Genomic DNA, 72,089 nt, shown 5'->3' with positions numbered 1-72,089 from the left:
AGGAGGCAGGTGATGTGTCTGTAATGCTCTGTATCTCATCTCCATAAGCTGCTGCATCCCAGGGTGAGAGAAAGGGAAAAAAACATATACCAACTGCCTTAGTTTGAAAGACAGGTATCTGCCAAGGAAGGCAGGAACCTCCCTTGGAAATGGAAAATATGACCCCCTTCCCTCCAAATTACTATAATTTTGAAATTAAGGGGCTTTCAGGCGAAGATATTGGAAAAGGAATAACAGTTCTTTACTTATATATATGTGTATAACAAGGCAAACAAACAACAATAATGACAGCAACAACAAACAAAAACAGAAACCCAGTAACAGCCTTCTCTCGGCTGTCAGGCACTTTCCCCCTTGGTGTAATTATGGTCACAGCTGGCAGGGATGCTCGTGGCTCCCGGCTGGGCAGGGCGGATGCGATGATTCCCCCACAGCTGCAGGGGGTGCCATGGTGCAAACTCAGCCCACCCTCCACATAATAATGGTGAACGAGCTGGTGGAAGAGATAGAAAAGGGGCTTCCTTTACAAACCCCCAGAGGCAGTCTCAATGCCCCTCCAGATGGTGAAATGAGCTGTAGCAGAAACCTCAGAAGCAGCAAGCTGGATTGGCAGAGTCAAGCAGACCCGGGGTAACAAACAAAGTGTAGCAGAGACTCCAGGGCCATGCCAGAAGCTGCAGGGTGTCCAGATGTCAGGTTAAAATGTAGCAAGAAGCCCTGAAGCAGTGGCAGAGAACAGCAGGGCTGGGCAGGGAATCACTCCCCTGGATAGCTCACCGGCAATGGCAGGTCTCGGGGTCGGGCTGTGCAGAGGGGGCAGCCCCGTTAGGGGATGGGGTACTCCCGGATGCCGGTATGTCACGCACTGGCTCTGGGCTCCCAAGCAGCAGAGAAGCAGGCCAGTAACCTCCAGTTACAGTGCCAAAGGAAAAGAAAAAAAAACTGGGCAAAAACCATATGGCAACAGTATCTCTCGTCAGAAGGATCATGGTGTGTGGCTGCTGAGATGAATTGCCTCACTGGAAGGAAGCAACCCCCCTTCGCCCCCAACTCTCATAGGAATCCCAAGCTCTCATGCATCACAATACTCAGGAAGCCAGGAGGAAGGGGGGCGGGCAGCAACCACCCTGGACACAAAACAAAAAACAAAAATAAACCTCAAAATGGATATGTGTGGATGTGACAGCCTGGTCAGAGAGTGAGAAAACTAGGTAAGTTTTCCCAGAATCAGCCTGAGAGACTTTAGGGAGTTGAAGATAAGTAATGATAGCTTATGATTATAAACAACCTGCAGGTGTTGTTTCCCTACTCTCTGTTTTCATGTTTTTCTCAAAGAAGGGCATCTTGTTAATTAGCCAATCAGGTGAAATGTATTAACTGAATGACCAATCAAATCTACCTAGATTGGAACAGCTTACAAAAGGAGCAGTTCCAAATATACAGCACGCACACTATGCCAATCAGCCTTCTGATGAGTCTGTGTCCATTTCTTACTCAACAGCTACATCTGGTTACCCTGACATGATTTGCATCGGTCATCCCTTTGTGGATTGCAGGACGGATGAAGGGACGCCTCGGACCCCCACTGGAACTCCGCCAGGACCCCGTGGTGCCTGCGCAGCCTGTCCACGTCTGCACACCCTCTGTTCCCACGGAGAGGTAACAGCCTTTCCCCGCATCCTCCTGAAAAGGACTGGGATTGCGGTTTTGCCCTGATAGCTTAAAAGCTCAGGCAGGAATGAATTTCCCAGCAAAGTGGACAGTCAGTACCTCTTGCTGGAGGTTGGGGGCCAGTGTTTTCACGATGGGGAGTCACCTGTCTAGGGAAGAACACGCGATCGTTTCTTTGTGGAAGGACATTATTTGCTTTATTGGAGTCTCTGTGTCAGATGAGTCGCTCTGCACTCTGCTTGCCTGGGCCAAATCTCACGACTTTCCAGTAGATATAGAGACCACTTTTAGTCCGCAGTTGTGAGAGGCATTGGGCTACAAGCTCTTGGAAGAAGTTCTTAATGGGGATTCCACTGTGCCTCAACTCATACCTGTATGGAGACTCCTGTCCCATGTCTTTAGAGGCCACAGCCAGAGGGAAAGTGAATCAGAAATAGGGGCCTCAGAGGGTACCGATGCTGCCTCTGGGGGTGCCAAAACCCTGGGGGAAGGATTGGCAGGCCGGGCAGCTGCAGGCTTTTCTACGGCTCCCTGCAGACTGGTGGGGGACGTGGGGACCCCCCGCGGAACCCATCTCTTGCCTAGAGATTATGTTCCGCCGAAATAGCCTCATCCCTATGATTCTGAGAGACCAACATATCCTCCTCCCGCCAAACTGGCACTGCCAAGCACGATAGCCATGTCCCGGCTCAAATAAACAGGGCAGGAGACTTTTTCTCCTTTTAATGCCTTTATTAAAAGTGATCAGCTCAGGATTGGGCAGCTCGAACAGGTCTGCAGTCTCCGTCGTCTCTCCCAGGGTGATGAGGAGGAGGAGGACATGCGCAGCTTTGTCCACTAGGCGCAGAGCTGGGGGTCCGGTCCTCATGGGAGCCTTTAGGGCGTGGTGATCCCTTCGGATGTTACTCCTGCCGCCTCTCTTGGCCCGCTCCCCGTCGTCGGGACGACTCCCGTACTCAGGGTGAGAGGGACTACGAAGGTGTTCCGCATCTCTGCAGGCTCAGCATTCCATTCCTGACGTCCAGACATCACTCCAATCTCTCAACTCTTAGTTGGCTCGTTGTTTGGGGGTCTTTTTTAGCAAGCTAGAAGCAGTAGCTTCTCATGGCATGCTGGTCCTGGAGTTATTTTCCATATCCCCCCCCCCCAAAGTATCTTCTGCTCACTGTTTGGGGAGGTCCCCACCCTTCACTGTCCCAGAGAAGGGCCATTAACTCGGCCTCAGCTAGGCTTTTACTGATACAAAAACAACTATTAATGACAACGACCTGTAATTACCATAACACACAAGCAGCACCCTAGCAGCAACAGTGGTAACCTTTTTCTCACAAAAAAATTAGCAGAATTGTTGTTCATAACACCGGCCATGCCTGGGGAATGGCCTCTCCCTGTTTATGCTGCTTTTAGCCGCTCCACAGCCGCTGGCGGTGCCAGAACTGTTGCTGCTGCGCCCAGTGGATTGGCTTTCCCCTGCCCCACTAAGAGCTGCTGGCGAGCTGCTGCAACAGCTGGCCCCACTCCAGCCACCGGTGATGCCTGCCTGCGCTCCGCGGGATGCAGCGGACATGTCTGTGTTTTGGCCAGCCTTGCCTCACCCAGTGGGACAGCCTCACTCTGTCCCACAAGCCGCTTGGCCCCGCCTGCTGGCCCCGCTTTCCCCCTTATTTGCAGAAGCAAACAAACTCCACAACTTTTGTGAAAGTTGTAAAGCCGGTATGTTTATTACAGCGCTGGACGCATGTGGGAATCATTCCCCTAAAATGGCATGCGTACCTCTGGGAACTCCAGATCCCCTTTTATCTCCCTCTCAAATACATATGCATGCAATTTCACAATAGGTTCATACATATTCATTCCACTGATTTCGCGTGACACTTGTCACTAATTCTTCTTTATCAGAAAGAGCTCCTGGGTCAGGTTTCCCTGCTCTGTCTGCCCCCCTCCACCCCCTTATCTCTTGTCCTTCGGCTGAAGCAGTCCCTCCAAACACAGTCCCTTCGTGAGAACAGGCAGTCAGACTAAACAGCAAGTTACAGACTTAAAGATGTACATTTCACTGAAATCAAAATGGATTTCTACTCTGGAAAATTTCCACTCTGCCTCACCCCCCCTGCAAGCCGGGGACCAACTCTTTCATGGCCGGCAGAAGATGCTACTCCCGACTCAGATTTTCCCCCCTGCACCGCAGGTGAGGGTGGAACCACCTCCATCAGCGGCGGTCACCACAGCTGGACCGGTCGCTCCGTCAGCTCCCTTGTTGTCAGCCGTGGAGCCTGTGCAGATGTACTGGCCGTACCCATCGTCGGTGCTTGCTGGTGAGCATTTGTTCCAGCCAACGTCACACTCCCCGCTGGCTTCCACCCCTTTTCCATGGCGCCTGCACAGACAACAGCAACAGTGACTGCCGCACTAGCAGCGTCTCTCCAATTGGTAAATCACACAACAGGAGCTGTATTCTCTTTCACCCCCCTCACCATTAGTTGCAGAACAACTGCCTCCTCCTACTCCCTGCGCGACGGCTGACTCGGTTTACTTAATGTCTTTTGCAGCTTTGCCATTGCAGCCCGAGCCAGTGGCAGCCACGCCTGTAGCCCCCTCAGTGGCGCCAGTAGTGCCACCGCCCACCTCCACGCCACCTGCCACCGCACCTCCAACTGCACCATCCATGACTGGGCTCCCGACCGTGGCACCGCCGGTGGCTGGCCTGCCCATAGCGGGGCTTGTAACCAACCCCTCAGCTTCACAGTCCGCAGTTGGTCCGTCAACTTCAGCGCCTCTGGCCAACCCACGACTCCCTGCTGCCCACAGGCTGTCCTCCCCATCCCTGGATTGGGACAGCAACACTGATGAATGCCAACGGCCAGCCCCCAGGCAGAGGCGTGCCCTGGCGGCAGAATGTTGTCACCGACAGGCGGCGTCATCGTCCCTGAGTAATCTCTGGACTTTGCCCCCCTGTCGGATGACAGTGTTCCCCAAGAACCCGTGCCAATTTTGGGAAGCAGTTAAGATTCGAGCTTTAGAGACTGGGGATTGGAACCTGCTAGAAAGGGTGAGAATGCCACGCTGGGAAGCTGACACCACACCAGATCTGCGGGAAGGGGCCACAGATGTCAGTCAAACAGTTAATCCAGCATCTGTGGAGGAGACACAGGTGGTTGAGAAAGACAATGTTCCACCACAGAGTGATTCAAGCTTTTCCTATGTATAAAGCTGTCTCAAATATGGGACAAGCTGACAGGCATGATGTGATTGCCTGACAGTGTCGGAACCCAGGAAATTCCTGTGGCTGCCCTGGAGGGCTCGAGCCCCTGCCCAGGGGGCTCAGAGACCTTGGCACAGAGCCCAAGAACCCTGTGCATTTGATTTAGCCCTTGGAAAAAACAATTGCCAACCTTTATATGAAGAATTACAAGCCACGAAAGTTTAAGTAGAATGATAGTGAATTTATCACAGGGTGAAAAAATAGTTTTTTGAAGTTTTTAGAATGGGGGTTCAGGGGGCAAGATGGAGGAATCTGGGCGTGTCCAGTCTTCCTCCTTTTTCTTAGCCTCCATCTTCTGGGTGATGTTGGCACTTTTAGATTGGTTTAGAATAGACGCTCACTGTCTAACATAGGTGATAGGTATTGGAAAGTAATTCTAAATATTGTACACGTAGTTTTTGGTATAAAAAGATAACACTGCCCTGGGGCAGGCAGAGTGCCTTGGACTGTCTTGCTGAGCGGACCTCGGCTGGACAGGAGAAAAAATTTTATAGATAAGATGCAATAAACTGTCGCAGACATTTCTCCACAGAAATCCTTTCTTTCGGATTTCTGTGTCTTCTGGAGGACAGAGGCCTCAGAAGACAAGGTAAACAATTATTATCAGCTGCTGTGGAATGTAATGGGACGCACCTTGATTGGCTCATTTTCTTTGTTTATAATTAAGGGCCAATCACAAAGTGTAAGCCAGGGACTCAGTCCTTGAACACAACTTTGTTATAGATTCTTTTCTATCGATTCTTAGCCTAACCTAGCTGCTCTGCAAACCTCTCTCCTTATTCTATTTAGTATAGTTATGTATTATATATAATATCTTAATAAATTCAGCCTTCTGATTCAAGATACAAGATTCACCGTCTCTCTCTCACCAGCTGCGACCCACACAGGCGCGGTAATATCTGGTGACCCGACGTGTCAGAGCAGAAATTAATCTGATAAGACCAGAGGAGCAAAAGTGCTACACTGGGTAAAATCCTGTATGTGTGGCATTTGAGGGTTGCTTTAAAGTGACCACAAAAGTGGATTCAAGCCAGGAGCTGAAGAACTGAAGATCCTGATTTGGACAGAGTTCACAGCCAAGGCTGACCACAACAGAACCTTCTTCTGGAAAACCATCAGGAAAGATGATGGAAAAGAGCAGCAGACCTGTGGAGCTGGCCAGAGCAAGCTGGACTTTTGAAAATGGTACTGTGGGCTTTTCTATCCCTGATGAACCAGCCCTTCATAGCTTGTGGCTGTTCGTATGGCAGACACATGCCTTGCCGGAAGAGGTTCCTTTTACTCCTTCAGAGGAGAAGCTTATTGCCCTCTGGAAATATTGGTGCAGAGAAGATGGTTGCTTTTTGTCATTAACAGATCTCTATAAATTCTTTAGATGGGCAAAGCTTTTTGGGTTTTTTACTGATGTCCTGTACGCTTTAGATGTTTTTGTCTGGGAGTGCATGGACTCGATTATCCAGTGCGTCTACAGTCAGGGACGCGTGTTGCCTTCTACCTACCCAGCATTTATAAAGCTTTTCCCAGTCCTGAAACGCAGAGCAGCTTGTTTTCAATGGATTTCTAACTGTTATGGCCAGGCTCCGTTTCCACTCCCCTTGGCAGAAGACCCGGTGGGTGATGACTTTTGGCTTTCCCCCCCCCCCCGCTTCGCGGCGGGAGGGGCTGAAACTTCGCGGCGCGAAGAAGTTTTTTTTTACTCTTGCTCCGGAGCATGCTCAGATGGAGTTTTCTCCTTCCCCCCTTCTCTCTCTCCGGGGGGATGGGAGTGGCCGCTCAAGCCACAGCCGGCCTCTCAGACTCTGCCTTCAGACATGGGGGCGGCACCGGTCTCTGAGGCTTCCTCCACGCCCCTTCCAGAGCCGTCACTCCAGGAGGTCCCGCCTGCGGTTTCACCGGCCTCCCCGCCCCCTGAGCTGTTGCTAGGCAACGACGAGGATGCGTCTCCAGCTTCCGGCTCAGCGTCGGAGAAGGCAGAAAAGACAGCACTTCCGGCGATTGACCTGTTGCTAAGCAACAGCGATGCTCCGCCGCTTCTCCCGGCTCCGCTGATGCCTGTTTGCGCTGCGACGGAGACTGCCACTGCGCCTCTGCAGCGGACCCTGGAGTCAGCGGTGGGGGACGGCGCCGGCCCCGTGCCGTGCCTGCCGCCACTTTCAGGGCCGGGGGACGCGGCGGCGGCGTGTTCCCGCGCATCCCCGCTGCCTCAAGCCGAGACAGTCCCAGAGTCAGCGGCAGTAAACGGCGTTGAACTCGCAGGACTCTCGGAGCAGCCCGCAGCTGATCTCACGATCAGCGTGATTCCCTCCCCAGTTCCGGCTTCCCCCCCGCTGCTTCCACCGGACGTCCCAGCGGCTCTGGTGTTGTCGGGGGCTCTGCCCTCCATGTCAGCGTCAGAGACTGCCAGGGCACCGGTGGCTTCTCCGAGCTCGGACCGTCCTGGGCCGTTTGCCCTTGTGGCAGCGGCTCCAGCAGCCGGCCTCTCCTTCCGTGGAGGAGGCATGGCTCGGCATCTGAGTGCGGGCACAGCCCGGCTGCCGGCTTTCAAGCTCGCCGGTTTGGGGGGTGGTGTTTCGGTTGCTGTCCCATGGAGGCTGCCATCTCTGCCGCCCCTCTTGTGCCCTAGTGGCGAGAGGCAAGTGGGTTCTGCCGAGAGCCCTGCCTCTGATCCCCAGCCCGAAAGGGGTGTGGATGATGAAGCCATGGGGCGGCTGGAAAATAAACCCGATGCATTGCAGAGGGAGATGGCACAGCTGGAGGAGACAGCTTGCTTGCTGTGGGGAAAAAACATTCCCAGACCCGAGATGAAGATTCTCGGGGCAGCTTCTATTTCCTCACTGCTGGCATGCCTCAGTGGTTTAGGGAAAGGAAGTGTCTCACTACCCGTGCTGCCATTGTGCTGGCAGCAGGGTTCAGGCCTGTGGATATGCAGAGCCTACCTTATGGGTTTGGCCTGGGCCATTGGGCTCAGATAGTTCCTGGGCTGGCCCCACTGCGTGGCCTCCTTATGTTTTTGGGGACTCTGGTTTCTCCTACTGGTCGTGATCCCCCTTTGTGAGCCAGTTTTGGGGTTCCTGGTCCAGCATGGGCCAGGGCCCCCAGGGCCTTTCCTTCTCTGGCACTGCTCTGCTCGGCTGCTGCTCTTTTGCTTTTCAATAAAAAAAAAAAAAAAATTCAATAAAAAATATTGAAAATAGCAGGCAGCAGCTCTGAAGCGCTGAAGCACTGAAGGGCCAGAAAAGGACACTCTAAAAACTGTTTAAATTGTTTTAAATTGTTTAAAATTGTGTTATGCTGTTTCAGGACAAAAAGGACTCTCAGATGTCCAAAAGAAACAACTTCAGCTGATGGACTGTTCCTGAAACTCAGCTGCATGGACTTGAATTCTCTTTACATTGTATTTTGCATTTTTCTTATATTGTAGGATTGTTTTAGTGAATTGTTAGTATTCTATATTTTATAGGTGAAGGAATTTCCTGTTCATTCCACATCAGCATTTTTCTTTTATTTTTATACAATTTAGAAAGGTGAGATGTCACAGACATTTCTCCACAGAAATCCTTTCTTTCGGATTTCTGTGTCTTCTGGAGGACAGAGGCCTCAGAAGACAAGGTAAACAATTATTATCAGCTGCTGTGGAATGTAATGGGACGCACCTTGATTGGCTCATTTTCTTTGTTTATAATTAAGGGCCAATCACAAAGTGCAAGCTAGGGACTCAGTCCTTGAACACAACTTTGTTATAGATTCTTTTCTATCGATTCTTAGCCTAACCTAGCTGCTCTGCAAACCTCTCTCCTTATTCTATTTAGTATAGTTATGTATTATATATAATATCTTAATAAATTCAGCCTTCTAATTCAAGATACAAGATTCACCGTCTCTCTCTCACCAGCTGTGACCCACACAGGCACAGTAATAATAAACAACCTTGAGACTGAGAACTGAAGAGCTCTGACTCCTTCTTCGAGCGCTGGGCTGGGAAAAGAGACTTTCTAACATTTCTTGGGGTCACTCTGACCAGCTAAAGAACCCGATATGACAGGTGGTCCAAGATTTGCAAGATAAAGTGGCAAAATATTGCCTTGGCTCTGCACAAGTTATGCAAGTTCTCAGAGTGCTAAAGACAGACCTGCTTGCTCCATTTGATATTAAACATATAACTCAAATATTGTTTCAGCCTGTGCAATTTAGAGTTTTTCTGGACAAGTGGAAGCAGGTTACTGAAAGGATTGCAACAGACAACAGGCAATTGCCTCAGGGAGATCCTAGGTTTTATGTGGGATGTGGTAGATAGGGACAGGCGTTCGGAAGATCACACGATGTGATGGAAAGTAGCAGGACTCCTTTTCCCCCTAATCCCTTAAGATAAGAAATCACCCTAGGAATGTAGCCCCCCTAACAGTAGTGCCAGTAACTTTCCACTTCACTTCTGGTAACTTTCCACTCCTTACTAACCATAGAAGGTAAAGGCAGACCCCCTCTGACGTAGGCAGACCCCTTAGATTATAAAACCCCACGAGAAGAGATAATAAACGCCTTTGACCGTCCACCACATTGGTGTCTGCGTGCTTCATTGGCCCGAGCGACCCTGGAGAGTTTGGGTCGCCATGCTGTTCCTCAGAACCAGGTCGCCTTGCCTTGTATCAGAAGGCAACAACTGGTGCCAAAACTCGGGAGCCGATCAGTGCCCGGGGAACGGGAATTCGCCTGGACAGAGGACGGCGGCTGCACAGCTGGCCTAGTGCAGCGGGAGGGACGCCTCCAGACCGGCGTGGACCATGGAAGCCATTGCAAAGGTCGTAACTGAGATGCATGCACAATGGGGTATAGAATGTAAACTTAGAGATTTAACTCTCGCAGTGCCGAGACTGATTAAGCTTGGGGCTATAGAAAGCCCTGTGGATATCCTACATTCGGGGGTGTGGGATAATTGTACAAAAGCTCTGGCAGAGGACACTATGTCCTCGGGCTCAGGGAAAGCCCTAAAATCGTGGGGCAGAGTTATCCAGGCTCTGCAAAAAGCTCGACAAGAGCAAGAAACCTGGAAAGCTGCGCGAACTTGTTTATTAGCCACGCCGCAGCTGGGCGTGGGCGCGGCGACACAGACCGCGGAGGGTTTTGACCCGGGCGAGTGCGCGGAGGCGCGATCGCCGGAACCCCCTCAGCGAGCGGACTCACTATCGGAGGGGGGGAAACACGTGCAGGCATTTTGGCAGGGGCTCGCGGAGGAGGCACGGAACGTGGCCGGATTGTCGGACCCAGTAGGGATCGGTAAAAATGCCCCCCCACCATATGCCTTTGAAAATGGCGCCGAGCCGCATGGTCAGGGCGGAAAGGAGGAGGCGGGGGGTGGAAATGCAGTCAGCCTGCTCAACAACGCATGCGCGGGCGAGCAGGGAGAAGGGGCGGCCCCCGCGGAGGAGCGTAAGGCCAATCAGAGCGCTCTATTCAAATTAGGTCCTTATAGGGCAAGGACCTCCCCCAGCAGGAGGCGGGGGGACCCCAGGGGGAGGGAACAGCCTGACCCCCGCAGGAAGGGGCGGGGTCGGAGCCCGAGAAAAAGGCAGAGCAGCCCGGAAACGTCTAGCCAGTCGACTTCCGGCCCCGACTCGGATTCGAGCTCTGAGCTCGAGAGGGAATCAGAGGATTCCGATTCGGATTCTAGCTTTAACAGAGAGTGAGCAGTGGCATGTAAGGTCACTAGTCACAGTGCTCCCGCGTGGGTGAAGGGGTTATCAGAGAAAGACCGAACCCCACTTACAGACTGGTGGAAAATAAAGATGGCTTGAGCGGAATGGGCCCTGTCTGCCACTCTGGTGTTCCCGGTCCGTGTGGGGGGGGCAGGTGGAAACCAAAGGACATATTCCCCAGTCAATCCAAAAGATGTGCAGGCAATTGTTAAAGCGATTGCGGATAAGGGAATTAATTCTGCCATGGTTTCCACACTCATTGACGGCCTTTTTGGTGGGGACGACATGCTTCCCTTTGATATTAAGCAGACGTGTAGAATGATTTTTGATGGGGCAGGGATGATAGTTTTTAAACAAGAGTGGGAAGACAATTGCACGAAGCAGCTAGCCTTGGTAACGGGAGCAGACCATCCACTGCGTGGCTCCACCATACAGAGGCTAATGGGCACAGACCCCACTATGATCACCCCCCAGGCGCAGGCTGAGGGCTTGCGGGCCCATGAGGTCATGACAACAACCCGTGCTGCCCGAGAAGCCATCCGTGATGCTTCCAAAGTAGTAGCCAAACCCTCCCCATGGTCTTCTATAAAACAGAGTGAGAGTGAGAGCTTCACTCAGTTTGTGGACAGGCTTCAGGCCGCATTAGATTCCTCTGCATTACCCTCAGAGGCTAAGGGTCCCGTGCTGGCAGAGTGCCTACGCCAGCAATGCAATTCAGCCACCAAGGGCATTTTAAGGTCACTGCCACAGGGGTCTAATATAGCTGCCATGATCAGACACGTTGCAAAGGAGGAACATCTAGCTCCCATTCAAGCAGCAGTTCACACTGCAATAACCAATGTGATGACATGCCTTAAGTGTGGCCAGGCAGGCCACTTGGCAGTAAACTGCCCTCAGCCAAGACGCCTATCAGCAGCTGCTCCACCACGCCAAGGGGGATTTAGGGGACCCCCATCGGCCATTCAGGTGGGTCATGCGACACCTTAGTAGCGACAAGGTGCTCAAAAAAAACACCACACCAAACACTCCATCCTTCGTGCTCCGCATCACCGACCTGTTTCCAGGACAAGCAAAGGTAGACCCCCATTCCCCACACGCCACACACATGTACCTATCCTACTGGTGCCCAGCCTCAAACCCAGGAAAAAGCTACTGCAATCATCCAGGGTGGGGATATTGTGGGCACTGGGGCTGCGAAACCATTGTTACAGATGCCAGACCGTCGGGGCCTGGGTGGGATCCACAAGAGCCAGACAAATTCTTACAGTTCAGCTGGGCACCCAGCGGCTGCAAAACACCCGTCTTCCTCCAGGGAAACTTTTATCGAAATCGCCATAAAGTCCCAAAAATTCGGAAATGCACTGGCTACAACATGACGGTCTTGCAGCCAGATCACCCTAGTTGGGCCATAGGCAGAACATGGACAGTAGTCCTTCAAGGGTCAAAAGAGAGGGTGAATGTGCGAATTATCAGGCTCCAACCATCGGCACCCCGAGCGGTCGGACCCAACAAAGTTATTAAAAGCGTGCCGAAAGGGAGAAACACGACCTACCCCAAAACCTTACCCACAAGGGTCAGCAATGTCCCGACTGGCCATGCAGAAGCCTTTCAGATAGGCCGTTCAGCCGGGTCGGACTCAGACCCAATCCTTCGTATGTTAGAAGCTACCTTTGTATCCCTGAACGAATCCAACCCTAACCTAACCGAATCCTGCTGGCTTTGTTACGATGTCAAACCCCCCTTTTACGAAGGAGTCGCTTTAAACACTCCCTTCAGTTACTCCACAGCCGATGCCCCTCACCAGTGCAGATGGGATACCCCCCGCAAAGGAATCACCCTGAGTCAAGTCACAGGCTGGGGCAGATGCTTTGGCAATGCAACCCTAGCTAGGTGGAGAGGCAACGTCTGCACCAAAGTTGTCAAGCCCGACAGGAAAAACAATAAGTGGGTAGTCCCATCCGCACCTGGGATATGGGTTTGCCAGCGATCTGGAGTGAGTCCCTGTGTGTTCCTTGCCAAATTCGATTACTCTAATGACTTTTGTGTCCAAGTTCTGATTGTTCCTAGGGTCCTGTACCACTCAGACGAAGAGGTGTATCACCTTTTTGAGGAACCCAGCCGGCTCCACAAAAGAGAAGTAATAACAGGTATAACTATCGCAATGCTGCTCGGCCTAGGAGCAGCAGGAATGGCCACGGGTGTCTCAGCCCTAGAGACCCAGCACCAAGGACTGTCCCAGCTGCAAATGATCATCGATGAGGACCTGCAAAGGATCGAGAAATCCATCTCCTTCTTAGAGAAGTCAGTCTCCTCACTCTTGGAAGTGGTCTTGCAGAACAGGCGAGGACTGGACCTCCTGTTCATGCAACAAGGAGGCCTGTGTGCCTCCTTGAAAGAGGAGTGCTGCTTCTACGCGGACCACATGGGAGTCGTAAGAGACTCCATGGCGGAATTTCGAAACAGACTGGCTCAGAGACAGAAAGACAGGGAAGCCCAACAGGGTTGGTTCGAGTCCTAGTTCAATCAATCACCATGGCTAACCATTCTGATTTCTACCCTAATAGGTCCATTGGCATTGCTGCTTCTAGCAGTCACCTTCGGACCATGCCTGCTGAACAAGCTAGTCTCATTTGTTCAGACCCGCCTAGAACGGGCCAACATCCTGTTCATAGGCCGGCAACAATTGCTGTGAATTCAACCAGGGAACACTGCCAGTCACAAGATTTTCTAAACTTGTCTGGCAAAAACTTACTCAGGTTTACCAAACCCCTTTCCTTGTCGAACTACAACCTTATACCTCATTTCAGTGCCTATGTATATGGCTACCTCATTCATTTGTGAAAAAGGGGGGGGAGATGTGCTAGATAGGGACAGGCGTTCGGAAGATCACGCGATATGACGGAAAGTAGCAGGACTCCTTTTCCCCCTAATCCCTTAAGATAAGAAATCACCCTAGGAATGTAGCCCCCCTAACAGTAGTGCCAGTAACTTTCCACTTCACTTCTGGTAACTTTCCACTCCTTACTAACCATAGAAGGTAAAGGCAGACCCCCTCTGACATAGGCAGACCCCTTAGATTATAAAACCCCACGAGAAGAGATAATAAACGCCTTTGACCGTCCACCACATTGGTGTCTGCGTGCTTCATTGGCCCGAGTGACCCTGGAGAGTTTGGGTCGCCATGCTGTTCCTCAGAACCAGGTCACCTTGCCTTGTATCAGAAGGCAACAGTGGGAATAGACATTCTCCTCAGAGAACAGGCCTTTTCCAATCCTGATCTTCAGGCTACCTGTGACCCTGCTGTTCTTGAGCAGAGTCAAAATATAGGATTTAATGCATTGCTAAGAACTATAGAAATGGCCTCTCCCAAGCCATGATATGCAACAATAACTCAAGGGGCAGATGAACCCTTTCTGCTATTTGTTGAGAAACTTGCAGCAGCCCTGGAGAAACAGGTTGAGGATGATATCTCGAGGCAGGTTTTATGCAAGCAGTTAGCTCGGAACAACGCAAATAGTGATTGTCAGAGATCATAGATGCTCTTCCAGGTGACCGGACGCTAACAGACATGGTCCACGCATGTGCCAAACTAGGTGCTGTAGACCACAAAGTGTCTGCTTTGACAGTTGCTTTACATCCAGGCCAGAAATCCTTAGGGGGTGGAAAACAGAAAAAAGGCAAAAATAAGGACAAGAAAAAGCAGAGAACACACAAGCAAACAGGACCAAATACCAATTTCTTGTGCTCTAAGTGCCTAAGGGCAGGTCATTATGCAAACCAATGTAAGTCTAAATATCATGCCAATGGCCAGCCTTTGGCAGGCCTGGGAAATGGGAGGATGAGCACACAGGGGAACTGCGCTCTGACACAAGTGATTCCTCAGGGCATGGCACCGGCACAGGCCTGCTCAGCCAGTTCAGGGGCAGCACCCACGGCTCCGCCAGGGTGGATGCACATACCGCAACCGCAATCATCTCAGAATCCTGTCGTGAACATAAGGTTCCTTTGGATCTGTTCGGACCTTTAGGACAAGGACTCAGCGCACTGCTTGTGAGAAGATCTAGTGTCACCCACCAAGGAATCTTTGTTCATCCAGGTGTCATTGACCCTGGTTTTTCAGGTCAAATTTGTGCTACAGTTTCCACGCCCACCCCCCCCAATCACTATTCCGGCAGGGACTTGGATTGCTTAGCTTGTGCCTTTTCAGTCATGTGTACCCAGGACTGGCCAGCGGACTTGTGGGAATGGTGGCTTCGAATCCACGGGACTGCCACAAGTCTTCTGGTCTGCAGATATTTCTGCTCAGCGACCCCAGATGATGTGTACTCTGACCCTACCAGGTGCCTGCCTGCTGAAGACCTGGCTTCGAGGTTTGATCAACACAAGGGCAGATGTGACAGTCATCTCCTTCTCTGCATGGCCTCCTACATGGCCTTTGGCTTCCGTAAGGTCAGCTACCTAAGGGTTGGGGGGTACAGTGTACACCTTTGTAAGCCAACAGTCTGTGCTGATCAGAAACATGGATGGGCAGACAGCTGCAGTTCAGCCCTATGTCACTGCAGCTCAAATCAACCTCTAGGGGCAGGATGTATTGGCAGCCCAGGGGGGTAAAAATTGGGATGGATTTTTAATTGCGGCCACTGCGCTAAAGGGCAGAAAATATCCCACGCTGCCTTTATGGTGGCTGGTGGACAAACCCATTTGGGTATACCAGTGGACCCTGACAAAGGAAAAATTGGTTGCCCTTCGTGAATTGGTTCAGGAACAACTTCAACAGGGACACATTGAGCCTTCCACTAGTCCCTGGAATACTCCTGTCTTTGTGATAAAGAAAAAATCTGGGAAATGGAGGCTGTTACAGGACCTCCAAAAAATTAATGCAGTGATGTAAAGCATGGGGCATTGCAGCCTGGTATGCCCTCACACACCATTGTCCCCGTGGGATGGGAAATCTTGATCATTGATTTGAAAGATTGTTTTTTCACAATTCCTTTGCATCCTGATGACAAGCCAAAGTTTGCCTTCACAATGCATTCAATCAACAATGCCGAACCTGTGCAGTGATATCAATGGAAACTTTTGCCCCAGGGCTGTAGCAATAGCCCGACTATTTGTCAATGGTATGTGGCTCAAGCCTTGTCTGGAGTCCGCGAGCAGTTTCCTGATGCATGTTGTTATCATTACATGGACGACATCCTGGTGGCAGCACCCAGCCAGGATGAGTTGCTGAGGATTTGGCCTCAGTTGTTCACTGTTCTGTGTTCTTATGGGCTGCAGGTGGCTCTGGAGAAGATTCAACAGCACCCTCTTTGGAAATATCTGGGAGTCAAAATTCTTGACTGAACTATTTAGCATCAGGAGGTGCAATTCTCAGATTCTATTAAGACCTTGAACAATGCCCAGAAATTGATGGGTGTCATCAGTTGGTTGCATCCTTACTTGGGACTAACCAAAAAACAACTGTCCCCGCTGTATGATACTCAAAAGGGGGACCCTGACCTGAGATCACCTTGGAAATTGACTCCTGAGGCACGACAAGCGCTGGGGGAGGTCCAAAAGGCTGTTTCTGCTTGTCAGGTTCATCAAGTAGACCTTCCCATTGATATCACTGTCTTCATTACCAATCCAGATTTTCATCCTATGGGTATCACTGGCCAATTGAGTGACAAATGGTCTGATCCTTTGCACATTTTGGAATGGGTCTTCTTGCCCCATCAACTGAAAAAGACAGCACCCATATTATTTGAACTGATCGCTCATTTGATAATCAAATGCCATCAATGGTGTTTGCAATGAATGGCAGATGATCCCTCAACAATCATTCTTCCAGTAGAATGGGTAGACTTTGAATGGAGCTTTGCTAACAATGCTCCTTTGCAAAGTGCACTGCAAAACTTTCCAGGGCAGATTGCCTATCATCTGCCCAGTCACAAGTTATTGCAGTTGGCAAAAACAACCAATCTGTTATTGTGGCCAAAAAGCAGCTGGGTGACAGTGCAAGGACCCACTGTCTCCACTGACGGTTCTGGAAAAACAGGGAAAGCCATTGTTACTTGGAAGGCTGAATCTGGATGGCAAATGTTGGAGGGCCATGAGTCAGACTCAGCCCAACTGGTTGAGTTAAAGGCTGTTGCCATGGCATTCCAGGAATTTTCTCAGGTTCTGTTGCAGACATCTTTTCATTAAAAATTCTTTCTTAGGATTTTTTTCCCTACTGAGAAGCTGAGAGGCTTCAGGAACAAAATGTAAACAATGGTTATCTGCTGCTGTGGAATGCAACAAGTCCATCTGTGATTGGTCTCGTGCGCTTGTTTGTAATTAATGGCCAAACACAGCAGAGCTGGCTCAGACAGAGAGTCTGAGGCAGCTGCCTTTGTTATCATTCTTTTTTATTCTATTCTTAGCTTAGCTAGCCTTCTGAGATGAAACTTTTCCTTCTATTATTTTTAGTATAGTTTTAATGTAATATATATCATAAAATAATAAATCAAGCCTTCTGAAATATAGAGTCAAATCCTCGTCTCTTCCCTCATCCAAAGACCCCTGTGACCACCGTCACAAGGTGCCTCTGAACTTGGTCACTGATTCTGCCTATGTTGCAGACATAACTAAGCATTTGGATTGTTCACTTCTGAAGGAAGTCAATAACGCAGTTTTGTTTCAGTTACTGAGAACCTTATGGAGTGCAATTCAGTCCCGAGTTCATTCGTATTACACATTGCACGTTTGGAGTCACACCAGGTTGCCAGATTTCATAACAGAAGGTGACTGACAGGTTGGCTAACCTTGCGTGGGTAACGCCTCAGCTTGACAAGATTGCGCAAGCCAAAGTGTTGCATGATTTTTTTCCATCAAACTGCACGTACCCTGCAGAAACAATTTTGCTTGATGCCAACTGAGGTTTGTGACATTGTCAGTTCTTGCTCTGATGGTCATGGGCTTGCTGCACCTTTACCAGCAGGGGTGAACCCCAGAGGCCTAAAGGCCTTGCAGCTTTGGCAATCAGATGTTACTCACATCACTGAATTTGGCTAACTTAAGTATGTGCACGTGTCTATTGACACATTCTCCTCTACCATGTGGGCATCTGCTCACACTGGAGAAAATGGTTGTGACATGATTGCCCAGTGGAGGATGGCTTTTGCAGTCTTGGGTATACCTTTTTCTGTGAAAACAGATAATGGCCCTGCCTATGTCTCGCAGTAGATGCGGGACTTTTTGCGCTTATGGGGAGTGTCACACAAACTTGGTATGCCGCACTCTCCAATGGGCCAGGCCATTGTTAAATGCGCTCATGGTACCCTAAAGCGTGTTCTGGACAAACAAAAAAGGGGAATGCCTGGAGAAACACCACAAAGTCGATTGGAAAAAGCTCTATATACAATCAATCATCTTACAGTGCCATAGAATTCAGAGAATCCTGTCATTCTAAATAATTTTATCTAGTTGCACTCTTCAAGTGAGACGCATCTGCCCTGAGTGAATGTCTGGATATGGGACCTAGCCACTAATAAGTGGGAGGGCCCGTACGACCTTATCACTTGGGGCCGCGGGTATGCATGTGTTCCCACAGATACTGGAGTATCTGCAGATACTGGGTACCTGCAAGGTGTGTCGGCCCTGATTTGTGACACCAAAACCAGAATGTGGCCAACAGGCAACCTCCGAACAATGATCAAGATGACAACCATCAATCAGATGTCCCTTTCATGAGTGGGGAATGAACATTCTATCCTTTCCTTGTTTGTAGAAAAAGACTGTTGACAAGTTAAGACTGTCAGTTCTGATTTGTGGGAAAAAAAAAACCTAACTCCACAACTTGTAAAAGTTGTAAAGCCAGTATGTTTATTACAGTGCTGGACGCATGTCGGGATCGTTCCCCCTAAATGTCCGTGCACCCCTGAGAATTCGGAACCATTTTTTGTCCCCCTTACTTGTACATATGCATAGAGTTTCACAATAGGTTTGTGCATATTCATTTTACTGATTTCGCGTTACACTTGCAGCTAGTTTTTTTTATCAGTCCTTGTACAGAAAGAACTCGCGGGTCATCCTGTCCGTCTCCTGCAGCCTCAGCTTTGGCTCTCGTGTTTGTTTCAAAGTTCAAGGGCCCCCCCTCCCTTATCTTTCTTTCCAGCTTGGAAATTCGCATTCTTTTTCCTAGGCTGAGACAGTTTTGTGAGCACAGGCTTTTTTGTGAGAACAGGCAGTCTTAAGCACAGCACAGTTAACAGACTAAACAACATATTTCATCTATGCAAGCAAGCTACAGACTAAATAATTCAAAATGGCACATTTCACCTAAATCCGAAATGGATTTTTACCCTGTTAAATTTTCACTCTGTTTCAGTTCTTTGAACAAACTAATGATAAGTTGCTACTATATTAGACTTGATATTGTATTAGAATAAGTAACTGATTTTAAGATCATTAGTGTATTTCTTGTAAGAGGGAATCACAAGATTTGATCTCTCAGACCATTTCAAAATGGCATCCGATTGATGTTTTGATTGATAGCTAGCAACTTCTAGAGGAACCTCTGGAGCTGTGTTTGTTCTCCTTTCTGCAAGGAGCCCCACAGAGGATTACAAATACCGCCTCCTCCTTTAAACAAAAAGGGGGACCTCCACAGGTGACAGCCTGGTCAGAGAGTGAGAAAACTAGATAAGTTTTCCCAGAATCGGCCTGAGAGACTTTAGGGAGTTGAAGATACACAATGATAGCTTATTATTATAAACAACCTGCAGATGTTGTTTTCCTACTCTCTGTTTTCTTGTTTTTCTCAAAGATTGTTTATAAGAAGGGCATCTTGTTAATTAGCCAATCAGGTGAAATGTATTAACTAAATGACCAACCAAATCTAACTGGATCGGAACAGCTTATAAAAAGGAGTAGTTCCAAATATGGTGCGCACATTATGCCAATCAGCCTTCTGATGAGTGTGTCATTTCTTACTCAATAGTGACAGATAAGGGATTAAAAAAAAATAAAAATCCTTAAAACACCAACTCTCTGAACTCCAGCGATTTATGAGCATGAGGGAGGGTAAAAATTCCTTCTTTCTCCACTGCAGATCTGGTGCCCTGTTTGAGAGGAATGGTAACAACAGAATGCCTCAGTGCCCACCCACTCTGGGTCTGGGGCTTCACAGGTAGCTCTGGCAGGCTGGAAGGCATGGATGCATAAGTTGTATATCCTAAGGTACTAGACTAATAACTGAAATGTGAAAGATTATACTTCCTCTCCACCCCCAAACAGCTTCCTATATATACAGAAACATCAAATCCTCAAATTCTCTGTGGCCAAGATGTTCCTGCTTAGTTGCAATCCCTCCATAAGCCACCTTAAAGCAGTTTTAGCTCCATACTTCTCCAGAGAGCTTTTCAGATGCTCCCTCCTGGTACTTAGCAATTATTTTGTAACTGGTGGCTAGTCATTGTTGTGACCAAGGTAAAAGCATTGGATAGCACACTGGTATTTGCCTTTAGAGCACTGAGAAACTATATACCAGCACATTATGTGCATTCAAACCCTCTGATACAACCATGTGTCTGTAGGCATAGAATAAATCCATATCACAAAGCTAAAGCTGGCCCAAAATGTCTCAGTCTGAGCACCTCTGTGCTGCCCCAGGGGCTGAAAGATGGCCCCATGTCAGACTCCTGCCCACAATGTTACTATTTGCATGTCCATGGGGGTACTGGAGTGACCCAAGGGACACAAGGCTGGGTTTGCCACAGGGTGATGGCTATGCACCAGGGGGTTCTGTAGCTGCCTTTGGGCATCTGGGGTAGGTGCCACTAGATGTCCACTAGTGCTCCATCTTCTATGTCTGAAAACGTGGTGGGGGGAGAGGGGGGGGGGGGAAGGGAGGGAAGCTTTGGGAGCATCCCACAGATTATGTGGGTCATGTCTCCTTTTGGTCATGTTCTTCATAGATATAGGATGGCAGCAGAAGATGGGGACACCCTGGGGCAGACTGGCAGTTTGGGTTGATTTTGTTGATTTCTTGAGTCAGGGTGAAGCATTGTCTTGAAGTCAATGCAGCCAAAGCAGTGCAAAGCAGCATGGCCATGCTCAGAGCAGGGAAGCTGCATGGCCAGTACGAGGATGGCAGGTGTGGGTGCTGCAGTGAAGCTGCCTCTGGGTGTAGTGACATGACCAAGAGCACATAGTATGGTGATAGCAGAGGTGGGAATGGCTGCTGTGGGTAGGGATCCATGGGGACACCTGGGCAGCTGGTGTCAACAGCAGGAAGAAGGGATGCACCACTGACATGCCACTCAGGTTAGCACAGGTAGGGGGGCAGACCTCAAGTGGGGAGCAGGCATGGAGCATCCCAAGTAACAAGCAGTAGGATGAGTGTCATGTTGTGCCAGGGGCAGTTTAAATTGGAGATTAGAAAAAATTTCTTCCCTGAAAGGGTGGTCAGGCATTGGAATAGGTTCCTCAGAGTAGTAATGGAGTCACCATCCCTGGAAGGATTTAAAAAGCATGTTACTGTGACACTTGGAGACATGGCTTAGGGGTAGACTTGGCAGTGCTGAGTTAACAACTGAACTCTGATTTTAAAGGTCTTTTCCAACCTATGTGACTATATGGTCCATATTTCTTTTCCCCCTTGACTTATGGACAGAGAATGGTTTAGATTGGAAAAGACCTTTAAGACCATTGAGTCAAACCATTGACCCAGCCGTGCCAAGTCCACCACTAAACAATGTCACACCCTGGGGCAGGTATCTGCCAGCCTCAATATTTTAGATTTCCTACAGTTCCTGGTGCAGCTCATTTGCCCAAAACCCATTTGTTTTCTTAGCAACAATCTGCACCCTCCCCTCAGCTACTTCAGCTCATTTTGCATGGATTTATTTTAAACTTTAACCCAGCAGCTCCTGGAAACTCTTCCATGCAACTTTGGGAAAAATTGAGCCAAGGGTATTTTGGGAGAAAAAACCCACCAAAAAAAAACCCCAAAACCACAAAACCCCTCAATTTTTGTTTATACCAGTTAAACTTTCAGGAGTGGAGCTCTGCAGCACTGGAATGAGATCCCACCAGCCTGAGCCCTTCACATGAAATACTAAGCACCAGGAATGCCCCTGCTTGCGTGGGGGACATCAGCCAGCCCCAGCCTGCCTAAGCTGCTCCAAGTAACAACTATGAAGAGAGCAAAACATTCAAGTTAATGGAAACAAGTCTTTATTAAGTAATTTTTAATATCAGAAAAATAAAACTCTTATAATTCTCTTTACAACAAATATATAATATCAGTGCTTTGGCCATCATAATTTAAAGGCCCTTTATCATAAAATATATAGTTTTTAAACTTTACCAAAATTGAATTTATAATCCCTATGACCTCCCTACATATACATAACAAAGAGTGTAGTAAAATTAGCAAAATCTAAGCTAGATCAATAGTTTATCAGTTTATTCTTAGTTTGTGGTTTATAGAAGTGGTACACCTACCTTATGTCTATTGATTCCTTGGCTTATTAGTTGCAGTGTACAATGCAATAAAACAAAATACACACTCAGTGAACATTTGTTCGCATCTACAGGACTGTAGCTAGAGATCAGATTTTAATACTGACATGTAACTATCCTGCAAGCAATTATATTAAAGTTCTGCAGTACATAATATGCCTTCAAAGCAACTCCTAGTTGTAAACTTTTATACGAAATGTAACTCTTCAAGTGGAAATAAAAATAAAATTTTCTGCATATTTACTAGTTTAATACATAATTTCTTTTTTGTTGTTACACTGAGAAAAAGATTGTCTTGGGAAAATAATGCTTTAAAAAAGAGAAAAAAATACATCAGAACTCTACTTTTGTGTCTTTTTTTTTTGTTTTTGCTGTTTTAATGTATGTCAGCACAGATTTGGTAATGTACTGAGGATGAAAAAGCTAGAAACATCCACAGGTTGAAATGTAAGAAGCTCATTCCAGAGACTTTTTTTTTTTTTTTGGAAAGACAGTTTTGAAATTAAGTAAACTGATTACAGAGCCACTGTCACAGCTGCTGTCATGAATAATACAAGGACATTTACACAACTCCCTCTTTTTCCTTTTTCTTACTAAAAATATATATTTATGTGTAAGACATGAATTTAACATAAAAATGCTTCACATTTTGAATGATATACTCTCTAAAAAAGGTCAAGAACAGCTTGATCAGACTAATGAACAGAATGTCAGCATCATCACTCTTAGTCAAAGTATGTGCATACCAAAGCCCTTACTGTAACTGGATGAAGCCAGACAGACTTTTTCTACATTACCCTAACAAAAGCAGTGGGTAGGAATTCACAAATTGAGACATTCCTGATCCTCTGGACATACTGCCCTTATCAAGGACAAAATGGAGGTGCATCTGGCAGTTTCTCTCTTCCCACCTGTCATTTATTATCTGAACCTGCCAAATAACACAATCCGTTTCAGTAAATCAAACTATACTTTAAAAGATATTTCCAATGCTGAAGAATTAGGTATAAGTTGTCACATAAAGAAAAAAATATTTCCTCAAAGCTGGTAGAAGATAGCATTGAAGTGTTGTTTGATATATAGATAATACTACACATCCTCCATAGCAGACAAGTACTTTTGCATTTAGGCAACAAGGTTCATTGCTGCCAACTCACAGAAGCCAAACAATTAACAGAGATCCTTTAGAAAAGCCTGGAAATTTTTAGGGTTTTTTTCAGTTGTGTAATTTATGAAAACTTGCCCTCACTGTGCCATAACATTATACCAGATGTATCTCTGCTAAACATGCCATCTGCTTACACTGTACCAGAGACCCCTTAAGTTTAGTGTTACCATAGCAGCCTTTTGAGAAAATAAAAATTTATTAATAACTTCAGTCTAATCCCAAGGAAGTCAAACAGTCAGAATTCATTTAAAAGTTTACTAGAGGGTACCATTACATCTATGACTTCAAGTCTTTAAAAAAGTCCACATATAATAATATCCCTATAATATCTCTATTTCAGAGTGAATTTGAATTGCCTGAGTAACAGCTGTCTGGCAAACAGGACACAATGGGACTTCCTTTTCACAGATTTTGTTGGCACACTCCAGGCAGAAGAGATTGTGACCACAGGGGACCAGAGCCGCAACAACTTGGTTCTCGAAGCACATCACGCAGTTGAGCTTCTGTCTTGACTCAGGGGGTGAGCTGGATGTGGAGCCACCATTGGAAGATGAATAGCTGTTGGTGCCATTGGAGAATGCAGGAATGTAGATAGGAAGGCCTACTTGGTGGCCAGTGCTAGGTGGGTCATTATTCGCTCTCCCAGCCAGCGGATGATCCAGGCTTTCTGGAAATGTGGGTGACAGGCAAGGAGTAGATGGCTGTCTCCCTCGGCATTGAGGCTTAGTATTAATAGCAGGGTCACTACCAAAGCCAGGAGTCCAAATGGTTTGGGAAGGCATTGATAAGGAGTCATAAATAGGAGAGTCAACCGCGAGGTCTTCCATGCCCACTGAAGGCAATGTTTCTCCAAACCAAAAGTTGCTTTTGCTGAATGGACTTGTTGGGCTGAAATCAGCCAATCTATTGCTTCCAAAACAGGAATCTGTGGAACTACTTCCCAAGGAGCTGGAGCTGTCATTCCTATAATTAGAAATCATTCTAGTGCAACTAAGAGGGACAGGATTAGAAGCAAGCCATGCAGACCTGAGAGTGCCTCCTTCAAAACTCACATCTGTACCATTGTAGTGGAAATCATTCTCTTTATTCAGCTTGATGTAGTTCCCAGTACGCATGGCTATATGCATCTCTATCTCCTCACGTGCACAGTTGACATTTTCAGGCATTCCTGTGACTTCGAAGACTGGCTCCTTGTCCCTGCTGGGGGTGACTATGTAGGTATGGGTCTGCTGCTGAATTCTTTTGATCGTAGCTCCTTTTGGTCCAACCACCAGCCCAACTACACGGTAAGGCACCCTGACTTGGACTGTCATCTGACCTGACAGATCAGGGGTACATGGCAGGCCTCCCAGAGCAGGACCACTCTTGTTGCGTGATGCTCTGATCATGGAGAAGTGTTCAGCAGCTGAGAGAATTTCCATTTTAGCCATGGCTACATCCTCCTTTCGCCCAGTGACAACAAAGACTGGTTCTTCTCCCCGAACAGGGGTCTTAATGTAAGTATTTGTCTTGGCCCTTAGTGCTTTTATTTTGCAACCTGTTTAAAGGAAACATATACAAGTTTGGCAAGACATACAAGTTTAGAAAGCCACAAGAAAGCCATCTAAGCTGTTTGAGAGTTTCAAGAAACCATAGGGTGAAACCAGAAGCAGCTGTTTGCATCTCTGCAAGCCACATCAGCAAAACCAGTATCAACTTATACCTATTATTTCCAAACAGGCCTCTGATACTTATAGCCACAAACTATTTTAGCAATGTTTCTTGGGCTGGTTTAGCCCAGCAACTCCTCAATTGCTATTAGATGGTGAATAAACATGAATGACTTTTTCCTCCATCAGCCACCTTTGTGATTATCCCATACATACTAGTAGGTTTAAATTTTTTCCATTGATTGGGTACACTTCAGTTATTTCTAAGATCCTGCAAAAGGAGTAAAGGTTCACGCACAAGTTTGCTGATATATTAGTCTTCCACCAACAAGTATGACCTAAAAGCAAATTAAGCATTTACAAGTGAGAGAAGTGTCTGTATTGCAACCGGTATAGGGTATAGATAAAATCAATTAACTGAGAACTCTTCATTTGCTTCCTTTTATCACTAAGTGTTATTTAAAACTTTATTCTTCCCTGGGAGATGAAGGAGCCACTGCTTGAACTGTCAAGTAGGAGTTCAAGCAGTTTGTTGCATGCAAATAAGGCTTACTATGTAATAGTATATGCCTACATGGAATTTCTCTCATTCATTAACTGAGTAAATACAGTCTGAAATAAAAGCAGAAAGTTAATGAAATATTTGTCTTTGATTTTTGGGGACTGAATTATAAAGTTTGCCATGACACAGTGACAACAGGCTCTTTCCCAAGATGCTCAAGGCATTTTGAAATACATACAGAAGCCCCTTTTACCCATGACAGGACCAGAAAAGCAGGCATTGCAAAATGAAGAGACACAAGCAGGTCCATGACATGCAAGACAGTCTACTGGATTCAGTCTTAATTGAATTTATCCTATTGTAAACAAACTCAAAAGCATGTAACAGTAAGTGTTATTTTACAGTGAACATCATCTTGAAAAAATTATAACATTTTCAGACCAAGTGTTTTAAGCATCATTCCACTTGCAGCAATTTATTTACCTTTCCCTTATTTACTTTAAGCATCTCATAACCATTTGGGTACTCAAAATAGTGTTTTGTTAGTCCTTTGCACCCAAGGTATCACAAGCAATAAATTATACAGTTAGAAAACCACACAAAGATGCACTTTATTCAGTACTATCTACTAATAAAAAGAAAGCAGTAAACATGCAGATGCTGGTTGGAATAGAGGGGAGGAAGAGCTGCTTCTTGAAGGGTCCCTGCACATAGCAAGGACAAAGGCTGAACACAACAGTCCTTTGTTTTCATGACACAGCTGGAAAGAAAGTTCATTAATCTTCAATAGCTAGTGAGGGCTCTCAGAGGCCCTACCTCCCCCAGAAAGCACATGGAGGAGCACAGGAGGGCTCCCAGAAGAGAGGGTGTGAGGCACAGACATACCTGTGCAAAGGAGGGGATACAGATCAGAGAGCCAAACATGTTGATCAGCAAGTGTCAGCAGGAGAGAACAAACCCATAAGCCGCAACCTCCCACTACAGCCCACTGAGAAGGCATTAGTGCTCTACTAGATAAAAAAAAAGGGAAAACAGATATGAGATGCCTTACAGAGGTGGCAAAGCACACATCCTTTGAAGCTATGCCATTTCCCTACATGTACCAGAGAGCAGCACCTCACTGGCAACATACCTTTACTCCTTCCATCTCTTTGTTTGCATTTCTCCCTGTAGTAAATCTGCTTGCCCACTCCATTCCCATTCTGAGAAAAAACTGCTCACTTTAAAAACTGCAAATGTTTATTCAACCTTAACAATAATACAACAAAAGGACTAAATAAGGAAGAACAGGCCTGGGAACCTCCCTCATGTCTGCCTACCACGTGGCTGGCTCATCTTAAAGATGGATGCTTTGCCTTTTTACATCTCTAGCGCCTCCTAGAGCCTTTCTCAGTCAACTCCTTCCTTGCTGTCCAGTAGTAGAAGTCACTTTCTTACATTCTGATTGGAGGTCAGGTGCTGCCATAGTAACAAGCCAACCTTCCCAAATGCCCAGATTACCAAGACCATCCCATTATAACACATACTGGGGGGAGCACATTGCAGTAATATAACTATACATTTATAAAACTTCTTTTAACATACATATAATGTTTACCCCTTAATTGTGAGAGCCAACCATTTACTCATCTATAACAATTCCTTCCCAGTTACTCAGAAAATATAGTGGGCTCAAACACTGTCGATTTCTCGGCTGTTTAGGTGGCCTGGAAAGGCCCAGGGATGGCCTTGAAGAGCCGACGCTTCAAAGGACGAGAAGAGACTTCAGATCTTTTCTCGGTCTCGATGTTTATTAATTGTTTATCTAAAAGATTTTCTTTCAGCCCGACAGAGGTCTGCACAGCAAGCCAGCCATGAGCACACTGCGAGCCCCCAGGGCGGTCACTTATCTTTATACCTGAAGTTACGTATACAATATTTATAATTTTTCCCCAATACCTTCTACCCTTATTAACCGGTGCACTTTTAGTAATAACCAATCCCAAAGTGCCACCATCACCACAGAAGATGGAGGCCAAGAAGAAGAAGAAGAAGAAGAACAGGACACGCCCCAATTCCTCCATCTTACTTCTTTAGACCCCCCTGTACAGAAATCCTAAACCCTGTGTTTTACACTCTAACTTATCCCTTCACAATTCACCCAGTGAAACCTTCCCAGTCCTCATACAGGTGTCGTCTCCTGTGTCGGATCAAAGTCCAGCCACCAGACACTTCTGGTAACATTCCAGGACTCCCGAGCCCCCCAAGGGTGTTCTCGGCCACTCTGCACCTCCATCCTGAGGTGCTGAGATCCCACAAAACATTAAACCCAAAGGATCTGTAAAATGGTGTCACTGACGTTTTCACACTTTTTACTGAAACACCTAAACACAGTCTCCTGCTGTGTATCAATTATTCTTCAATATATACAGATTACTTTCATTTACTCCATTCCACCCAAGTATATATCCTTATTTCCCGAAAAATTACAGAGGCAACATTTAAAGAATGCTAGAGGCATTTAGACATAGACATCTATATAGCAATAGAATTCTATATTATATATCACAGTTCAGAGCCCACTTAATTCCAGATTCCAAACTGCCTTACCAAGTCTTACAGCTTACATTTTAAACAAGATTTTCCTGATATTTTAGAAATTCAAATTAAGTTAGAATTATGCACCTTCAACTCCATTCCCTGCAAATTCACAGAGATGGCTTTGCCAGGGTCACATTTCCAAACCACTCCAGTATAAAGAAAAGCCTTCTTGCCTTTCTTCCTCAGGCTGCAGAACAGCACAGACCAAGATGGGTATAGCTTTGCTTTTAAGGTATGAGTCACATACCTAGAAAGCAGAGGCCAAACACTGCCTCAAAACCTTGTAGCAACAGAATAAGACTTTTAAACATCAGAAAGTTTGCTTCAGTGGAAAGCTGACTCCCCAGACCCTCAAGACCAACTCTCAATCTGTATCTGAAAAGTTAGGAAGAACTGAAGAAAGTCACCACATACAAAACCCAATATTTCTGAATGAGTCAGTCAATACTCACCAGATTTTGCCTACAAGGAGTGCTGGAAATCCCCGCAAAAGACACTCATGTCAAAATACAAGGTCAGTAGCCCATAATACCACTCTAGCCGAATGACCTTTCTATTTGCTTTTACTCAGCTGCTCAGGGTTCCCACCCTCTGCTATTAGTCACTACTGAGGCAATGCTGCAAAGCCCAGCTGATCCCATCCCCTCTCCAACAATTCTGCAGCCACAATGACAAGCTCTGCCAGCTATGAAATCACAGGGCCAAAGGATAAATCAAGAAGTTTCTGTATCTAAGCTCAGGAGACTGGGAAAGACAAAGGGGAAGAAAAAATATATCACCCACACTTTTGCAATAAGTTTTTTGTATCCAAGATTTTGAAGTACATAGAAAAAAAAGCCTGAAAAGGAGACTTCTAGACCAGAAATTTCATCTAATCAAACCTTTTCAAGTGATTTTAGTTTGGTGTGATAACAGAAGTCTATTCAATACCAGTTACCATCCTTGGTTCAACAGCATAAGCATTCCTAAGCAGCACATTCAGCCATAAGTACATACAGACACAGTTAAAACAAGAATCTTTTGGTTTGTTTTCATTTAGGCAAAAATTTAGTGCTTGCTTGCCCAGGCACCTGACGAGGAGCCAAGCCTGAGCCAAGTTCTGTAGGCAGTGTTCACCCTGTGCTGGCCAATTTGTATCATTCTTCTCAAGCCTTCTCCCCATTTTTTTTTCCCCTTAAGAGGATTATTTGACTGTACATTTTAACCACACAATGAACATAATACTCCTCAAGAAACTTAAGGGTAGTTCTAATCGAATAGTTTACCTCATACACTGCCAATTTGAAATTATCAAATACTTCCTAATTAAAAAGAGATTATAAGAAGACAGAATAATTTTTTCCCTTGAAATGAGTTAAGTTTAGCAGCCATAGCACCGGCAGTCCTCACCCATAACACAGCAACAACCAGCTCAGCCCTCTCTCCCCTTTTCACCTTTCATCATCACTATCAGGATGAGAGACATCAAACCCAATCTCAGGCCATTCAATCCATGAAGGAAACTCCCCAATGAAGCCAGCAGAGCCAAGTAACCACAGCGGGAAGCCTGTGCACACCTGCTTCACACCACACCAGGTGAGCTGCTGCCATAAGCCAAGAACCACCCCAAAAAAGCATTCCAGACTCCTGTTCTGCACAGCCATGGAGAAATGTAACCTTCCCCCTATTACCGCGCCTGAGTGGGTTGCAGCTGGTGAGAGAGAGACGGTGAATCTTGTTTCTTGATCAGAAGGCTTGATTTATGAAGATATTATATAATACATTATTACTATACTAATAGAATAAAGAGAGAGGTTTGCAGAGCAGCTAGGCTAGCTAAGAATAGATAGCAAAGAATCTATAACAAAGTTGTGTTCAAGGACTCAGTCCCCTGGCTTGCACTGGTGATTGGCCCTTAATTATAAACATAGAACATGAACCAATCACCAATCAAAATAGGTGCCCCTGTTGCATTCCCCAGCAGCTGATAATAATTGTTTACCTTGTCTTCGGAGGCCTCTGGCCTCCAGAAGACACAGAAATCTGAAAGAAAGGATTTCTGTGAAGAAATGTCTGCGACATTCCCCCAGTTTCTTTCTTCTGCTGAATTCCCCTCCATGTCACACAGTGGGAATGGGACAAGGATCAATTTATAGATGAGGTTCCCTTTGTTGTGTGGCATCCCCTCTCACCACAGGACAGAAGTCCTTAATCCTTCCAATTATCAACAGTAGCAAAATGCAACCTGTCACAGCAGGGACACACACCTTATACCACATTCCTCTTGCCAAGTGCTGCAAAACTGGGGTTCAGGCACACACAGGAACTTAAACCTTCTTACCATCATGTCTATTTAATTTTGCCTCCCCAATTACAGAGGGATCTAGGAAAAAAAAGCTGAAAGAAATTTATCCAAATAGAAGCCTGGAAGTCATGGTGGGTAAAAAATCAGTGAGCAGCCCCTGTGAACCACAATCAAATGAAATCAGTATGTTTTCCTTCCCTGCTCCTGACAAGTAACTAGCTAAGGGGATCAAAACTGAGAACTTCCTGCAGCTCTTCCAACACAAATAGTGTGTGAAGCTACCAGTACAGCCTAGGCTGGAAAAGCAGCAAGCAGGGTGAAGCTGTATTAGCACCAACTCTTCTCTCAAACAGGAGGGGGGGCTGACGAGCAGCCCTGATCAAGTCTGGCATCCTTCAACTTGTCCCCAGAGCAACCACAGATCTCACAGCCCATCAGCACTAAATAGAAAGCCATAGTTTGCAGGAATATATTTTTCAGTAGCTTTGCAGTTATCTGATAAAAGACAATATTGTATTACAGCCTCTATTCTGAATACAGTCTTTAGTGCTCTGACCACCATAATAAGCTGACACCAAGTAAAAAGGCAGCAACAGAATAATTACTCACATCAACCCCAAACAATGAGCTGCTAGCACAGCCATAGCTAATTTCTTGCCTAGAAAGCAAGGGCAAGGTCTGGGAAGTCCCTCCAGACCAGCAGGGGATGGCATAGAATTGCCAAGTGTGTTGACAGGAACATGCAGGGATTTGTTTTCTATGAGCCTGTGTCGTAGTTTGAGAAGAAGTGAGTTTTTTTGGGATGCTGTGGTCAAACCAATAGGTGCTCAGATTTGAATATTGGCACCTCATGTGGCCACTGGGGACATGGATACGCCTCTGAGAACACGGGGGGTTAAAAGCAGAGCACTCCCAGGAAAATTTCCTCTTGGGTTCCGGCAAGGAAACAGGTCAGACCTCTCCTCTGCCCAGCTGCTGTGGCTGGGTGGGAGAGGGGAAGCCATGCAGCCGGGTGAGGTAGGGCCTTGGACAGAGAGGGGAGGTGAAGAGGCCCTTGCAGGATGGAAGGGTGGAGGAACATTGGAGAGTCATCCAGCAGCCCCCTCCCAGGAGAGAGAGGGAGAGCCAGTGTCTGTGCCTGTGCCACCTTGAAATTTGATAGCAGGCCGAGGAGAAGGAGGGGTGGGGCGAGAAGGTGCTCGGCAAGGCAGCCGTTCTGGACAGGCAGAGCCTGAGATTTTTAACCCTTTTCTTGGATGATGGAAACCTTACAAATGCTGGTCCTTCTCCTGAATGAGAAGAGAGATAGGGATGAATAGCAGGAAATGGGCAAGTATGATGCAGGATTGTGCAAGTGAAAGATGTCTGAGAGAAGTTGAGAAGAATCCTAGGTGGCAGATGATGAAGTGGCCTTTGGCTGAACTTTTCTTGTATAGCCATGGACAGAAACATTTTTTTCTTGTGACACAGAGACTGCATCTAGGCGGAGGCAATGGCTTGGAGCCAAGAGAGTGCAGTGATGTTATGAGAGTGCATGAACAGAGACAACGGATGAGGAGGGTGGTGGTTGGTGCCCTCGATCTTCAGTGGAGGAGAGGATCTCTGTTCCTGAGACCCCTCGGCCCCAGAGGGTGAAATTTGGGGGGGACTGGTGTCCCAAAAGTGAGAGACTGTGCTCTTTTTGGAACTGGACAAAGCACCCTTAAAAGGAAAACCCTAGAAGCAGCCCTGGTCCATGTGCAGTGGTAAGAGCACTGGGCATGGAAGGAAGATCTCACGATGGCAAATGATCTCCAGGCAGTGCCACGTGTGACAGGAAACACAAGAGGTCTCAACTGTGTTTCCAGGGGAAGCCTATGGCACAAGAGAGACTCCTCACTCCTTGATAAACTGAGAATTGATTATCTAAAGGGTGGTGATAGACCAAGAGTTTGTGATCTGAGGGATGGATGTATTGGAAATTTGGTGGGGGAAGGAGGAAATGTTTTTGGAAGGTTTTCATTCTTTCTGTGTGTTTCTTTTTACATATAGTTGTAGGTTAATAAAGTTTTCTCTTCTTTATTTCTAAGTGGGAGCCTGCTTTGCTTATTCCTGGTCACATCTCACAGCAGACACCAGGGAGAATGTATTTTCATGGGGGCACTGGCATTGTGCCAGCGTCAAACCGTGACAGCCTGCAACAGCTGTATATGCACACAGCTTTAAAGGGAGAGTCTGTTAAGCTGGCACAGCCCTTATTTCATTGCTAGGTTGCCACAAATTTTTAATCAGAAAGCAAGAACCCCTGCGACTGTGCAAATCCTTTGTTACCTGACTGAAACATTGGATGGTAGTACCACAAGGCAAACAGCTGCCGGTCTGCAAAGCATAACACTGCACACCTGATTAACAAAGAAGGAAAAAATAATCCACTTCATTAAAAATGACTGCTTGACATATTTCAGAAGAGCTGTTCATTCCCAAGCTGCATTCTTTTGTTTAAACAGAACGTTTCCTCTCAGTTGTGAAATAACTAAAAGTATTTCTACAGTTTGTGATTATACAGTACAAAAAAGATAAATGCCCCATTTATTAAGCAGAGATGAAGCTGCATTGGGAGAGAAAATGAAAACCTATTCTAAATTGTTTAATGGCTAAACTTCCTTAAGCAGGCTGGCTACACAAGAAAATTAAAACCAGAACATTTGTGGCATTTCGCTGGGTTATTAAAGCCATTTTAAATACTACCTGTTGTCTAGTCAGTTGATGGACACTCGTTACTATCACCTTTCAACTAAGATCAATTAATTTCATCTCACACCTTGTTTTAATTAATGCAGTAGAAAATTTTAACTCTTGACAATTTTTTTTAACTGGCTGTTGAATATAATTAGTTGATTTAAGGAAGATGGTAATTTCTCTATACTTGCAAAAGATGCTGATCTACATTATACTGAGTTTGTGTGGCCAGGTTTTGGTAGCCAGGGGGCTGCAGGGGTGGCTTCTGTAAAAAGCTGCCAGAAACTTCCCCTCTGCCAGACAGAACTAATGCCAGCCAGCTCCAAGATGGACCCACATGGGAGCAGGTAGATGCTCAAAATAAGGCTGTGACCCTGTAGGAAGCCTGCACTAGAATAGGATTCTGGCAGGGACCTGTGGAGAGAGGAGCCCACACTAGAGCAGGTTTCCTGGTAGGACTTCTGACCCTGTAGGGGACCAACATTGGAGTAGGTTGTGCCTGAAGGACTGCACCCCATGAAAAGGGGGCCACATTGGAACAGTTCATTGAGAACTGTTGCTTGTGGGATGGACTTAGATTATGAAGCCCATCATCATTGTTATAAATGATCAACAAGAAAGCCAAATTAATAAATGTGAAAGATTTTATTTTCATGACCAAAATACAATCCTCAAAAACCACAGTCAAAGAGACAGCGTGGAGCCCGGGATCGGCGCTGGGTGAACCTAGATCCAACCTCTATTGCACCAGATCTCCCTCTGTTCACGAATGCCGTCTCCAGCAGGGCTGTTTTATACAGTTTTTTATGCCTGAGGCAGAGGTGCCCTGATTCCTTTTGTAATCCCGCACATGTATGAAGTTTTCTTTCACTGTGCAGGGTTGGACAATTGCTGTTTCCTGAGTAGTGGCAGGCGCTGATCATGTCAGGGGATGTATTCAGATGTATGTTCCTTGGTGACTTCGGTTATCTTGATTGATGATATCTATCAAGTGCTGATCGTCCTTGGGTGTTCCCTGATGGTTCCGGAGGAAGCCCATCTCCGCACCAGCCATGTTCCTTTTATTAGTTAATGAGGCATTCTTCTACTGCTACCACCAGGAGTTTCATAATTCCAATGTGGTAATTTGTCTCCAGGTTGTTCGTGGTCAGAGGCTCGTTAGATGTTAAATTCATTTTACAATTTTTATTTTATACATTTCCCCTTAAGCATGAATTATTTTACATTATATATTACAAGCATGAAGGACTGTCTCCCATGGAAAGGATCCCATGCTGGAATAGGGGAAGGACTCTTCTCCCTGAGCAGCAGCAGGAACAACATGTGATTGTTGGAAATTATATAACTTTCCTAATTATTTTTTTCTAATTAATAGCTTTAATTAACTTTTAAACTGTTTTAATTAATCATAAGAAGTTAAGCAGTGTAGTTTTCCACTCTGGCCAGCATATAGCTAATTTTCTTTTATTGTTAGAGTGTGATTATTAGATTACTGAAACTTTTAAGTTTTGCTAAACTAACCCTGATAAGTTTCAGGGGCGTTTTCTGTGCAGGGCCACCTCTGTTCTCAGCCGCATGATTTTCTGCGGTACCAGCAGGATGGCTCGGCAGCTCACAGCCAAAGCCGGGCCCAGCTCAGCTCCACCCGAAGCCGAGCAGAGGCGGCCTGGCCTGCCGGCTGTGGTTGGAACTCAGCGGCGGCAGAATCTCAGCCGCGCTGCGGGCTGAGCCGGCCACGCAGAAAGCAGCCCCGCGGCTGGAATTAAATGCGGCAGGGTTGGAAAACAGCCAGGAAACGAGAGCAGCCGCCACCCGCAGAGATCACATGACCATTCGCAGGCCTGAGCGAGACATTAACTCTCTTAGTGCACAGATGAAATTTGCAGACATCAATCCTCTCTCGAGTGAGAGAAAAAGGAAAGGGTGAAGACACACAAAGAAAACAACATGGGGTCAGCGAAGGAGTCAAATACCAGATGGGAGGAGAATGAGGAGATGCCTTAGTTTTGAGCTGAAATTCTCTTGTAAGACTATGGTGACAATATAATTGATACATCAGCCTCTTTTTTTCCCCCTCGTAATTCATGGAATACATTGAGGGGATGTAGCGTTCTAGCCATAGTCGTGAGCAGAAGCACCAGTGTTGAAGCAAGCAGATGTTGACGTAGCTGTGATCTAATGAGAAGCTTGAACAGAGAGAGATGAGAAACCTGGCCCCAGGGATGGGAGAAGAAAATCTCTGTTCCCAGAGATAAAAGAGAACATTTGTTTCTATACTAGAACAGCTCATCCTTAAAATTGCACCCCAATAAGCTGAGATGACCCACGGTGGTAGTTGTGGGAAGACTACCAAACCATGGGAGGGACTTCACGATTGCAGATTTCCAGGCAGCTGCTATTCATGATAATTAAAACCATGAGAGAACTGTTTCTTGTGGAAAAGTCTCCATGGCATGGCAGGAGAGATGCCTTTCCCTAAGTGAACTGAAGAAAGATTATTTTAAAAGTGGTAAACTGACTGAAAACAACAAATTTGTCTCTTTACATTGTCAGTAGGAAAAGAAAGAAGAGCTGATGGGAGAAGTGACCTGAAGGTTTATTCTGATTTCTTACTATTTATTTTTAGTTCTGTTAATAAAGTTTTCTTTATACCCTTCAAAGTTTTGAGCCTGCTTTGCTCTCCTAATCCTTATCTCACAGCAGAAAATGAGAAAATAATTCTAGTGGGTGCACTGGCATTTGGCCAGCACTACACCCGGTACATTAATTGGTGCATTGGCCGGGAAACTCGGATTGGCTAACCACAACCACTACACTTAATTAGTATTTCTGCCCGGTTCAACCAAAACCGCCACACCTGACATTTTTGGTGACATGATGAACTGACCATAACCCCCATTCCATGTCTCCCTGCAATGGTGGGGGAGGAGGTAAGAACCCAGGAAGGAGGGAGGGGTGGGGGGAAGGTGTTTTTAAGGTCTCATTTTACTTCTCATTATCCTGCTCTGATATTGTTAGCAATAAATTCAGTTAATATCCACAAGTTGAGTCTGTTTTGCCAGTGATAGCTATCTGTGAGTGATCTTTCCTGGCCCTTAACTCTTGAACCTTTCACTACATAATAAAAAAAAATCAGAGCATTTTATACTAAAGATATTTTTCCTTGCCTCCTGACCCATCAACAACTCACCCCTGCAATCACAAGCTTTTAGATCCACTGCAGTGTCCTGGGGTGACTTTATGATGCTTGTATCCCCAATCATCTGTTTTGTTTATGCTGGATATTGAGTTCTGCGCCTTTAAAACTAGATCCGAGGGGGAGAAGAAGCACGCGCAGTTTGTCTGCAGAAACTGCACTTGCTCCCCCGCATTCTCTCACTGTTGCCTGCAGCACAGACAGCAGAAGAGAGCTCTCCTTTGCTGTTAGTTAGTTTTTTAGCTAACTAAGGCAGAGAAGTGCCTCAGACTGTGGCTTTTCTTTTTCTTGGAACCGATCAGCCCTGCTCTGGACCGAAAACCCAGCAAAGCACTGTGAGCTCACACCTGTGGCCCACCGGGGCCCAGGATGCGGCATTCTCCAGTGCAGGAGGGACTGATAAGAGACTGAGCGAGCCGAGCTACACCCCACGAGAAGGACTCTCTCTGAATTTGCCATCTCGTCAGAACGACGAGAGGTTGCATTGTTTAATATTATTCATTTTTTCATGTTTGTGAGTACTTACTTAGCTTGTTAAATAAACAGCGTTTTCCACTTTTCTTGAAGGAGGTTTACCTCCCAAACTGGTTGGGGGAGGGGCCGCTTGAATTTGCTTTCTAGAGGAGACCTCTTCAGGAAGTTCCCTCCCAAATCTGTCCCAAACCAGGACTTGCAGTTACCAAACCTCTGTGCCTGCCTGTGGAACATATCAAGATGGCTCTGTATTTGGTCTGGCTAAGCCAGAGTTCATTTCCCCAAAGTAGTCCTCACAGTGCTATGCTTTGCATTGGTAGCTAGAAGTGTGTTGATAACACACCAGTGTTTTGGATACTGCTGAGCAGCTCTGGCACAGCATCAGTGCTGTCTCTCAAAATTCCCCCCATTAGGGGCTGGGAGTGGGCAAGATCCTGGGAGGGGACACAACTAGGCCAACTGACCCAAGTTAACCAAAGGGATATTCCATAAGGGCTATACAAGCTAAGAAAAGGAGGAAGAGGGGTATTCCTTACTTATGATGTTTGCCTTCTGGAGCAACTGCTACACATGCTGAAGCCCTGCTAGACATCACTTGCTGATGGGAAGTAGAAAATAAAAAAATTTTCTTCCTCTTTGCTTGTGCACACACAAGCTTTTACTTTTGCCTTGGTAAACTGCCTTATCTCAGCCAACGAGTTGTTTTCCATCTTATTTTCTCTCCCCTGTCCAGCTGGGAAGCAGGAGTGATAGAGTGGCTTGATGGGCACCTCGTGTCCAGCCAAGGTCAACCCACCACAGACTCACCTCAAGTTTTGTGCACAGTTTTGGGCACCTCAATATAAGAAAGCTATAAAGCTATTGGAGAGTATCCAAAGGAGGGCAACAAAGATGATGAAGAATCTGGAGGGGAAGCTATACAAGGAGCAGTTGAGGTCACTTGATTTGTTCAGCCTAGAAGATACTAAGGGGAGACCTCATCACAGTCTACAACTTCCAGGGAAGTGGAGGGGCAGGCACAGATCTCCACTCCGGTGACCAGTAGCAGGACCCAAGGGAATGGCCTGAAGTTGTGTTAGAGGAGGTTTAGGTTGGACATTAAGACAAGGTTCTTCACCCAGGGTGGCTGGGCACTGGAACAGGCTTCCCAGGGAAGTGATCACAGCACCAACCCTGACAATTCATGAAGTGTTTTGACAATACTCTCAGGCACATGGTGCAATTTTTCCGGTTGTCCCATGCAGGGCCAGGAGTTAGACTTTGATGACCCTTGTGGGTCACTTTCAACTCAGGATATTCTATGTTTCTATGTTATACATAGGGATCAAGACTGCTCCCATTATAATTCCATCACACCCATTTCTGAGGAGCAACTGACCACTTACTTGGCATTAGCACATGTAAAAAAATACAAAGCGAAGATGATACATGAGTTACCTACTTGTCATTATCCAGCTGGAGCTGTAGAAGTGGTTTTATAGGAGATACTTTCCAGACCAGCACTTCAAGTTCAAGTGCACCGGAGGTGCTGCAGCCACACAGGCTTTGCCTAGGTACCAGGACAGAGGAGTCAGGAGATCTCAAGTGCTTTAACCAAGAGCCAAGGAATTGAGGTCAACCACTTGGCTATGCCAGATCAAAGGAAGCAGGACTTTGATCCTATTAGTGCCAAGCTAAGAGATGGGAAATGTGGGCAGCTTTAAGAGTCTCTGATGATGTTGAGAAAGCTTTCCAAGAGAAGGCTACTCAAAAGCTCTCATAAATATTTCCCTCTTCTAAAAAAAAAAGCTGTGGTTCAAGAACCACATAGAAACTCTTTATTAAAGATTTCTTAGGCATCTATTAATTTATCAGTTTATATATATATATATGTATATATATATGTATATATATATGTATATATATATGTATATAAATAAATCTAGTACAGAATGAAGTAGTCAGTCCAGGACACTATCAAATAAATCAGCAATTTCACAGGCAGAAGAATACTCCAATTCCCAAAACAGATGGCAACTTTGTAAACAAGTTCCATGGAGCAAAAAAGCCAGAGGGCAGCAACTTGTATAATTAGTTACTTGCACTGCTGTAGCACCAGGACTAAGGTAGCATCTGTTGAGCCAAATTAGGAAGGTACAATAGCAGAAAAGCAATAGTTATAAGAAAGGGAGTACATCCAACAAATAACTACAGGAAAAAAGTTGTTCTGATAAGGAACACTGATCTAGTGAATGAAACAGATTTGTGTGAGCAACAGCATTGGGAAAGCTGACCTGCATGACAATATTAAAAAGAAACACTATTCATGCCATGCAGTAAATGGTCAATGTAGGAAAGACATTCTGTGCTGTTCTTGTGAGCCAGCAAAGGCTTCCTGAAGATAAGGAAAGCCCCATATCTCTCCTGAGGAAGACACCAATGTTGTCACCATGGAGACATGATGAAGGAGACAAAGTTAAAAGATACGGACTCTAGCTGGCTCACAGAATGACAGTGGCTCCTTGATCACCTACTGAGAATTTTGTTTCTTTCTTATAATCAATGGACAGTGAATGTGTATGTTAAGTAAATGTAAATATCTTGAAAAAGTATAAAAGCAACATGTTGCTGTAATAAATCTCTCTTGCACCCTTCTGATGGAGTCGTGGTACTTTGTGCTATATCGCGTTCTATAATGACATGTCAATAAAGGAAGGTTGCAAAAGACTATGCAAATCTTCACTTACACCAAAACCTTGATTCAAAAATGCTGCTAGACCTGTGTTTTTATAGATGAAATTCCACAATATACTGTCAAAGGTTAAATGATCTAGAAGGTAAAAAGTAGCAGATAACGTGTCTGTTCAAAAGAGAAATGGAGAACCTGATGCAGACCTGAGAACTACTGACTCACACCAGTAAAGGAAACAGATCTCAGACACTGACAAAATCTCATGCTTTTAAAAGAATACATGAAAGAGAAAATGAAGACATTAAGGAATACCTGAAATTGGAAACAAATGCTTGATTTAGAGCTCTTTGACCTTTTCTTTTGATTAAATAAAAGTGTACGAGGGCTCAGCAACATTTTTTGTTACAGGAAGTTTGCAACCTTATCCCTGCTAAATTTTTTGCCTGCAATTAGAAACTGGCTGTATGGGATGGAAGCATTGCATGAAAACAAAATTTAAGATGTTTGAGATAGCCAACACCTTGTTTAGAACAAAGTTTCTTTTCCAGAAATTCAGACCACAGTGTACTAGAAGAGAGGGTAACAGGCTGAGACATGGAAACACTCAACATCTGCCGACTTTACTAACAGCTTAAAAGAATTCATCCATTTTCTCATGCCAGACAAGTTAATCCAGTGCAGTTCAGAAGCACATTTATCAGTATTTCTTTTTTATGTGTATGTTATAAACATAAAAAAGAAAACCATACTCTTTTATAACACAGCAATTTTACAAGAAAATCAAAAGGACCAGACAATTAGAAATTGGTATTTTACCTTCCAAGATTTTTAATTTCAGCTTCATTAAAAAAATAATCTTATTATGCATTCACGCATTAAAATCTACAGAATTTCTGGCAGACTACACAAAGTCTCCTGAGTGTGCACTGTGTTTGGTGTCCTTCCCACCCAAGAAGCCAGACAAGAACAGCATTTATGAGCAAGGATTTACAATCCCAGCTGGAAAACTTGCACCTTTCTAACACACTCCACAACTTGAGTTGGATCTTTGCATAGCAGAAATGACAAATAACATAACTGAAATCACATTTGTTACATGGTATCAGAGCAATAGGCCATTGAAAATTCAACAGTAATTTCAGATTATGCCAGGCCACAGTATGCTCACATATTTCAGATCCTGAAGTTTCAGGCTCTAAAAATGACAAGACTTCAACTATCTAGAAAAATAGCTTTCCAACAAATACCTCAAGTTTTATTTCAGTCTTTAGAACAAGGCATTTCATATAACATTTAATAACCAGCTTGTTATAGAAGATGCAAAAAAATAATATGAAGTGTAATTGCCTTTTTCACTTAAATTAGTTGAACCTGTGGTCTTTGTTGTCTGTGGCAATCAGTTGGCACTGAGATACATGACAACTTCTGTCATACAAATTAAACTTATCCATGAAAGTAGAAATCTTAAGGATCCAGTTTAAAAAAACCCCCAAAACCAACAAACATGCAATTCAGGTTAGTTAGCTATGCTTATGCTGACTACTCCTTACAGGTAATTAATAACCAGTCAAGGCTATATAAGTACTGTCAATAATTCAGTAATGCTATTATCACAACACATTGAGAGATAAAACCAGATATTCAGTATTTTTGAAAGGACTATAATTAATCCCTTAATAGCTAAATACAGTACATAGATATCCTAACATAAGGTCTAGGATTATATTACTATTATTATATTTTATTATAATATATATAACTCTAGGGTTGCTTTAGCACTTTTCCACTACCTGAGTGATAGCTATTGCTTTTATTTGGCTGTTCAGCTATGTTAGACAGTTATCAGCTACCAACTTATCAGAATTATGGTTTTGTTTCAATTTCCAGGATTATTTTAAGCAAAGTAATATTTTGCTCAAGAGCCCATATTCAAAAACAAACAAAAAAGAGTCCCGGATCATTAAATCTGTATAGAAGTGTTGCTTTAGAGTTAAGCAGCTCCCAACTCTAGTGATGTTTTAGGGAGAAAATCCACTATTGTCCGTTTTATCGAGGATATAAACACTTGGAAAAATCACATTACTTGGATAGTCAAAACACTGGAATGTATTAAATATATTCCAGCAATCACTATCTGAAGACAGTCAATATACTCAGGGATGCAGCATGTCTACAGGACAGACTTGATCCACAGAAGGCTTTCACAAGTCCTTCACATGATTCAGAGATTAAAACAAAACCTTCTAAATGAGACCTCCGAAAGCTTTTTAAGTCTGGATACCCGCTTATTTAATCCCAGCTTTTCTCATGCAAACCAAGTCACCTCCTCAGCAACACAGCTTTCTTGCTACCACTTTTCAAGAGCACTTTCTCTAACTTGATTTTAGTTTTTAAACCAATGCAACTTTGTGCATGCAAGATTTTTAGCTGCTGACAGCAAAGGAAGTAGCTTTTCTGCTCAGCATGATGACTGGCCAAGTTAGCAAAGGGTGGATTCAACAGCTAGTTTAAATTCACACAGGAAGCCTATACACTGCCAGGAATGGAATCTAGTTTTCTTAGCTCCCAGTCGCATGCCTTTAAAAGAATAAAAGGATACAAAAATCTTTTCCTTTGTTGTTCACCTTTGAGATTTTGCTACCTCAAAGACTACAAAGAAATATATTGCACTACCTCAAAAAGTGTCTGTCAACTTCATTTCTCGAGAGGCAAGGGGAATAAGAAAAGGCTGAGAACATTTCAGATTAATAAAAATAACATTTTAAAAAAATAAAACAAAGGCACAAAAATCTGCCAGGTTTTAGAAATAATACACAACTTTGAAGGAGCACTTAACTTATTCATTAAAGTCTTAATCCTTTTCCAGTGATGTAAATGCTTTGAGCAGCAACACATTGAACTACTGTCACAGTAACCCAGCAACCTCTAACATAGTTTCAACTATCAACCACAAAATACATTTCAAGCACTCCATGCCTTCTATAGCTGTGGCATCCCACATCTGTGCACAGCTGCCAGCAAAAATGCCCACACGAGACCCTGGGCTGCAGGAAGAAATGCCCAGCAGGTCAAGGGAGGTGATTCTACCCTCCTAACACTGCCCTTCTGAGACCCCACCTGGAGTAGCACATCCAGGGGTCTGAGGTCCTCAGCACAAGAAAGATGTGGACCTGTTAGAGTGGGTCCAGAGGTGGCCGCAAAGATGATCAGAGGATTGGTGCACCTCTCTCCTATGAAGAAAGGCATGGGATTGTCCAGCATGGAGAGAAGGCTTCGGAGAGACCTCATTGCAGCATTCCAGTATCTTAAGGGGCTTATTAAAAGGAGAGAGAGGGGCTCTTTATACAAGCAGATAGTGACAGGAAAAGGGGCAATGGTTTTAAACTGAAAGAGGGCAGGTTTAGAGGAGATGTTAGGAAGAAATTCTTTATTCAAACGGTGGTGAAGCACTGGAACAAATTGTCCAGAGAAGTTGTGGATACCCCATTCCTGCAAGTGTTCAGGGCCAGATTGGATAGGACCCTGAGCAACCTGATCTGGTGAAAGGCACCCCCTGCCCATGGCAGGGGAGGGTTGGAACTAGATGATCTTGAAGGCCCCTTCTAACCCAAACCATTCTATGATTCTAATCTGGAATCCAGAAACCTAGAGCAGGGCTGTGGGAACACCACTGCCTTAAGTGCTGTATTTATTTCTGAAACTCACACACAATGGAAAAAATGTGAAATGCGTGCACCATAAGGTCTTTGCTTGTTTACAGCTTGCTTAGAACTCAGAAGCTCCTTTGGTCTGATAAAGTGTCTAGAGATTCTCTTCCACTGTGCAAAAAAATTAAATTTGGATAAAGAATACTGTGGAATTCTGGTTATCATTACTTTTTCAGTTAGGACTTACAAAAAACACGCTCTCAGACACAGTAATGAGGCCTCAAGCAAAGCCTAGATCAAACTCCGCATTCCTGGTATTTCAGAGCTGATGTTTTTAGACTGCAGACTTTCAAGTTCTTTTTATACCTCAGACAGCAACAGAAAGAATATAAACCTAATCTTTGTGGAAATCTGTCAGAAGTAGCATTTCAATCTCATCACCCCTACATAAAAAAGTACTGCAGTACAGAGGAGTCTGGCATAAAACTTATCTAAATTCATTCAAGATAATCCTGGGAAGATCATGGAACAGATCCTCCTAGAAGCTATGCTAAGGCACGTGGAAGACAAGGAGGTGATTCAGGACAGCCAGCATGGCTTTACCAAGGGCAAGTCCTGCCTGACCAACTTCGTGGCCTTCTATGATGGAGTGACTACATCAGTGCACAAGGGAAGGGCTACAGGTATCATCTATCTGGACTTCTGTAAGGCCTGTGAACGAGTCCCACACAACATCCTTCTCTCTAAATTGGAAAGAGATGGATTCAATGAGTGGACTGTTAAATGGATAAGAAATTGGCTGGACAGTTGCATCCAGAAGGTAGTAGTCAACAGCTCAGAGTCCTGATGGACATCAGTAAAAAGTGGTGTCCCTCAGGGGTCTGTACAGGGACCAGTGTTTTTTAATATCTTCATTAATGACATAGACAAAGGGATTGAGTGCACCCTCAGCAAATTTGCAAATTACACCAAGCTGAGTGGTGCTGTTAACACACCTGAGGGATGGGATGCTGTTGAAGTGAGGGGAGAACGACCATTGTGCATCGAACTCCGAATTTATTGATCGATCAGTCACTTTAAATAACAGTGTTAATTAACTTCATGCATATTCCAAAATCCAGGTTTACGATAGGCTAACAGAGAAAACTCTAACCACTCCTTTTGTTTTACAATACCGTTGATTGTTTACACAAAATAAAACCAGTGTTCCCACTGTGATATGAACGGTTCCCAAAACTTCCACATCTGTTCCCAGGGTGCCATCTTTTCCCAGAGAGGATGTTACATTTGTTATGGGAAGACTGCCTGAGAACCTTATTGTTTATACAATGATGCCTGAGAGAGACTAATTGTTTATAGAAGTCAGGCTGGGAACTGCTTCACAGCTACCTGTTACTTTTCTCTCAATTGCATGGCTTCATGGCCTTTTTCTTTAAGCCATGCTTGAACTAAACTCCCGACATTTCCCCCGTCTTTTTCTTTAAAAGAAAGGAGGTTAGTTTGCCACATTTTCTCTATCATCCTACTAACCATCTTTTGGATACAGCTACAGAAACAAGGTAAGATAAGTAAAAGCAATAAGAGTACACCTAATATCCCTATAGCATATTTTACAAGGTTTCTTAGCCATGGTCCCAATCCTAAACTTTTAAGCCACTCATCAATACCCAATCCTTCTTCTTCCTTAAGGCTGTTAAGCCCTAGCCATAGCTCTTTCAACTTAGCATGAATAGATACAGAATGATCAGACAGGTTCATGCAACACATCCCTTTAAACTCCTCACATCCATGGCCTTGAGCCAATAACAAGAAATCTATAGCAGCTCTATTTTGTAAAACAGTGTGGTTAACACTTTGTACATCTGAAGATAACATATCTAATATCTGTGAAGTTCTATTTAATTCACCCTTAGCCCAACACCCTATTTGTTTTGCTAGAGTCATTGCTTTGCTTGCAACACCCCATGGTAGGAGAGCTGGAACAATCACTTGTTTAAATCTACTCCAGAACCATGGATCTCCTATCTGACTACAGTCTAAATTGTGTAAGCTACACTTTTGCCTGCTTATCTGATGACTTAATTGCATCAGCACAGATATATTAGGGTGAAATAGTGATAACTTGCCTAAATAACAAGGTCCACCCTGAGGCTGGGCAGGTATACCATTCCAGGCTCTATCTCCGCAAATTAGAAATATTCCTGTAGGTAATTTCTTAGGTGTCATGATGCTAGAGCCTTTACAATGGCTGTAGAGTTGTTTAGACACTATGTTTGGCTTTAGAGCTGAATCCAAAGTAGCCCATGTCTGTTTATATGGATTCATCTTTTGAGGATTAGAATAGTCAAAGCTAAACCATCCACTGTTGGAAGTGCTGGTCATGCTAGCATTTGCACTTCCAAAAAGCTCCAACTCCTCAGGTGGAGAATGCAAAGGAGTATTAAGTGATTGAATTAACAGACATTGTCGGTAGCCATCACTCTGACTGGCAGTACACCCTTTCTGTGCAGGCAATTTAATATTTACCATATTGTGCATACATAAAGCACGATTATTAATAAGACTGCGGAATTCTTGAGGAGACGATACTGGCAATGCTGAGAAAAAGCGACGACTGATTAATCTGTCTAGCAAGTGTTATTCATACATTATCTCTAGGTTGATTAAACTGTATTACCCTTAATTCTTCAGCTACCACTACACCTAGCAATATAACAAAAATAAACCTCATTTTTCTGTTTTTACTTTGACCTTTTTTTTCTTATCAATTTTTAACCTTTAACCCTTTTCAAAATACACTGTACCTCCCACCGATAATAAGCCAAGATTTTCTGCTCATGTGATTCATAAAGATCTAAAGCTGAGGCAGTGTTTAGTCCTGTTTCGTTCCGTAGAGCCCACTCCCAATTATGTTCCCAGGTATGTCTATAATTACAGGTGTTACACCATAAATGGAAATGTGACAACTGATCCACCCAAAAGGTCCTGTCACAACCCCCACAACACAGTGCCACCCAAGCAGCACAATTTGGGCTGTGACATTCAAGGCAGTTCTCTTTTGCCGGTCCTTTTATATGGAAAGATGATAATGATTCAATAATGTCAATCAGTTCCCTGGTCGTCCGGCAACAGCGTTTTATCCCAAAGGGTTAAAACCACTCTCAGCTGAGCCACAATGTCCGGCCTTATCAGGCATTGCACAGTAGGTGGTAATTGGACTAAGAAAAGAAGTCTGTTAGCTGTTTTCATTCATGTGAACCTGGAGAGGAGGTGAATGGCAAGTCTGAAAACGATCCTTTCTGTCCTTGAGATTTTCACATCCACCCCTTCCCTGGGTTTCTCAAAAATGTTCAAAATCAGTTTTATAGTCTGTAATCCTTTAGTCATTTGGCTGAAATGGCATCAGCTGGGCGATTCTCAGTCCTTTGTTGATTTGGAGTGGTGAGAAAGTAGTATGCACTTGAAGCACTTAAAATACTTAACTTAGCAGACTTATTTTTAAATTAACAGAACTTAACTGGCTTCAAAATTCTATGGGCTAACTGTGTTGCACTCCCTGCAACATAAGAATAGGCAATTCTAATAACTAAATAGTATTTTCAGCTAGCAAGGTTTCTCTGATGTTTACAACAACACTTTGAACACAAGTCATAAAACAAACACCTATCCTAAAAGCATAAATCTATCTAACATCACTTAAACTTAATAGCACTTATACTTAAAATACTTAAACTTAAAATATTTAAACTTAATAGAACTTAACATTACTTAAACTTATCTTTACTTAAACTTAATAGAATTTTAAATCAACAGAACTTACATGTAAAATCTCTTAATTCTAACAAAACTATAACAAAATTTAACTGATTTTAGACTTATTTGTAAATAATGTAAGATCAAACTTAACAGAATCTAACTTATCTTAAACCTAATATGATTTAACCTTAACAGACCTCGAACTTAACAGAAAATAAACTTAACAAACTTAACCTTAATAGTATTTAGCATTTAATTTAACTTAAACTACTTAATAACAGATAAAACTTACTATAGACATAAAATATAGCATTTACTATAACTTACTTACAGGCCTAATTCTAAAATATTAAGCTAAAATAACTTTGTTCACGTGTTTGCTATAGCATTTCTATATCAAAAAGCACACTCACAACATCTCACTCATACAATCAGTCTAACATATCTTAACATTTTTAAACTTTTCAAAATATAATTCTAGAGTCTGATGTTCCACTGACTGAGCCATCTGGGCTTCTGATGTTAAAGTCTCTGCCAATACAGGTGATTTCAAGACAGCATAACCAATGCCGAGCCAAACCGGCCGAAATTTGACCCATGCATACAGTACGCTGATTCCTGTTTCAGTCTCTGCCAGGAAGAACTAAAGTGCCTTTAACTTTCCTTGTTTACCATCACTTGTTTCTTAATTTCAACAGGGATCTTTTCCTTTTGTTGACAAAAGTTACATCCATTAGGCTGTTAGGTCTTAAACTGAAGCTTTTGCCGGCTGTGGGGGGAGGGAGAAACACTCCCGCTGCAAAAAGCGCTCCAGTCCCGCGGTGCGTGTGTCAGAGCGGGCGAAAACCCCCCCTGCGCTGGGCTCTTTGTTTACTCGCCGGCAGGCTGACTCCGCTGCAGGCACCGCTGCACCCGTGGCTCCCCCCGCGGCGGCTTCGCTCTCCCCCCGCGGTGGCTTCGCTCTCTCCCGGGGCGGCGCGCCTCGGCTCCCGCGGCGGCGGCTCCGCTCTCCCCGCCGCTGCCTCCGCTCCCGCTGCTGCAGCGCAGCATTTTAGGCGGTCGCTCACCGCGGCTGCTCCCCATGGCAGAGCGCCCGTGCCGAGTTCGGAGTAGCACAGACTCGGAAGCGCCACGAGCTGCGGCCGCTGTCTTGCACTCAGAGAGATAGTAAAACAGTGCACCATATATCACTCGCCATGGCCTGCTTAGCTTCTTGGCAGTTTTACCACTCTCTAAAGCAGCCTCTGACAATAAATCACCGAATTCACGCAATTCCGTTAACTCGTAAACTGTGTGGGGATTCACAAAGATTCCCCGTTCCAGACCATAAGCCAAAAGACCTTGCAATTCCTTCCGTAAGTCTATTCCCTTAATTTGCCTTTTTTGCAAAAACATAATAAAAAGTTCATATGCGGCTTGTCTTTCCATACCTCTTTTTAAGTGCGCACTTTCACCTAGCAGCGTTTTCCCAGACCTCTGCCGCACGTATCAGCTGGTCCCATCTATATGGTCACCAGGGCACGGCGCGTATCGGCGGTTTTCTTTTTTCCTCCGCTTTAATTTTGCGCTTATTGCCGCTCCCGCTGCTTCGGAGCCTGAACCAGTCCTCACTTATCCTTTGGTGTTCGCAATCCCCGTGGTGGCCGCGATCGTCGTGGTGTCCGCTATCACGTCCGGGTGTCACCAATTTGTTGAAGTGAGGGGAGAACGACCATTGTGCATCGAACTCCGAATTTATTGATCGATCAGTCACTTTAAATAACAGTGTTAATTAACTTCATGCATATTCCAAAATCCAGGTTTACGATAGGCTAACAGAGAAAACTCTAACCACTCCTTTTGTTTTACAATACCGTTGATTGTTTACACAAAATACAACCAGTGTTCCCACTGTGATATGAACGGTTCCCAAAACTTCCACATCTGTTCCCAGGGTGCCATCTTTTCCCAGAGAGGATGTTACATTTGTTATGGGAAGACTGCCTGAGAACTTTATTGTTTATACAATGATGCCTGAGAGAGACTAATTGTTTATAGAAGTCAGGCTGGGAACTGCTTCACAGCTACCTGTTACTTTTCTCTCAATTGCATGGCTTCATGGCCTTTTTCTTTAAGCCATGCTTGAACTAAACTCCCGACAGGATGCCATCCAGAGGGACCCAGACAAGCTTGAGAAGTGAGCCCATGAGAATCTTATGAGGTTCAACAGGACTGAGTGCAAGGTTCTGCACCTGAGTCAGGGCAATCCAGGCTGGGAGATGAAGAGATCAAGAGCAGCCCTGCCAAGAAGGACTTGGTGGTGCTGGAGGATGAGAGGCTGGACATGAGCCAGCAATGTGCACTTACAGTCCAGAAAGCTAATTGTATCCTGGGCTGCATCAAAAGCAGCCTGGGCAGCAAGGCAAGAGAGGTGATTCTGTCCCTCTGCTCTCATGAAACCCCACCTGCAGTGCTACATACAGCTCTGGGGTCCCCAGCACAGGAAAGACATTGACCTGTTGGAGTCCAGAGTAGGCCACCAAGATTACAGGGATGAAGCACCTCTCCTATGAGGAAAGGCTAAGAGAACTGGGATTGTTGAGCCTGGAAAAGAGAAGGCTTTGGGGTGACCTAATTGTGGCCTTCTAGTACCTGAAGGGAGCCTACAAGAAAGATGGAAAGAGACTATTTACAAGAGCATGTAGTGATAGAACAAGGGGGAATGGATCCAAACTGAGAATAGGTTTAGATTAGATATTTGGAAGAAATTCTTTCCTGTGAGGGTGGTGAGGTACTGGAACAGGTTGCCCAGAGCAGCTGTGGATGCCCCATCCCTGGAAGTGTTCAAGGCCAGGTTGGATGGGGCTTTGCACAACCTGGTCTAGTGAAAAGTATAATAATGTAACCAGCTGGTTAGGATGTCTGCTAGGAAGAGAATATGAATCTCTATTTTTACAGAGAGCAGAACAATCTGTGAAGGATGCAGCTCTGAGCAGCCTTGCTCAAGGCAGACTAAGCTGCACTACAACTGACAACACTGCGGGCTAGGGCACAGACACATGCAAAGCAATTGGATGAGAAAGCAAGAGCCTCGAACCCATGCAATGAGCCAGCACAGTTCTGTACCATAAAAGGGGATGCAAGGACTAGTATGTCTTAAGACATTTGACAAATATTTAGTGGAACTAATACAACTTAAATGAGGCAGTCTTTAAGCATAAGTCTCCCATTAATGAGAATTTTGAAGGGCCTCCTTGCACAAAGTTTTCATGCAAGTATATTTGGTAACAATTTTTTTAGTGCTCCCTCTACTCCTGCTCCTTCCTCTTTTGTAGCCCTAATTCTTGGTATTATAAAATCCCTCCCCATCAAGGCTAAATATTTTATCACAAGCCAAACAGCATGACACCAGATGAAAAATAAAAGCAGAAGCAGCAAATGAACCCTCAGGAACAATGATCCTATTTTTATGCAAACCCCATTATCTTGTCTTTAAGTGACTCAAAGTATGGAAAAATATACTACAGAGAACAACCCTGATCTGGTGGAGAATAAACATGGCAGCCTAACCAGTCCTTGAAGCGCAGTAGTTTCTATTTCTTTAGAGAACTGTAGCAATCGCGGTTTTCAGTTCTGTTTTCCACCCACCGCCCTCTCCTCTGCCTACCATCCCCAGTGACACATGAATAGTCTTAAGACATTGAAACACCATTTCTTGGAAAACAAATTTTCTGCTTGAACAGAACAGATTTGTCTGCATCAGAGGAAGCTACCTGAAAATTTCTGCTGCACAGCCTTCTATTCTCCTTTGACACATACAGAAAAAATCCCACCCTTAACTGCTAAAAACCTAAAATAAACGTAGAAAGAAAACGAGTTCGCCTAAGCATTGGTGCTCAGTGGGCCTTTCTTTAGTACCACATTGGTTTAGACCAATCTTACTATTTCTTCCATACTCAAGGGAAAAAAACAATCCACACTGGTGTAGAGACTAGGCAGCATAACTGCTCATTATCAAAGCTTATTAGCAAATGAGACACACCACCCCCAAAACAATAAAAAATAACGCAGAAAGGGAAGAGAGAGTGGCAACTTCATTGTCCGAGTTTCCACACCTACACTTCACACTGCTCACTGCTTCTTCCAATATATAAAAAGGGCTTTTAAAATTAAGTTCACCACTAGAAAGATGGTGCAAAACATTTAACTCCTCCAAGCACCACTCCTACAAGACCATATAAAAGGCACAGAATGATGGTGACATCACTGATGACCTAATCCTAATGACATAATAGAGACTCACCGAGTGTAGCAACAGCAATCAACAGGAAGCCATAACCCAAACAGAAAGACAAGGGCTTTCACACAGAGGAGGGCTAAACATGGCCCCCTTTCTCCATCTCGTTGACTCTTCAGGTCTTTGCAATCAGTGAGCACCATGAAAAGCTATAGGAACAGTGTCAGCCCATACCTTGCTCTCCAAGGCAAATTAAAGTCCTTCACTCAAAAATCTTTATAAAACATAATACTAAGTTACTACAGTAAAAGTCAGCTTCTCACTAAAGACCACGAGCCAAGTGTCACTGAAAAGCAAAGCCTATGCCAACACTTACATGTACGTTGCCAGGCTATCCACTGCATTTTACAGCTCAGATGAACAAAAATGGAAAGTTTGAGCTAATCCAGTCCTTGCTCTCGCCTTCTCTAGCAGGGCTGGCCTGGTGCCAGCATCCTATACCCCATGGGGAAGCTAGAGGCTGGGAGGGAGAGGTCGTCCCCAGGGGGCATAATGCTACTACCGAGGCAAGGGGCTCCTGCAGCTAGCCTCGAAGGAGCATGCCCCAGGGGCGTGCGGGGAGAGGCCTGCCACGAACCCCGGGGAAGGGCAGCAGGCCCAGGCCGCCCCACAACCCATCCAGTCCTCCACTCACCCTGGCGGCCCACGATCTCAGCCACATGGTCAGAGCTGGGCACGGGCACGCACTCGGTGGTGTTGACGCTCTTTCCGCAGAGCAACGCCGTCTGCTCGCCGCTGAGGCCCACCGAACCGCCGCCACTCAGGCCACCGCCGTAAGTGTGGGACAGCATTGCCGCCATCATGCCCTCAGGATCGTGCGCCCCGGCCGCTACCTCCTGCTCATCGAGAGCGGGCGAGAGCAGGACGGATCCCAACACCGGCAGAAGCGGGAGCGGCTGGGAGGGCGAGGAAGACATGGAGAGCAGCAGCAGCGCGGCCAGGTGGTCCTCTTCGTCCTCTTCCTCCAGCTCCAGATCTCCCTCGCCCCTCGCCGCCGCCTCCCCCGCTCCGCCAAGCTTCGGCTCCCCGAGGGAGTCCGGCGGAGGCGCCAAGCCCGCCCGCTGCCGGGCCACCCCCATCACTCCGCTGCCTCCGGCGGGCAGGCCATGGTCGCGGAAGCCGAGGCCGGAGATGTACTGCTGGAGCAGAGGCAGCGGGGGGGGGGGGGGGGGGGAGGAGGCGCGGCAGCTCGGCGGCACAGGAAGCCGTGGCGGCGCTGCTGCTCGGCATGGCGGGGAAGGCACGGCAGGCCGGCCAGGGTCTAGCGGCGCGGAGCCGCCATGCCGTGAGGAGCACGACCCGGACCCCAGGGGCAACACTCTCAGCAGACCTTCTACCCCATAACCCTCCCCACAACAGGCCTACAGACGGCGCTGGAATAGAGGGATCAGCGGGGAAGAGGTGATCCCGCCCCGCGCTCGCCGAATCGCCATTGGGCGGCAAAGCTGGTTCCTGGGTGGCGCCAGGGATGGATGGGGCCTGCGGGGTGCGGGGAGGCCCCGCCCTCGATCCCGCCGCCTCAGCGCTTCGGTGAGCCCTGGGACGGTGGGGTGCTGTGAATTAAGGTCCGGTGAGACGGGGTGAGCCCCAAAACAGACAAAAATGACACACACCGTCTGATGGACGTGGTGCCCTCTTTCCCCTCATACCTTGTTGTGTGTTTCCCCGCTGAGGTAAAGGCTCTGTGATTTGACAGTTACCATCCCCAACAGAGCCCATCTCCCTTCTCTGTAGTAAAAGCAAAGGCAATTGGCTGTGGACATCTTAATACAACCATAATAAAGTGCTTGAAGGTGATCTCTCACGGAGTTAGTTGCTTTATTAAACAGAGCATCTTCAAGGGCAGCCCAATGTGTCAGGGACATTGGTATGAGCACTGTGGCTTGAACAATTTATAGCCCATACTACAAATTAAAATCCAATAAAGCCTTTATAAAGTCTGTTTTAGGAATATCAAGTTCTTTCTACCGTGCTCATATTTGAGGTGATAGAATTGTATAATGACTTTGCAGTCAATAAAAAAATATGTAATGTCCAGACATCTTTTTATGAAAATCCTTTTCTTAGGATTTTTCTTCCTGAGAAGCTGAGATGCTCCAGGAACAAAATGTAAACAATGGTTATCTGCTGCTGTGGAATGCATCAGGTACATCTGTGATTGGCCCATCTTAGATGTTTATAATTAATGGCCAATCCCAGCCCAGTTAGCTTGGACTCTCTATCCGAGACACAAACTTTTATTATTCATTCCTTTCTATTCTTAGCTTAGCTAGCCTTCTGAGATGAAACTTTTCCTTCTATTCTTTTTAGTATAGTTTTAATGTAATATATATATAATAAAATAATAAATCAAGCCTTCTGAACATAGAGTCAACATCCTCGTCTCTTCCCTCACCTGAAAACCCCTGTGAACACCATCACCATGTAATTCTCCAAACTTCTGTCCATATAGGTTGTAAAATAGTTACATCAATCTATTGTCTGGAGTAGGCAGTACGGAAGGATTATGGGGTATATCAAATGTAGATGCAGGTGGAAGCCAGTTGATGTAGCTGAAGTTCTGCCTTTTGGTTCACTTCAATTTGCTCTTTTGAATGGCAAAATGAGCTCACAGCTTCAGGGCCATCCCTGCTGTGGTAGCAACATGACTTCACACACAACAAATGCTCCCCATAAATCCTACATGGTGATTCCTACCAAGGCCAGGTTGGATGAGGCTTTGAGCAACCTGGTCTACTGGAAGATGTCCCTGCCCCTGGCAGGGATCTTTACAATTCCTTCCAACCCAAAACATTACATGATTCTAGGATTCTATGGTCCTGGGAACTCTCTGGGGAACACATCCTGCTGCTCACCCATAAATGACCAGCTCATTTTTGAAACAGATTCGAAGTGTCTGGTTTCCAGCACTATCTTGTAAATTCCGAACATTTCCAAGGCATTTATAACCCCCAGGAGGACTATATTTCTAACGTGCAGGTAAAGTGAAGTCCCAGTTTCCTTAGCATTCTCCAAAATGATGTCTCACCAAAAATTGTTGGGATTCATTTATTCAGCTATACTGTCATACAGGGTCAGGGAAGTAAGTCCTGTACCTGGATCTATTTAACACCATCCCAATCCCTGCCATGACACCAGAAGTTGACCTTCTCCCAGAAGAGAAGAGGGACCTACAAGGTTCACACACATCTGAATCTCTCAGCCTAGTCTTACTCTTTTTTTTCCTGTTTTTGGTGGAACAAAGAGAAGATGTAGAGTGAGGTATAAATATCAAAGCAAGGATTATGTGCTTAACTGTAAACTGAGAAGGAAGATTAAGTCTGAAAAAAGAATTACTTACTTGGTGGCTTGTTGGGACCTGTTCCTCACAGCTCACTTCACACCAGGGAAGCTATTTTAACCCTCTGTCTTCCCCCATTGCTTCACTCACCCCCATCATGGCTGAAGGAATTTATTAAAGAACATCATTAAAAGCTGAACTACATTTTGATTGACCCAAGAGGGGTTGTTCAGGCTTGTCACATTTTCTTTCATAAAACACTACTTCATAAAATCATAGAATGGTTTGGGTCGGAAGGGACCTTCAAGATCATCTAGTTCCAACCCTCCCCTGCCTTGGGCAGATATGCCATTCACTAGATCAGGTTGCTCAGGGCCCCATCCAACCATGCCCCGAACACTTCCAGGGATGGGGCACCCACAAGTTCTCTGGGCAACTTGTTCCAGTGCTTCATCACCATTTGAGTAAAGAATTTCTTCCTAATATCTCCTCTAAACCTGCCCTCTTTCAGTTTAAAACCATTGCCCCTTTTCCTGTCACTATCTGCTTGTATAAAGAGCCCCTCTCTCTCCTTTTAATAAGCCCCTTAAGATACTGGCATGCTGCAATGAGGTCTCTCCGAAGCCTTCTCCTCTCCATGCTGGATAATCCCATGCCTTTCTTCATAGAAGAGAGGTGCACCAATCCTCTGATCATCTTTGTGGCCACCTCTGGACCCACTCTAACAGGTCCACATCTTTCTTGTGCTGAGGACCCGGACACAATACTCCAGTTGGGGTCTCAGAAGGGCATGCAGCGGGAGAATCACCTCCCTCGACCTGCTTGGCATGCGTCTTTTGCTGCAGCCCAGGATGTGGTTGGTCTTCTGGGCTGTGAACATACACTTGGCTCATGTCCAGCCTCTCATCCACCAGAACTCCCAAGTCCTTTTCCACAGGGCTGTTCTCAATGACTTCTTCTCCCAATCTATACTCATATCTGGGATTGCCACAGATGGCTTTCAGAATTCAAATAATATGTGCACTCCCCAATCAAAGGACTTGAGAAGGTACGACATGAGCATACGGACAGGTGTCTTGGATTGAAAGACAGGTGTCTGCTAAGGAAGGCAGGAGCCTCCCTTGGAATGGAGAATATGACCCCCTTCCCTCCAAATTATTTAAATTTTGAAATTAAGGGGCTTTCAGGCAGAGATATGAGAATAGGAGTAATGGAGTAACAGTTCTTTACTAGTATATATAACAAAGCAAACAAACAACAATAACTATGGTAGCAACAACAAACAGAACCAGAAACCCGGTAACAGCCTTCTCTGCCGCAGGCACTTTCCCCTTTGGTGTAGTGATGGTCACAGCTGGCAGGGGCGCTGGCGGGCTCTCGGTGGGCAGGGCAAGTGCGATAATTCCTCGCGGCTGCAGGGGGCACTCTGGTACGAGCTCAGACACCACGTGGTAATGGCGGACTTGACTGAGACGGGAAGGGATGGAAGAAAGGCTTGCTTTACAACCCCCAGGGGCAGCTGATCCCAGTGCCCCAGCAGGACTCTCAGGAGCAGCAAGCTAGGCCGGCAGGAATGAGCAACAATCCCAGGTGATAGACAAGATGTATCAAACTCCACAGCTGTAGCGAGAACCACGGGATGTCTTGGCAGGCTGGGGTGCGGGACTACAGTGTAGCGAAGACTCAGAGCATTGGAAAAGAAGTGGCAGGGGCAGGGCAGCGACAGCCCGGCTTCGAGCAGGGCAGAGGAAAGGCGGACTCGGAATCTCGGGGTTTTCCCCCTGAGGCACACAAGCAGATGGTGAAAAGTCCCTCTTTTAGTGAGGTAAGGTCCCAGTGTGTGAAAAAACAAAGTTCACTTTCCTGTAAAGATTTAAAAAGTTTAATAAAGGACAATAGGAGACAAAGACAATAAAACAAAGATTTAAGGCCAGATGCCTCTTGGCATTCAGCCAAGAGCACACCAGCTGTTTTGGAAGCACCCTTTATATATCCTTTCTATTGCATCAGCCTGTTACATATTCATAAACAATTATGCATATTAAACTTTTCCCCAAATTCATTTGCACATTTCAAGAACTGTTTAGCATGGCTTATCTTTGGGTCCACCTTTTTAGAGCATGTGTATTTCTTGGTTGTGGTTTTAGTCCGTTCTTATCACCGCCAGTTATGGGCTTTGGTCCATACTTTCTACCGATGGTAAGTGTTGATAGTCATATCAGTAGCAGGGGTCTTCATCACATGTTCCTTGAATATTATCCCAACCAAGCAGGCATTTTAACACAAGCATATCTATATCAGCTATTTCAGTACTATGTCTAAGCATAATGAACAAGAGAATTAAAAACTATATCTTTATAGCAAAGTTACTTTAACATTATATATATAGCATATGTCTTGGTTTGAAAAGACAGGTGTCTGCTAAGGAAGGCAGGAGCCTCCCCTGAAATGGAAAATGTAAACCACCTCCCTCTGAATTGTTATAATGTTGAAATTAAGGGGGGCTCTCAGGCAAAGATATGGGAGCAGGAATAACAGTTCTTTATTAGGGAAGAAAATTAAAAAAAATAAAATAATCAATGCAGTAGTACAAAACAACACTGTTAGAGTCAGAATACAACCTGACACCCTGTGAATCAGTAGCAGTCCAATTAAATGGTGGCTGCAGTCCTCCTGGAGTGACAGATGTGGTTATGTTGAAACTGATCCTGTAAAAGGGTGTAGTCTTCCTCTTCATCTACACCCAGTGGTGGTGTAGATGGGCCTGGTCTTCCTCTGGGAATCCAGTGAAGAAGAAAGCTGTTCTTCTGGGAATCCAGTGGAAAAGGCTGCCTATGGTCTTCCAAATCTTTGATTATATCCAGTTAGGAATGCTTGGCTCCTCCCTCTTGGTGGAGCTTCTCACAATGGGATGCTGTAATTTTATCAGTCATGCAGTGAGACACAATGGTCCATTTAACAGAAGGTATCTCCCTGGAGGGAGGATTGGTTTGTGGAAGAGATAAAGAAAACTGCCCAATTAACAGAAGATAACTGCTCCACAGATAGGAATAGAATACACACGCTTATTTCCAACCTAAGACAGCACCCATTTTAATATTTGCAAAAAGCCAATATTATAATATATATCTATAACAACCACCCCTTCTTTTTTATAAATAATTTGACTTGAGCAAAAATTCTTGTTTTCTAACCTCCATTATTTTTTCATTTTTTTCACAAATCAATTTTGCATCTTCAAAGGGTCTTCCATATTATTTTTTTTCTTTAACACCATGATTTTTTGTGCCATTCCAGATGTAGCCAATTTTGGGTCCATAGGTATTGTTACCACTTGCATGCCTTGGACTACGCTGGTGATTAGCCAAATAAAACAGGAGATCAAGCAAGGAAGAAATATCAAACCAGCTGTAGCACATAAAAGGAAGAAGCCTAATTTCTTCCACCATTTGATCCCCAATACATTATCCCACCAGCTAGTGTTTAGCATTGGTTCACAGTTTTGGACTGGTACATGGGCTATTTTTCTGATATTCTTGGCTATATCCAAGATGGCATTTCAATAGTCATCTATTTTCAAACAATGTGATGTATTAAATTTTTCAGAAACACCCCCTTCTTCAGCTAATAAATAGTCTAAAGCCAAACTATTTTGATACACCGCAGCTCTTGTCTGGCTTTGTTGACTCGATATTAATTCCAATGTCTGACCAGTTCTGTTATTATCGTTGCAACTGCTTGGAGTCTTGTAATACAATTTACACATAAATTGGGGTTCGATATCCCCAACTCCCATCTTGTGCCCAGGTGGCTGGCCCATATGTTTCCAATATGCATTCAGGAGGGCATTCCTCATCTCCCCATTTTTGAAATCCTCTGATCAATTCTCTTTTATTTCTTTTTAGGTCCTCATAAATTGGTACTCCTAATTGATCTGCATCTGGTCCTGGCAAAAGAAAAAATCCTAGCTGTATGATTCCCAGAGTGCAACTCCCTTTCCACAAGGAGGGGAGTCTTGGGTATGTTCTTTTCCCACATATCCAAAATAAGCCATCTGGTGCTTTCCAATAATAATTTTTCTGTTTATTTATATTCTCCCAAAATTTGGGTATTTTTGGGATTCCAAAATAAGGATCCTTACCTGTATCATTACATTGTAAAGTCTAATTTCGTTATTATACTTGCAGTTTTTTTCTTTTGTTTTTCTCTGAGTCCAATGCAGTTGGTTCCTCTGGAATCCACCATGTAAAAGTTCCATTACTGACTTTATATCTCTTACAGAGAGTATTTCCTACTTCGTTAAAAAAAACTTTTCTGATGCACCAGAGACATTCTTCTCCTATCACTGTTGAACTTAGAATCCACCCTTCTAGTCAGTTTCCCCTCCTTATATTTGTCCGATTCCATTTAAGGAGTTCAACTGAACCTAAGCTACTGCCTTTCCACTGCCATTCCTCTATCATCAAAGCCCCTCCACAGACCCAACGGTTATGTTAAGTCCCTTACTTATTCTTTCCTCCAATTCCACAAACAGGTTTTCCCCAAATCTCGAGATATCTATTTCCTTTTCTAGTTGTTGTTTAAGTTGCATATACAAATCTTGATGTGGGGTTGACAGAGTTAGATTACTGCACTGGCTTTGCCTTTTCGTTCACTAATTGTTCTTTTACCAAATTTTGGACTCCACCCCTAAGGATTAATGTGAAACTGTCCTGGTTTAGGGCAAATTCGGGAGAAAACCTCCAAAAGGGGGCCCCTCCAGAAAGCAAACCCACACGGCCCCTCCCCCCAACCAGTTCGGGAAGGATTCCTCAGAGAGAAGTGGAAAGAACCTGTTTATTTAACAGGCACAGCACCCCCCAGCATACAAAATGAACAATACCAAATGACAACACTCTTTCACCGCTCTGAAAAAAGATGACAAATTCAGAAAGTCTCTCTCGGGGGTGGTCGCTCTAAGTCCCTCTGGCGCTAGGGCAGCTGCTGCAGCCACAAGGTGCAAACTCTCGGTGTTTCCCAGGTCCCAGTCCAGAGCAGGTTCGAGTAGGTCCAAATAAAAGGGAAAGGAGAAACAGTCCAGGAAGAAATTTGGACTGCTTAGCTAAACTAACTAATGAGCAGAAGCAAAAAGCAAGAGCAAAGCAGAAGCAAGAGCAAGAGCAAAGCAAAAAGCCAAGCAAAAAGCAAAAGCAGCACTATGTACTGCCCCGTCTGTGTGTCCCGCCAGCCCTGGGGGAGCGGCTGATAGCAAAACCAAAACATTTACTCTTCACAGCCAGTCTTGAAGGCACAGAACATGATATCCAGCATAAACAGAACACACGAATGGGGATACAAGCATCATAACATCACCCTAGCACAGTGACATTATGCCATCTCTCCCCTTTTGGACATTCACTTCCTAACCTATTACCACTTGTTCCTCAGTTTTCCACAATCCAGTATTTTTTCCCGTTCTGCATACAGGCACCTAATTTGAATGGGTTCCTGTCTTGCTTTACAAGACGGGTGTCTGCTAGGGAAGGCAGAAAACAAAACCTCCCTTGGAATGGAGAATGTACACCCCCTCCCTCCAAATTATTTGAATCGTGAAATCAAGGGTCTCTCAGGCAACGATATGGGAATAGGAATAACAGTTCTTTACTAGTATGTATAATAAAGTAAATAAACAACAACTATGGCATTAACAACAAACAGAACCCGGAACCCAGTAACAGCCTTTCAGCTGCGGCACTTTTCCCTTTGGTGTAGTTATGGTCACAGCCAGCAGGGGTTCTGGCAGGCTCCCGGTGGACAGGGCAGGTGTGATGACCCCCACGTGGCTGCAGGGGTCCCTCCGGTGCAGTCTTGGGGAGCACATGGCAATGGTGGCTTTGTCCGAAGACAGGAAGGGATGGAAGAGAGTCTCCGCTTCACAAAACCCTGGGGCAGCTGGCTCTGGTGCCTGTAGTAGGACTCTAGGAAAGCAGCAAGCTGGGCCGGCAGGATGTCTCGGCAGACAGGGGGGTGAGGGGCTCCCAACAGGGCAGGGAGAGCCGAGCTCAGGATCCCAACCACCCGAGCAGAGCAGGATAGGTCTCTCTTTTAGTGAGGTAGGTGTTAATAAGGTCCCAGTTCAGTGGCTGTTCTCATGAGCGGAGGCTCACCCTATGGCAGAAGAAGCAGCTCTGGTCCGGGCTCTGGCAGCAGCAGTGGAAACTTCCTTTCCCAAGAGCAGAGGCTCCGATCCTTCTCCTCTGAGAAAAAAAACAAACTGAGAGAGGGGCAGCAGCTTAGCCCAGCCCCTTCCCCCAAGGGAAAACTCCCAAAAAACAACAGTTCCCCCTTTGTCCCAAGCACCCAGACATCAGCTCCCATCAGCAACTCAATGGGAAGAAATTCCTTGGGTGAAAAATGCATATTTATATGATTGGCTCTTTGCAAATATTAAAATGAGTATTATATGTGTTATGTTGTATTAATCTTTTTAAGTAGTGTGGTAAATATAGGTTTTAGGCTATAGCATAATATTAAAATAGAAAATTTGTGATGTAAGATAGTTTTTGTAACTAGCTCAAGGAATGGATAAGATAATCAAGAAATTGTTTGCACAGACATAACAGCAACAAGACACCAAGATCTCAAGAGAAGAATTATTGCCTCCTTATTGGGAAGGCCCAGACTTTGAGGGGCCAAAAAGACTGATTAACAAGATGAGGGGGGGAGGTTGACAGTAAACAGAAAAATCCCTGGTTTGAAAGGAATATTTGAATAATATATGAGATATATGAAGATGAAATAGGCTATTGCTTTTAAGGGTTAATTCTTTGTTAGGAAAACGTGCTTTGTGGCAGAGCAAAGCACCCGGATGTCCATAATTCTTTGGTTTCTATTGTCTTTTATTGTTCTGTCTTTAATTGTCCAAATTCCTATTGTCCTAATTTTTAATAATATTTTCATTACTATTTTATTACTATTAAACTTCTAAAATTTTAACACAAGTGAATGGCGTTTTTCACGCCCAGATGATAAGGAATAAACAGAAAAGAAGACCCAACCTTCAACAGCTATAGCAGTGACTGTTGACATGGGTGTAATAAAAAAGGAACCTCGTTTTCTTTTCATGTAAAACTTCCAGTAGCATTTATGACAGATATTGCTGGTATCCTGAAAGGGAAAAGACAACAAATGAGTGACAGAAAAAGGAATAACAGAGTTCCGGTATGGCTTGTAATCCCACCTCCCTTGCTTATGGGGCTGCTGCCCATAGCAGGTGTATATGATCTTCTTGGTGGCGAGTACAGTGGACAATCTGGGCTTGCTTTCTATCTCATCGTCACTTCCTTTTTGCTAATTTCCAGGCAAATAGTTTTGTGACTCCTTAACTGTAGTTTCCCACCATTCCTCAAATATCTCCCATTCAACATGCACTAGTTATTCCCATCCACAAAGCAAAGTTATTATTTCACTTGTTCTTAGTTCTATCTGGATAGGGAATAGATTTGGTTCTTGATACTTCATGCAATGCGAGTGTTGACTTTGTGAACTACAATACCAATTTTTTTCCACAATTTAAACATTTACTTATAACCCAGCTAGCATGTCTGGTGTTGGGATGAATCAGACAGTGTACATGGTATGGCACTGATGGAAGTTGTAATTCCCCCTCTTCTTTATAGAAGTCACAGGCTAAGGCCAGAATATGTAGCAGGCTCCATGGAGTTGGCTAGGGCCCTATGGAGGGCCGAGGCTTAACGATAGGAATTGCTGACTCATGATGAAATAGCAAAATAAGCTCCTGTCTTCCGCCTTTCAGACCCTAGCTTAATTCTGTAACCCCATAGGTCACTTTCCCCTAACCCCTCCTATTGGACAAGTTTGGATCCCTTTATACCCTATAAAAAAGGGGCTGTTTTAACCCATTCGGCAGAAGAAGAGCTGTTGCTGGAACCCTTCACAGACCCCTCAATAAAACCATCGCTGTGGAACCCCAGGACATTTTCTTCTCCTCTCTCGCATCTGCTTCCCCACTAGCCTGCCAGGTGCCTTAGCAAGCAAAGAGCTGGAATCCTAAGAGAGCTGAATCACTAAAGAGTTGTTATCCTTTGGGCTTGCTAAGGTAGCCACGGCTATGAGCGGCCTGGGTATTCGGACAGTCTGTCCCTGGGAGGGATTGAGCTATCCGGCTCGTACTGCCTGCTCGGGGGCAAAACCAGCCCTGCAGGCTGCCGGGTTTACCTGACGCATCGAACAGGAGGAGAATACCTCAGGAGAGTAGCGTTTTCCTTGGAAAACAGTAACTGCCTTCAGAACACGGCGTCCTCTTGTGGAGAGAGCTCTTCGTTTTAGAAGATCTCTGCAGGGGGTGTCACTTCGACACTCAGAAATTTACATCTGAACGAAATTGTTCGAAGAGACTGATGAAAGCAGACTACCTTCCAGCAGTCCTCGGACCCCACACGGCTGAAGAAGTGTAAGTTTTAAATCAGCCTCTATTGCGTGCTTTTTTCTTTGGGTCCTAATTCCCTTTTTGGTTTTTTTTTTTTTCTTTTTTTTCCTCATTTTTGTCTGCTGGAAGGGACACGTTAATATGGGATCAAAACTTAGTACTTTGAAACGATCCCAGAACGAGAGAGATTTATATTTACTAGTCCTTTCTTCCCCCGCCCAACCCCCCAAACACGGCCTCCCCCTTATCTGAGAGCGCAGCCATGCCCTTTCCCTCTGGCTCGGGTTCCCACCCCCCTCCTGTCCTCCCCCCCACCCCTCCCGCTCTCACCCCCACCCATATCGCCATTTCCCCCGCCCCCGCTGCAGCCCCCCCCACGGTGGCTCTGCCTCCCTCCGCCGCGGCTGCCCCCATCCCCGCCGCTGGTCCCCGATCCCAGCCCCGACCTCTGCTACCACCGCTCTCGTGTCTGCTTGTATCCCCGCCCCCACCCCTTCCTGCCTGCCACATAAGGCTGTCCCCCTGCGTGCTGCCACACCACAGCTCTGGCACGCCACCCTGTACCCACGGCACCCCAGACCGGTCTCACTGTCCCCTCACCCCCGCTCCCCCCTTACCCCCACCCCCAGCTTCCCAGCCCCCCACCCACCCTCAATATCACCCAAGCGGAATCCCAGACAATTCCCACGGTACCACTCCTCTCCCCCAGTCCTGTGCATGCTGTGCTGCCATCCAAGCGAAATGGTGCCTCCCTCTGGCCAAGCTATGCCATGTGCCTCCTCACAGCCCCCTAAGCCCTTGAAAAATCCCACTTCTACATGCCATAAAAAGGAAAGGACACGGACTGCTCGCTCTCACTCCTCCTCCTTGGACAACAGTAGTTCCAGTGACTCTGATTTTAATACAGTGGACATTGATCCATGGGCTCTAATTAAGATAGAAGCGACTAAGACAGGTGATTGGCAGATGGTGCAGAAAATGAATGCTTTCCATGTAGAGTATAGACAGGGAAGAAATGGCGAGGAATCTGCTACAAAGATGTGGAAACCAAACTCAAATAAGGAACTCATACAATTAAGAAATATAGCCAAAGAACATGGCAGAGGCTCACATAATTTTAGAAACTTCTTAGAAGCTATGTTCTCAGCACATGTTTTACTTCCCCACAATATTAAAAATATTTCCCATTGCCTCCTGTCCCCAGCAGAATATATGTTATGTGAAAGGCATTGGAAAAAACAATTAAAAACATTATCAGACTCATATTCCGCAGATGTTGATAAGACAAATTTTACAGTAGAACAGCTGGCTGGGGAAGGGGATTTACAGAAACCTGGGGACCAAATGGAAAATTTGAACAAAGAGGCACTGCAAGATGTGGCACTTGCAGCAAAAACCTCCTTACTTCTCATACATGACGATTCAATGCCGACAATGCATTTTTCTACTATTAAACAAGGAGTAGATGAAAGCTTTATCAAATTTGTGGACAGAATTAAAGATGCTCTGGAAAAACAGATAGAGAGCTCAGAGGCAAGAAAGGAACTCTTATGTAAGCTTGCCATGAGTAACTCAAACAAACAATGCAAAGCGATTCTGAGGTCTTAACCCTTGGATACAGACCCTACCATAGAGCAAATGCAGGAATGCTGTACACATCACATGTCAACTGAAAATACAGTGGCCCAAGCAGTTGCTAAGGGTATTGCTGAAGGAGTTTCTGGTGCATATGCAGTAATGGCTTCTAAAGACCATGCCCATTGCTTTCACTGTGGAGATTTTGGACATTTTATAAAGGACTGCCCAGACAGGTCACCTACCTGAGACACTCGTAACACATATCAAAGACCCCAAAATCAGCAGTACTACCAGCAGTGTCCGGGAAACACCTCACACAGCCCAGTGGAGCCCCGGGCTATGACAACAAATCAAAGGTCACCCAGACCCAACCACACACCATCCCAGGAGGTTCCAGACCACAAGAAGAGGATCCAACACACGGGGTGATACAGATGGGAACCCGCCGCCAACTGGTAACTCCTCTGTCCATTGACTTTAATAATGAGAATGTTTATTGTGTTCCCACAGGCAAATATGGGCCAAAAGGTGGTCCTTTGGACATCTTAATTTAGGTGACTCTCTTAATAGCCCAAAGGAAATTTTTGTTGTTCCAGAAGTGCATACAGTGCACCTGGGACAAGAGATTCTTGTCCAGGTATACTGCATGGACTTACCATTTTTCCTTTCAAAGGGAACTCCAATCGCACAAGCCTTTTTACTCCCAAAGAATCACAGGGAACAGATTCCTCTTAACCCTACAGCAATGTGGGCACAAGTCGTGGGACCAACCAAGCCTACCATCGAGTGCGGCCTTACCTGCAGAGGGAAGAAGATCCACCTACCGGGGATGCTGGACACCGGTGCTGATGTGACCATCATCGCTCACTCTGAATGGCCAGCACGCTGGGATCTACAACCTGTTGCAGGCATGATTTCAGGGATTGGTGGAGCTACGGTATCCATGCGAAGCAAGAACAACATCCTCGTCGAAGGGCCTGAAGGCAATCTGGCAACCATCCACCCATTTGTGGTAAGGGCCCCCATCACCCTTTGGGGCAGGGATGTTCTATCCCAGTGGGGGGCTTCCCTATGTATTCCAAGTTGGGATTTCTAATTGGGGCCACTGAGCAACATGCACTGCCAGATACACCTTGTCTCACCTGGAAATGCCATGGCCCAATCTGGATTGAACAGTGGCCCCTCTCTAAAGCCAAGCTGCACGCACTACACACCCTCGTGGAAGAACAGCTCACTAAAGGCCACATCGTCGAATCCCCCAGCCCTTGGAACTCTCCAGTCTTCGTACTGCAAAGCCTGGAACAAACAGGTGGAGGCTCCTCCATGACCTTCACAAAATTAACAAGGTCATTGAGGACATGGGCCCCCTCCAGCCTGGCCTGCCCTCCCCATCGATGCTGCCTAGAGACTGGACACTTGCTATCAAGGATATTAAGGACTGTTTCTTCAGCATTCCGCTGCACCCTCAGGACGCTCCAGGGCTTGCTTTCTCCGTTCCCTCTCTTTACAAAGAGGCCCCACTCAAAAGATATCATTGGCTTTTTCTTCCCAAAGGACTAAAAACCAGTCCCACTATTTGCCAGTGGTACGTGGCTCACATCCTGTTTCCCGTTCGGAAATTATTTCCAGATGCTATCATCCACCACTATATGGATGATATCCTGGTTTGTGCATCAGATAAAGCTTACTTGGACAAAAAAGTTAAAAGGACCATTGAAACCATAGAAAAGGCAGGATTTGAGATCCGTGAGGGCAAAATACAGTACACCAACCCATGGAATTACCGTGGAGTCCAGATCCGGGAAAGAATCATCGTACCCCAGCAGCTCGCCATCCGAGACAACCCAAAAACCCTGAGAGACTTACACAGCCTTTGCGGATCCATCAACTGGGTATGTCCACTGCTAGGAATTACAACAGAGGACCTTGCTCCCCTGTTCAATCTTCTTCGTGGCAATAAAGACCTGGACTCTCCATGCACTCTCACAACAGAAGCCCGAGGTGCCATCACCACGCTCCAGGAAGCCCTGTCTTCATGCAAAGCCCATCGCTTTGAGCCCAGCCTGCCTTTCCAGTTTGTCATCCTGGGAAAAGCACCTCGATTCTATGGACTGATTTTCCAATGGGACTTTCAGCTTTGAGACCCTTTGCTGATACTGGAATGGATTTTTACAAACAACCAAGCTACAAAGACAGTTACCACCTTCCAGGAAATCATGGCACATCTAATAAAAAAGGCTAGAACTCGCCTCCACTTTCTTGCACGGTGTGAGTTGGAATGCATATACTTGCCAATAACCACTGGGGACTTGGAGGATTTGCTCCAGACCAATGAAAATCTCCAGTTTGCCCTAGATAGCTATACAGGCCAAATTTAAGTTGAGATCCCAAAACACAAACTTTTTAATCCTGATGTAATCTTTCATTTGACCCCAAAATTAGTCCAAAGTAGAACACCTCTCAAAGCTCTAACCATCTTTACAGATGGCTCAGGGTCTTCCCACAAGTCTGTAATGACATGGAAAGACCCTCAGACACAAAAATGGGAATCTGACATGAAAATAGTGGAGGCATCGCCACAGATTGCTGAGTTAGCAGCTGTTGTCAGAGCCTTTGAAAAGTTCAAAAACGAACCCTTCAATCTGTTTACAGATTCAGCTTATGTTGCTGGTATAGCTATGAGAGTGGAACATGCTCTTCTCAAAGAGGTTTGCAATCCAAAGTTGTACCAGTTGATTTCTACATTAACACGCTTAATCTCCCACAGAAAGCAACCTTACCATATAATGCATGGGAGGTCACACACTGACCTCCCAGGTATCATCGTAGAAGGGAACAGGAAAGCAGATGCATTAGCCATGGCAGTATAAACTGCTAATGTCCCTAACATCTTTGCCCAGGCAAAGTTGTCTCATGCATTTTTTCATCAAAATGTACCTGCCCTTATGAGAATGTTCAAGCTCTCAAAAAATCAGGCAAAAGCTATTGTTGCTACATGTCCGAGCTGTCAAAACTATCAGATACCATCTATGGGGACGGGAGTCAATCCCCGAGGTCTGAACAGCTGACAGTTGTGGCAGACAGCTGTAAGTCATTTCACACCTTTTGAAAGGTCAAAATGCGTGCATGTATCGGTCGACATGTTTTCAGGAGCAGTAGTTGCATCATCACATCCAGGAGAATCTACGCAGCACACAATAAAACACTTTCTCCTCACCTTTGCCCCCCTGGGAGTACCAAAGGAGATTGAAACAGATAATGGACCAGCCTATACCTCCCACAAGTTAAAGGAGTTCTTCAGTGAATGGGGAATAGCACACAAGACCAGCATACCTGTAAACCCCACAGGACAATCCATCATGGAAAGGACACATCAAACCCTCAAAAGAGTCTTCAATCAAGAGAACATAGACAAGAGAATCACATCCCCAGTGGAAAGACTTTGCAAGGCTCTCTACATCATCAACTTCCTGAACTGTACAACATCAGAACCTGAACCACCAATACTTCGCCACTTTGCAAATACCACCCAAGCTAAGCTCACTGAGAAACCACCTGTGCTCATGAAGGACCCTGAAACACACCAAATTTCTGGGCCTTTCCAGTTGATTACCTGAGACAGAGGATATGTGTACATGCTACTACCATCTGGTCCAAGGTGATACCCAGGAAAAAATATAAAACCAGACCTAGTCACTGCAAATGCTACTCCTACAAACGGTGACAAGAACTCTCCTGAGTCAAACAGAAGACCTCCTCAAAACCAAACCAATTCAGCCTGCAGATGAAGACGTCGCCGAATACCCACAAACACAAGAACAGACCGCCCCATTGTTTTGCGGAGATATAGCTAAAAACTCTACAACTTTGTGAAAGTTGTAAAGTCGGTATGTTTATTACAGCGCTGGATGCATGCGGAGATTACTTGCTTTAAAAGGCATGCGTACCTCTGGGAACTTCAGGTCCCTTTTTATCCCTCTCTCAGATACATATGCATACAATTTTACAATAGGTTCAAACATATTCATTTTTACGAATTTTGCGTGACATTTACCGCTAGTTCTTCTTTATCGGAAAGAATTCCTAGGTCAGGTTGACTTGCTCTCACAGCAGTCTCTGTCTCTATCACCTTCTGTCTCCCTTCCTTTATCTCTGTCCTTCACTGAATCTCTGAGCCTAGGCTTTTCAGTCAGGCTACATAGCTATGTTTCAAACTACAGAATTAACTCGAAGATGTACATTTCGCCTAAATCAAAATGGATTTCTACCCTGGAAAATTTTCTACTTTGTCTCCATTCTCTCTTTTCTTAAAAAGGAGGAAGTAAATTCTTTTACTTCATGCAAATTCTTATGACAATAAGTATACTTTTGTGCTTTGCTATTTACGTTTGATGAGGAAGTTCACACAGCTATGCGCTATAGTATTCTCTAATTCTAAATTAGCAATATAATGGATAATTTTAAATGTATTCTAACTAATATTAACAAAACTACAATTGGATGACACAACTTATTAAAGATTCTATTTGCAGTTGCTGACTACTTAAAGATCACATTTCACCAGTGATGATCTGCATTTTGTTTTATTCTTTGCAGAATTCTAGTTATTTCTTTTTGTATCATGTTGGACAGTTCTCTGCTTTCTTGAGTTTTTCTTCAAGATCTCTAGTAGGCTTTGGTGCTTAATTAATAATGTAAGGTCTATTCTAAGAGGAGTAGGTGATAGTCTACGATTCATTGTGTAATTGGTTTTAATCAAGTGGTGGGATGTCACTAGGGCTAAGTACGAAAAACTACACTCGATAATCTTAACAAATTACAAATACAAAAATTAAAACGACTTCTTAAAAAAAATAAAATTCTTAAAATGACTTTTCATTCACTTTTCGTGCTCACATTCTATGTTCTGAAGGGTAGAACACTGTTTTTTCATGATTTAATCTTAGTGCAATGATGGGATGGAAAATGTAAACAGTGGCATTACGTATGGTGAGCACAAAGGCAGTGGCCACGTTAGAAGTAGGATCATAGGTGAAATTTACTATAGTCTACTAGGACTGAAACTTCTTTTCAAAATCAATCGCATAATCCCAGACAATCTTCCGAATTTCAGCTGGAAAATCACTTTCACCCCCTTCCCATATGATCAAAGCTGCTGTTGCCTGCATCTATAACTGTGCTTGTATACAACTGAAAGCTAAAGACACATTATCTTGAACTGTACTAAGTGCTTCTACTATTAACTTGTGGTCTTGGTCTTGAGCCTTTTCTTACTTTGGCAGTACTTTTGAAATCTGCCACTGGCTAGTTCTTAATGCCAATAGTGATGACTGTAAAGGCTGCTTCAATTTTGTTAGGCCACTTGCTGCAGTGGCCAGCTTATTCATCAATATTTCTGAATCAATTCTATTTAAAACTCTCTATCTTGTCCTTAATATATTAGTTAGATCTCTTCTTATTCTGCTCTTGAGATATACTTGTCTTTGTAACCATGTTGTCTAGCCTTCAAAGGATGTTTTTAGGAAAGAGGAACAGGCTGGTTGGATTTTTGAGATGTTCATTTGCATTAGCAACTCAACACGTTTGAGAGACCATTCTGGATTGAACAACAGTTGTTGTTCACCTACATTCTTCACTAGTAGGGGCTTATACACTTCAGGTTCAAGTTTGGGTTGGGTCTGAACTATTTGACTCTCAGTGTGGGTTGTATAAAATCCTGCTGTTGTAAAAAGTGCAGTGTCTACTTTAAATTTAAATGAGAGCCTGATAGCATCTCGAGCCTAAAGGCAGGTCACTTCTAGAGGTCGTATCAAGGTGAAATTACACCAACAGTCTGATTCACTTAGGCTATCACAAACTTCCTGGTGTTTCTATATGGGACTGTTGTATTCATATTTCCAGAGTCCCATAGCTTCTCTCGGTGTTTTCTTATGGCTGCAGTCTTCACAGCTCTTCACAGCAGTGTTGCTCCTCCACGGCTCTCCCTGACTGGCCAACCCACCCCCTTTTATCCCAGTTATCTTCATTAGCCACAGCTGCCTCCCAATTAAGGACATCACAGCTGCAGCCCATTTAAAACAACTAGGATTGGGGCAAGGCCACCTATACAATACATATATTTTACTAGGACTCCTACTATATTTCCCCCTTTTCTTTTACTTATAGATATTCAAGTACAACACAGATATTAAAGTACAATACATACATTTCCCCATGACTCAAAGGCCATTTACAACACACACAGCTCCTCGCTCAAAGGCGATATTCTTACAGCTCTTGGCTGTAACATCTCCTCGACTCAAAGGCTATGTTTCTTCACAGTTCTTGGCTGTCCTATCTTCCACAGCTCTCAGGCTGCCACAGCTCTTGGCTGTCCTATCTTCTATCATGTTGGGGTCACCAATTGTTGTATTCATATTTCTAGAGTCCCATACCTTCTCTTGGTGTTTTCTTATGGCTGCAGTCTTCACAACAGTGTGACTCCTGCTTCTTCATCAGAGCTCCTCCAAGGCTCTCCCTGACTGGCCAACCAACCCCCTTTTATCCCAGTTATCTTCATTAGTTACAGCTGCCACCCAATTAAGGACATCACAGCTGCAGCCCATTTAGAACAACTAGGATTGGGGCAAGGCCACTTATACAATACATATATTTTACTAGGACTCCTACTATATGGGACAAGTTGAGACACTAATTGCAGCTGGTTTCTCATAAGCCATCTCATTGATGACCTGGCACTTCACTTTGATTTCTTCTCTTCTGATCCCTTTGAAGTGTCTGCAGTTCTCGTTCTTGCCTTTCTTGCTCCTTATATACTTGATTCCTGTGGATTACTACAGTAGATAGGTTTAAATCTTTTATCTCACAAAGTTCTCTCATGAATCTAGTATACTGATTAAAAGCCTGGGACCAAGGCTATTCAGCATCACTTTGGATAGAGGTACTCTTTAGTTCTAAAACTTCAGTTATAATTATATACAAAACAATTCTGTAAATCAAAGTATGAACTACTTCCAACGGCAATATACTCATTTTGTCTGAGTAAGTTTTAATCTCGCTTCATTGTCTCTTGGTGTCACTTTCTAAGGGACTCTTGGGGCCTTCTTCACTCGAGAGTGATGGATCTAGGCATTCTGCTCTTTGATCTTGATTGCGGTGAAGGTGGTGAGAAGTACTTGCAGTGGTCTTTCTCACTGTGGTTCTAAAGTCTTTTTTGCAAGAGGCTTAACATATACATAATCTCTAGACTGTATATTATGTACTGGTCTATCTAGCTGTTTGCTCCGAGTTCTAGACACATGTTTTCAATTTCTCTGAGCTGTTTGCTTAAAGCCACTATGTAGGTGGCCAGTGTTACTTCTCCAATGTGGGTGAACATTCTCCTTTGTATTCTATATGTTCTTCTATAAAGCATTTCAAAAGGACTCAGCTTTCCTTTAGCTCGAGGTTTAGTTTGAATTTGCAATATTGTCAGTGGAAGAGCTTGGGGCCAGAGTAGATTAACTTCTTGTCCCAGTCTTACAATCTGCTGCTTAATCAAATGATTAATTTTCTCTACTTTGCTGCTTGATTGGGGGCGGTATGGAGTGTGAAGTTCCTAATCTATTCTTAGGTGGCTACTAATCTGTTGCGCTATTTTGGAAATGAAATGTGATCTTCTATCCGAGGATATTGTGGCTGGAACTCTGAAGCGTGGTATTATTTTTTATAATAATCTCTGGTTACCTCTCGAGCTTTGACAGTTCTGGTGGGGAATGCTTCTGGCCACCCTG

General features: G+C 45.0%; 1 protein-coding gene and 2 long non-coding RNA genes across 5 annotated transcripts; 1 reads left to right on the top strand and 2 right to left on the bottom strand.

Annotated features, from left to right (window-relative positions):
* Nucleotides 1-21,805: 21,805 nt before the first annotated feature.
* Nucleotides 21,806-52,409, bottom strand: LOC132086124 (RNA-binding E3 ubiquitin-protein ligase MEX3C-like). 2 transcript variants are annotated; one of them, XM_059491582.1, is made up of 2 exons: nt 51,666-52,409; nt 21,806-24,815 (listed from the first exon to the last, which is right to left on the bottom strand). In XM_059491582.1, exons 1-2 carry the CDS (start codon nt 52,108-52,110, stop codon nt 23,599-23,601), a joined length of 1,662 nt encoding a protein of 553 aa, XP_059347565.1. In that variant the 5' UTR covers nt 52,111-52,409; the 3' UTR covers nt 21,806-23,598. The 2 variants fall into 2 exon arrangements, with proteins under 2 accessions (XP_059347565.1, XP_059347566.1); XM_059491583.1 differs by lacking the exon at nt 51,666-52,409 and adding an exon at nt 26,315-26,539.
* Nucleotides 52,410-59,133: 6,724 nt separating this feature from the next.
* LOC132086118 (uncharacterized) lies at nt 59,134-62,747 on the bottom strand. Its single transcript, XR_009420362.1, has 3 exons — nt 62,529-62,747; nt 61,349-61,457; nt 59,134-60,547 (listed from the first exon to the last, which is right to left on the bottom strand). It is a non-coding gene; the product is annotated as an uncharacterized LOC132086118 (long non-coding RNA).
* Nucleotides 62,529-69,176, top strand: LOC132086119 (uncharacterized). Of its 2 annotated transcripts, none has more exons than XR_009420363.1 (2): nt 62,529-62,763; nt 64,991-69,176. It is a non-coding gene; the product is annotated as an uncharacterized LOC132086119 (long non-coding RNA). The 2 variants fall into 2 exon arrangements; XR_009420364.1 differs by having other exon boundaries at nt 62,555-62,763; nt 64,828-69,176.
* The last annotated feature ends 2,913 nt before the right edge of the window (nt 69,177-72,089 follow it).

Source organism: Ammospiza nelsoni, chromosome W (assembly GCF_027579445.1).
Source record: "Ammospiza nelsoni isolate bAmmNel1 chromosome W, bAmmNel1.pri, whole genome shotgun sequence".
Taxonomy (NCBI): Eukaryota; Metazoa; Chordata; class Aves; order Passeriformes; family Passerellidae; genus Ammospiza; species Ammospiza nelsoni.
This window is presented reverse-complemented; position numbering and strand designations above follow the sequence as displayed.

Coding starts and splice junctions, on each gene's coding strand:
- LOC132086124 (XM_059491582.1), bottom strand. CDS start 52,110: ATGGGGGTGGCCCGGCAGCGGGCGGGCTTGGCGCCTCCGCCGGACTCC. Junction 24,816..51,665: donor TGAGATCGTGGGCCGCCAGG/GTGAGTGGAGGA, acceptor TCCTTTAAACAG/GTTGCAAAATAAAAGCACTA.